The sequence below is a fragment of the Oncorhynchus keta genome, chromosome 30, assembly GCF_023373465.1.
Source record: "Oncorhynchus keta strain PuntledgeMale-10-30-2019 chromosome 30, Oket_V2, whole genome shotgun sequence".
Taxonomy (NCBI): Eukaryota; Metazoa; Chordata; class Actinopteri; order Salmoniformes; family Salmonidae; genus Oncorhynchus; species Oncorhynchus keta.
This window is the reverse complement of record NC_068450.1, coordinates 49,456,303-49,528,391: the sequence shown is the minus strand read 5'-3', so window position 1 is coordinate 49,528,391 and position 72,089 is coordinate 49,456,303. Positions and strand designations below refer to the sequence as shown.

General features: G+C 42.4%; 1 protein-coding gene across 1 annotated transcript; it reads right to left on the bottom strand.

Moving 5' to 3' along the window:
- Positions 1-29,042: 29,042 nt before the first annotated feature.
- Positions 29,043-68,768, bottom strand: LOC118363981 (trifunctional purine biosynthetic protein adenosine-3-like). The gene is made up of 13 exons (XM_052487021.1): positions 68,621-68,768; positions 67,892-68,126; positions 59,533-59,641; positions 46,051-46,119; positions 45,642-45,767; positions 45,427-45,514; positions 45,223-45,308; positions 44,751-44,919; positions 39,140-39,197; positions 38,629-38,708; positions 31,951-32,223; positions 31,579-31,673; positions 29,043-29,289 (listed from the first exon to the last, which is right to left on the bottom strand). The coding sequence occupies exons 1-13, from the start codon at positions 68,766-68,768 to the stop codon at positions 29,092-29,094; spliced, it is 1,734 nt and encodes a 577-aa protein (XP_052342981.1). The 3' UTR covers positions 29,043-29,091.
- Positions 68,769-72,089: the final 3,321 nt, after the last annotated feature.

The following is a 72,089-nucleotide window of genomic DNA, read 5'->3' as shown; positions in this document are numbered from 1 at the left end:
ACTCTAAAAAGTTCTGGGACACTGTAAAGTCCATGGAGAATAAGAACACCTCCTCCCAGCTGCCCACTGCACTGAAGATAGGAAACACTGTCACCACTGATAAATCCACCATAATTGAGAATTTCAACAAGCATTTTTCTACGGCTGGCCATGCTTTCCACCTGGCTACTCCTACCCCGGTCAACAGCACTGCACCCCCCACAGCAACTCGCCCAAGCCTTCCCCATTTCTCCTTCTCCCAAATCTGTTCAGCTGATTTTCTGAAAGAGCTGCAAAATCCCCTATTACTAGCCTGTTCAACCTCTCTTTTGTGTCGTCTGAGATTCCCAAAGATTGGAAAGCAGCTGCGGTCATCCCCCTGTTCAAAGGGGGGGACACTCTTGATCCAAACTGCAACAGACCTATATCTATCCTACCATGCCTTTCTAAGGTCTTCGAAAGCCAAGTCAACAAACAGATGCAATCTGGTTTCAGAGCTGGTCATGGGTGCACCTCAGCCACGCTCAAGGTCCTAAACGATATCTTAACCGCCATCGATAAGAAACATTACTGTGCAGCTGTATTCATTGATCTGGCCAAGGCTTTCGACCATGTCAATCACCACATCCTCATCGGCAGACTCGACAGCCTTGGTTTCTCAAATGATTGCCTCGCCTGGTTCACCAACTACTTCTCTGATAGAGTTCAGTGTGTCAAATCGGAGGGTCTACTGTCCGGACCTCTGGCAGTCTCTATGGGGGTGCCACAGGGTTCAATTCTTGGACCGACTCTCTTCTCTGTATACATCAATGATGTCGCTCTTGCTGCTGGTGAGTCTCTGACCCACCTCTACGCAGACGACACAATTCTGTACACTTCTGGCCCTTCTTTGGACACTGTGTTAACAACCCTCCAGGCAAGCTTCAATGCCATTACAACTCTCCTTCCGTGGCCTCCAATTGCTCTTAAATACAAGTAAAACTAAATGCATGCTCTTCAACCAATTGCTACCTGCACCTGCCCGCTTGTCCAACATCACTACTCTGGACGGCTCTGACTTAGCATACGTGGACAACTACAAATACTTAGGTGTCTGGTTAGACTGTAAACTCTCCTTCCAGATCCATTTCAAACATCTCCAATCCAAAATTAAATCTAGAATTGGCTTCCTATTTCGCAACAAAGCATCCTTCCCTCATGCTGCCAAACATACCCTTGTAAAACTGACCATCCTACCAATCCTCGACTTTGGCGATGTCATTTACAAAATAGCCTCCAATACCCTACTCAACAAATTGGATGCAGTCTATCACAGTGCAATCCGTTTTGTCACCAAAGCCCCATATACTACCCACCATTGCGACCTGTACACTCTCGTTGGCTGGCCCTCGCTCGTCGCCAAACCCACTGGCTCCATGTCATCTACAAGACCCTGCTAGGTAAAGTCCCCCCTTATCTCAGCTCGCTGGTCACCATAGCATCTCCCACCTGTAGCACACGCTCCAGCAGGTATATCTCTCTAGTCACCCCCAAAACCAATTATTTCTTTGGCCGCCTCTCGAACTACCAACATCTCTGAAACTGGAAACACTTATCTCCCTCACTAGCTTTAAGCACTAACTGTCAGAGCAGCACACAGATTACTGCACCTGTACATAGCCCACCTATAATTTAGCCCAAACAACTACCTCTTTCCCTACTGTATTTAACCTGTTAAGTCGACCCTCTACTTTTTCGAACATTCTGTTAAAAATCGCGCAACATTTCAGCGCCCTGCTACTCAGGCCAGGAATATAGTATATGCATATGATTAGTATGTGTGGATAGAAAACACTCAGACGTTTATAAAACTGGTTAAATCACGGCTGTGACTATAACAGAACATGCGTTTCATCGAAAAGTGCAGGAAAATCTGATCACTGAAAATGGAAATAAATATCCATGCGCGACTTCAAGGAATTGTTCAAAGTGAACCGAATTAAATGAGGCCGAGGTTGCAGTGCCTACAGCTTCCACACGTTGTCTAGAGTCTTGTCATTTGATTCAGCTTTGATTCTTGGTCTAACCAAATCAAGGGAATCGATTCCCTCCGGTCTCCGACCGGATGTTTTGGTCGAGCTCTCTCCAGACATTTTTTCGAGACAGACACCTATGAATTTTGTCGCTTATTAACGTGTACTAATACCTAAAGTTGTATTACAAAAGTATTTCGAAGTGTTTTGTGAAAGCTTATCGTCGACCTTTTGAATTTTAAAAAATTACGTTACGTTATGAAACGCTATTTTTTTCCGTTTATCATACAGTCTTCATAGATCGATATCTAGGCTATATATGGACCGATTTAATCGGGAAAAAGACCCAATAGTGATTATGGGACATCTAGGAGTGCCAACAAAGAAGATGGTCAAAGGTAATGAATGTTTTATATTTTATTTGTGCGGTTTGTGTAGCGACGACTATGCTAATTATTTTGTTTACGTCCCCTGCGGGTCTTTTGGGGTGTTACATGCTATCAGATAATAGCTTCTCATGCTTTCGCCGAAAAGCATTTTAAAAATCTGACTTGTTGCCTGGATTCACAACGAGTGTAGCTTTAATTCAATACCCTGCATGTGTATTTTAATGAACGTTTGAGTTTTAACTAATACTATTAGCATTTAGCGTAGCGCATTTGCATTTCCAGAGCTCTACATTTACATTACATTTAAGTCATTTAGCAGACGCTCTTATCCAGAGCGACTTACAAATTGGTGCATACACCTTATGACATCCAGTGGAACAGCCACTTGCATCTAAATCTTTTTTTTGGGGGGGGGGGGAAGGATTACTTACCCTTACTTACCCTATCCTAGGTATTCCTTGAAGAGGTGGGGTTTCAGGTGTCTCCGGAAGGTGGTGATTGACTCCGCTGTCCTGGCGTCGTGAGGGAGGTTGTTCCACCATTGGGGGGCCAGAGCAGCGAACAGTTTTGACTGGGCTGAGCGGGAACTGTACTTCCTCAGTGGTAGGGAGGCGAGCAGGCCAGAGGTGGATGAACGCAGTGCCCTTGTTTGGGTGTAGGGCCTGATCAGAGCCTGGAGGTACTGAGGTGCCGTTCCCCTCACAGCTCCGTAGGCAAGCACCATGGTCTTGTAGCGGATGCGAGCTTCAACTGGAAGCCAGTGGAGAGAGCGGAGGAGCGGGGTGACGTGAGAGAACTTGGGAAGGTTGAACACCAGACGGGCTGCGGCGTTCTGGATGAGTTGTAGGGGTTTAATGGCACAGGCAGGGAGCCCAGCCAACAGCGAGTTGCAGTAATCAAGACGGGAGATGACAAGTGCCTGGATTAGGACCTGCGCCGCTTCCTGTGTGAGGCAGGGTCGTACTCTGCGGATGTTGTAGAGCATGAACCTACAGGAACGGGACACCGCCTTGATGTTAGTTGAGAACGTCAGGGTGTTGTCCAGGATCACGCCAAGGTTCTTAGCGCTCTGGGAGGAGGACACAATGGAGTTGTCAACCGTGATGGCGAGATCATGGAACGGGCAGTCCTTCCCCGGGAGGAAGAGGAGCTCCGTCTTGCTGAGGTTCAGCTTGAGGTGGTGATCCGTCATCCACACTGATATGTCTGCCAGACATGCAGAGATGCGATTCGCCACCTGGTCATCAGAAGGGGGAAAGGAGAAGATTAATTGTGTGTCGTCTGCATAGCAATGATAGGAGAGACCATGTGAGGTTATGACAGAGCCAAGTGACTTGGTGTATAGCGAGAATAAGAGAGGGCCTAGAACAGAGCCCTGGGGGACACCAGTGGTGAGAGCGCGTGGTGAGGAGACAGATTCTCGCCACGCCACCTGGTAGGAGCGACCTGTCAGGTAGGACGCAATCCAAGCGTGGGCCGCGCCGGAGATGCCCAACTCGGAGAGGGTGGAGAGGAGGATCTGATGGTTCACAGTATCGAAGGCAGCCGATAGGTCTAGAAGGATGAGAGCAGAGAGAGAGAGTTAGCTTTAGCAGTGCGGAGCGCCTCCGTGATACAGAGAAGAGCAGTCTCAGTTGAATGACTAGTCTTGAAACCTGACTGATTTGGATCAAGAAGGTCATTCTGAGAGAGATAGCGGTAGAGCTGGCCAAGGACGGCACGCTCAAGAGTTTTGGAGAGAAAAGAGAGAAGGGATACTGGTCTGTAGTTGTTGACATCGGAGGGATCGAGTGTAGGTTTTTTCAGAAGGGTGCAACTCTCGCTCTCTTGAAGACGGGAGGGACGTAGCCAGCGGTCAGGGATGAGTTGATGAGCGAGGTGAGGTAAGGGAGAAGGTCTCCGGAAATGGTCTGGAGAAGAGAGGAGGGGATAGGGTCAAGCGGGCAGGTTGTTGGGCGGCCGGCCGTCACAAGACGCAAGATTTCATCTGGAGAGAGAGGGGAGAAAGAGGTCAGAGCATAGGGTAGGGCAGTGTGAGCAGAACCAGCGGTGTCGTTTGACTTAGCAAACGAGGATCGGATGTCGTCGACCTTCTTTTCAAAATGGTTGACGAAGTCATCTGCAGAGAGGAGGAGGGGGAGGATTCAGGAGGGAGGAGAAGGTGGCAAAGAGCTTCCTAGGGTTAGAGGCAGATGCTTGGAATTTAGAATGGTAGAAAGTGGCTTTAGCAGCAGAGACAGAGGAGGAAAATGTAGAGAGGAGGGAGTGAAAGGATGCCAGGTCCGCAGGGAGGCGAGTTTTCCTCCATTTCCGCTCGGCTGCCCGGAGCCCTGCTCTAGATGGGACGCCTGCGTGCCAGGTAGGAGCAAGAGGTTAATGTATTTATTTATTTTGCTCCTTTGCACCACATTATTTTTATTTCTAGTTTGCACATTCTTCCATTGCAAATCTACCATTCCAGTGTTTTACTTGCTATATTGTATTTACTTTGCCACCATGGCCTTTTTTGCCTTTACCTCCCTTATCTCACCTCATTTGCTCACATCATATATAGACTTGTTTATACTGTATTATTGACTTTATGTTTGTTTTACTCCATGTGTAACTCTGTGTCATTGTATGTGTCGAACTGCTTTGCTTTATCTTGGCCAGGTCGCAATTGTAAATGAGAAATTGTTCTCAACTTTCTTACCTGGTTAAATAAAGGTGAAATAAATAAAAAATAAAAAACTTAGTTGAAGCACCTTTGGCAGCGATTACAGCCTTGAGTCTTCTTGGGCATGAATCTACAAGCTTGGCACACCTGTATTTGGGGAGTTTCTCCCATTCTTCTCTACAGATCCTCACAAGCTCTGTCAGGTTGGATGGGGAGTGTCGCTGCACAGCTATTTGCATGTCTATCCAGAGATGTTAGATCGGGTTCAAGTCCGGGCTCTGGCTTGGCCACTCAAGGACATTCAGAGACTTGTCCCGAAGCCATGCATTGTCTTGGCTGTGTGCTTCGGGATGTTATGTTGGAAGGCAAACCTTCGGCCCAGTCTGGGGTCCTGAGCGCTCTGGAGCAGGTTTTATATCAAGGATCTCTCTGTACTTTGATCCGTTTATCTTTCCCTCAATCCTGACTAGTTTCCCAGTCCCTGCCACCGAAAATACATCCCCACAGCATGATGCTGCCACTACCATGCTTTACCATAGTGATGGTGCCAGGTTTCCTCCAAATGTGATGCTTGGCATTCAGGCCAAAGAGTTCAATCTTGGTTTCATCAGACAAGAGAATCTTGTTTCTCATGGTCTGAGAGTCCTTTCGATGCCTTTTGGCAAACTCCAAGCAGGCTGTCGTGTGCCTTTTACTGAAGAGTGGCTTCCGTTTGGCCACTCTACCATAAAGGCCTGTTTGGTGGAGTGCTGCAGAGATGGTTTGTCTGGAAGGTTCTCCCATCTCCAGGTAGGAGAATGTCATATGGTCAGCTGAAACCAAAATATAACTTTTTGGTAAAAACTCAACTCGTCGTGTTTGGAGGACAAAGATTGCTGAGTTGCATCCAAAGAACACCATACCTACTGTGAAGCATGGGGGTGGAAACATGCTTTGGGGCTGTTTTTCTGCAAAGGGACCAGGCCGACTTATCAGTGTAAAGGAAAGAATGAATGGGGCCATGTATCGTGAGATTTTGAGTGAAAACCTCCTTCCATCAGCAAGGTCATTGAAGATGAAACGTGGCTGGGTCTTTAAGCATGACAATGATCCCAAACACACCGCCCGGGCAACAAAGGAGTGGCTTCGTAAGAAGCATTTTAAGGTCCTGGAGTGGCCAAGCCAGTCTCCAGATCTCAACCCCATAGAAAATCTTTGGAGGGAGTTGAAAGTCTGTGTTGCCCAGCAACAGCCCCAAAACATCACTGCTCTAGAGGAGATCTGCATGGAGGAATGGGCCAAAATACCAGCAACAGTGTGTGAAAACCTTGTGAAGACTTACAGAAAACGTTTGATCTCTGTCATTGCCAACAAAGGGTATATAACAAAGTATTGAGATAAACTTTTGTTATTGACCAAATACTTATTTTCCACCATAATTTGCAAATAAATTCATTAAAAATCCTACAATTTGATTTTCTGGATTTTTTTTCACATTTTGTCTGTCATAGTTGAAGTGTACCTTTGATGAAAATTACAGGCCTCTCTCATCTTTTTAACTGGGAGAACTTGCACAATTGGTGGCTGACTAAATACTTTTTTGCCCCACTGTATTTCATTTTTTTTTTGACATTTGCAAAAATGTCTAAAAACCTTTTTCGCTTTGTCACTATAGGGAATTGTGTGTACATTGATGAAAAATGATTAAATCCATTTTAGAACAAGGCAGTTACGTAACACAATTTTGAACATCACAGTACAGTAGGGCACAGTTTAGTACAGTAAAGCACAGTACAACACAGAATAGTACAGTTTTATTAAGTAGAGTAGTACAGTAGAGTTTAATTTATTAGTGGAGTACAGTAAAGTACAGCAGAAAATAGTATAGTTCATTTCAGTAAAGTACAGTACAGCAGAAAATAGTATAGTTCATTTCAGTAGAGTACAGTATTGTACAGTACAGTAGTGTTTAATTTAGTAGAGTACATTAGTGCTGTATTGTACTCTACTTTTTTTACTGTACTGTGTACTATAATGTACTGTACTCTGGTGTGCTCAAATGTGCTGTGAAGTAAGATTTGTGAAACATAGACCGTATCTAGAAATTACAGTTCATGCAGCTTTTGGAGTTCTGATTATGGAATTCCGAACACATTATGCATCTACACCTACATTTGAATGTGTCTACTGTGTCCGGATTCCTTTTCCCTGCGCTATATTCAAATACCTGTATGCATTCTGAAAACGGTGGAACAGGCTAAATCGTATAACACAACAACAACTTGATGGTAGTAGCTACTGTAGCTAAATAGCCGGTTAAGCTTTAACTAGACAGCAAAGCTAGCTAGCAAAGCAAAAGGGATTGCAAAGAGGTTAGCATAACTCTAGCCAAACATTTTTTGATTTAAATAAGCTCGCTAGTTAGCATTTATGAAGCCAGCAAACACATTCCTCAAGCACTAAGAATGCATTTCCTCCAATGTTTAAGGGAAAAAGGTGCCTTTTGCTCCCAAAACACATGTTTTCTGGAGACTTGTGGGCAGAGTGCTGATGATGTTGCCCATTGTATGTGCTTCGGTAGCCTGATTTGGGGAGAAATCAGCACACAATGTGTCCCTGACCACCTCATGAAGTGGCCAGCCAGATCTGAACAAAATCTGACCGCGACTTTCATATATCTAAACCTGTCTTTTCAATGCAATCTTCGTATGCTGGTAGAAGAAGTTGCATGTAAGTGTCAAGAGTAGACACAGCCATGGACGTCTATGACTGGTTCTGAACCAATTATAGACATCTATGTTTAAGCTAAATGAAGGCCGTTCCGGACCAAATCTGAACATCTATGTTTGGGCCAAATATAGGCCGGTTCAGACCGGACATCAGTGGATGTCTATGATTGGTTCAGATTTGATTTGGACCGTACCAAAAATCTACGTCCATGGATTTTGAAATCAAGGCCAGTCCGGACCATAGCAAAAAAATATATTTTAAAATGAAAAAAAAAAGTCAAATGCTTAAGCACTACTTGTACTCTTCCGAACCTCCCAAAACAGAGGAGAGGGAAAGAAAGTAAACAATGTTTTCCTTGTTCAAGAGAGACCAGTGTCAGGAAAACACAGTGTACACACACAATCCATTTCTGGGTCGGTCTGTGTTCGTTCGTTGTAAAGATCCATGCTGCCCTCCAGTGGCCACAGATGCTAAAATAACACTTTTTGAGTAAAGTCAAGAAACACCATAATCAGACCTTCACTACATATTTATAGTTGCCCATGAAGCAATGGCAGATTAAAATATTATGGATATATATATTATGGATATATTGGGGCAAATGCTTACTTCCCTATCTTTGCATTTTGACTTAAGTCTCCGCATGCAAGGGTTAACACGTTTCAATGTGAATAAGACATTTAAACGTGTTAACCGTCGCAAGGCTGCCGGCCCAGATGGCATCCCTAGCCACGTCCTCGGAGCAAGTGCAGAGCAGCTGGCTGGTGTGTTTACGGACATATTCAATCTCTCCCTATCCCAGTCTGCTGTCCCCACATGCTTCAAGACGGCCACCATTGTCCCTGTTCCCAAGAATGCAAAGGTAACTGAACTAAATAGCACTCACTTCTGTCATCATGAAGTGCTTTGAGAGACTAGTCAAGGATCATATCACCTCCACTTTACAGTCACCCACTCCAATTTGCTTACTGTCCCACAGACGATGCAATCACCATCACACCGCACACTGCTCTATCCCATATGGACAAAAGGAATATCTATGTAAGAATGCTGTTCATTGACTATAGCTCAGGATTCAACACCATAGTACTCTCCAAGCTCATCATTAAGCTCGGGGCCCTGGGTCTGAACTCTGTCCTGTGCAATTGGGTCCTGGACTTCCTGACAGGCCGCCCCCAGGTGGTGAAGGCAGGAAACAACATCTCCACTTCATTATCCTCAACACTGGGGGCCCCCACAAGGGTGCGTGCTCAGCCCCCTCCTGTACTCCCTGTTCAAACATGACTACGTGGCCATGCACGCCTCCAACTCAGTCATCAAATTTGCAGACGTCACAACAGTAGTAGGCTTGATTACCAACAACGATGTGACAGCCTACAGGGAGGTGGTGATGGCTCTGGGAGTGTGGTGTCAGGAAAATGTCAGTGTGGTGTCAGGAAAATAACCAAAAGGAGATGATCGTGGACTTCAGGAAACAGCAGAGGGAGCCTCCTGATCCACATCAACGGGACACCAGTGGAGAAGGTGGAAAGTTTTAAGTTCCTCAGCATACACATCACCGACAAACTGAAATGGTCAACCCACACAGCTAGTGTGGTGAAGAAGGAGCAACAGCACCTCTTCACCGTCAGGAGGCTGAAGAAATGTGGCTTGTCACCTAAAACCCACAAACTTTTATAGATGCACAATTGAGAGCATCCTATCAGGCAGTATCAGCGTCTGGTATGGCAACGCATCACCACAACCTGCTCTCCAGGACAACTACACCACCCAACTACACAGGAAGGCCAAAAAGATCATCAAGGACCACAACCACCCAAGCCACTGCCTGTTCACCCCGCTATCATCCAGAAATTGAGGTCAGTACAGGTGCATCAAAGCTGGGGCCGAGAGAATGAAAAAGAGTTACGCACATCCAGGTAAGAGTTAGAGGCAGTTTCCAGGAGGTCAGAGGTCACAGATAGGGAGGGCCATGGGCATAGGTTGAGCAGGACATGACGAGGTGGGTTTAGCTCATGCCAGGCACATCATCACTTGACATACAACAGCTCATGGTACACAGAAATGTATGAAAAGGAGCTAGAGCCACCCAATCATAACACTATCGCCTTCGTGGCCACATCTGAGCAGCCCATAGGCCTGCAGTATGTTATTGGTGTTCGGCCCATCTATGCCCCGCCTCCAACACGCAGCCTCCATTTGGTGTGTTTGGGGCCTATTAATCCATGGCTCTCTTTGAGATTAAATCAAACTTGTTTTTATCACTCGCCATTTGCAAAAAGTACATGTTTTTATGGCCCTGCTTTTATTGGTCCCGGTTGCATCTGTAATCCAGAGCGAAAGAGATTGTTAATGAGTTAAAGAGCACATTTAGTGTTCTGAGGCAATATGGCAGAGTATTCTATCTCAAGTCCAGGGTGTTACAGTTGAAAAGGCTCAGCATCAGCAAGCCACACTTAACACCCAGTACCAGCATTAATCCCACTAAGCATTTATCGACAGCAACGTCTATTTTTGGTCCGGCTGTATTTTTGCCCTCTTTTAATTGGTGCAATCTGCAACATCCTTGATTTCAATGTCCAAGGACATAGATTTCTGGTCCAGTAGGAACCAAATCTGAACCAATCATAGACGTCTATGTTTGGTTCAGATTTGGTCTGGTCCGGCCGGCCTTGATTTGGCCCCAACGTAGACGTCAATAATTGGTTCAGATTTGGTCCGGACTGGACCACAAATCTATGTCCTTGGACGTTGAAATTAAGGACGTGCCGAATTGCACCACCAAAAAAGAATAGAGGGGGAAAAAAGTTGACATCACAGTAGAGCACAGCAGAATACAGAACATTACAGTACAGAAAAGTAGAGTATATTAAAGTACAGTAGAGTACAGTAAAGTATAGAAAAGTAACCCACTTTAATCTAATGTACCCTACTCTACTGAACTAAACTGTACTCTACTGAATTAAACTGTACTGTCCTGTACTCTACTGTGCTCTACTGTACTAAACTGTGCCACAATGTGATGCCAAAACTTGTGAAACATAGCCAAGATGTCTATGATTAGTTCAGATTTGGATCTGGTCCCCACCGACCAAATTTGTACTTGTTTGGGGCTGGAGCTTATCATAATAATTACCAGCATGCTTTGAAGTGTTTGGTTTTTACGTTTACATTTTGGTCATTCAGCAGACTCTCTTATCCAGAGTGACTTACAGTCAGTGCATTCAACTAAGGTAGATAAACAACAGATCACAGTCATAACAGGAAAATAAAAATCTCTAACCGTTACTGAGAATTATATTGTAGTTGAAGTGGTCTGTTGTTTTATTCTGTAGGATTGGGTACTTTGAATGTCATTGTGGCCCATTTCAAAGCATTTAAAAAGGCTTGTATTGGCAGATGCTAGCAATAATAAATATTCTGTCTCAATCAGTCTTATAAAAGGCTTGTAAAATGATCATTGTGAAATATCTACCTAATTGAGAACATATGTGCAGTTGAAATTTGTCTATAGATTTATTTTCAATGTTTGTAAATGACATATTTGTAACTTCTGGAAAATACCTATTTTCACCTTTCGTTCAGCACCTAAAATGCACCGGATTTCAACATCCAGGAAATAGGTACAGTGTTATCAACGTCCTGAAAATACGTATTTACAACATCCGTAAAATGTTCAATGGCTGTAAAATAGATATTTGACCTTTCATTCAGCACCTAAAAAGCACCTGACGTCAATGTCTGTAAACATTGTGCTTACTGGAATAGGCCCATTTCATTCATATAAAAAGGAGAATGCTTGAAAACAGTTGCTTTTCACAATTTGCTGGTTCACTGAAGTATGCAGTAGCCTAAGGCTGTGTCCCAAGCATCACCCTATTCCCTTTAGTGCACTACTTTTGAGCAGGGCCTACTGTATGAGTAGAATAGGGTGTCATGTGGTATGCAGCAGGACACAGTGTTAACAAGGATGATCCCACCACCTGCCTGGTGCCTTCATGTTCTGGTTATGGTGTGTAAGCCCAACACTGGATGCAATAATATTACCAGTCTTTTTGGTTGTTAACCAACCCACATAAAACATAATGGCTATATGACACGCAGACTTGAGGCATTTGCTGATGTCGATTGATGTGTCAATCAACATCAGTACCGTCAGTTGACTCATTTCCCTTTAACCCACTCTTTAATTTGAATCTTACACTTCACTTATTTTTTTTAATCTCCTATCAACCCAGTCTCTCATTATGTACTATATGTACAAATTAGACATTTTTTTTGTACTAATAGCACAAACTCTTTGCGCATCGAACTCCATCAATGCCACACCCCTTCTGAATCTCCCATCATTATTGTGGCAGTCTGCTACCCAGACCAACAATTCCCACAATGCACTGCAACAGGAACCAGGAAAAACATCTAGTTAGCTACACGTGCGCCTCTTCATCAGATTCAAACAAACATATCATACCATAAGCTTCAGGTAAATTTAACTTGCAGCTATGTAATCTAACATTGTCAGTCAGTGTCGTTGAATTTGGCATGTAAATGCATTACATCGTGAAATTCATTCTCGTAAGCCTAGCTAACTAACGAGTCATTCAGCTCTCATCTTCAAATCAGTCTACACCGACAAATACTGCGTTTAAAACAAGTGTGAAATCCAATAATGGGCCAAGCTGGGATAGGCTCCTATTGGTGAAATATCTGTCAATCAAATGTATTTATAAAGCCCTTCTTACATCAGCTGATGTCACAAAGTGCTGGACAGTAACCCAGCTTAAAACCGCAAACAGCAAGCAATGCAAGATTAGAAGCACGGTGGCTCGGGAAAAAAACTCTAGAAAGGCCGGAACCTAGTAAGAAACCTAGAGAGGAACCAGGCTATGATGGTTGGCCAGTCCTCTTCTGGGTGGAGATTATAACAGAACATGGCCAAGATGTTCAAATGTTCATAGATGACCAGCAGGGTCAACTAATAATCATCACAATGGTTGCAGAGGGTGCAAAAGGTCAGCAACTCAAGAGTAAATGTCAGTCAGCTTTTCATAGCCGATCATTCAGAGTATCTCCACAGCTCCTGCTCTGTCTTGAGAGTTGAAAACAGCAGGTCTGGGACAGGTAGCACGTCCGGTTAACAGGTCAGGGTTCCATAGCCGCAGGCAGAACAGTTGAAACTGGAGCAGCAGCACGACCAGGTGGACTGGGGAAAGCAAGGAGTCATCAGGCCAGGTAGTCCTGAGGCATGGTCCTAGGTCTCAGGTCCTCTGAGAGAGAGCGAGAGAGAGAAAAGGAGAGAGAGGATACTTAAATTCACACCGGATACCGGATAGGACAGGAGAAATACTCCAGATATAACAGACTGACCCTAGCCCCCCGACACAAACTATTGCAGCATAAATACTGGAGGCTGAGACAGGAGGATTTGGGAGACACTGTGGCCCTGTCCGACAATACCCCCGGACAGGGCCAAACAGGCAGAATATAACTCCACTCACTTTGCAAAGCACAGGCCACACCACTAGAGGGATATCTTCAACCACCAATTTTCTATCCTGAGTATAGCCCACAAAGATCTCCCCCACGGCACAACCCAAGGGGGAGGGGTGGAGGGTGTAAACCTGGACAGGAAGATCCCTTCAGTGACTCAACACACAAGTGACGCACCCCTCCTAGGGACAGCATGGAAGAGGGGTTTGAGGCAGAGAATCCCAGGGGAGAGCGTGGAACCGGCCAGGCAGAGACAGCAAGGGCAGTTCTTTGCTCCAGTGCCTTTCCGTTCACCTTCACACTCCTGGGCCAGACTACACTCAATCATAGGACCTACTGAAGAGATGAGTCTTCAATAAAGACTTAAAGGTTGAGACCGAGTCTGCGTCTCTCACATGGGTAGGCAGATCATTCCATAAAAATTGAGCTCTATAGGAGAAAGCCCTACCTCCAGCTGTTAGCTTAGAAATTCTAGGGACAGTAAGGAGGCCTGCGTCTTGTGACCATAGCGTACGTGTAGGTATGTACGGCAGGACCAAATCAGAAAGATAGGTAGGAGCAAGCCCATGTAATGCTTTGTAGGTTAGTAGTAAAACCTTGAAATCAGCCCTTGCCTTAAAAGGAAGCCGTGTAGAGAGGCTAGCACTCGCGTAATATGATCAAATTATGATCATGATTTTGATCAAGATTCTAGCAGCCGTGTTTAGCAATAACTGAAGTTTATTTAGTGCTTTATCCGGGTAGCCGGAAAGTAGACCATTGCAGTAGTCTAACCTAGAAGTGACAAAAGCATGGATTCATTTTTCTACATAATTTTTGGACAGAAAGTTGAAATTTGCTATCGTAAATGTTAGCAACACCTCCGTCTTTGTGGGATGTGCGGGGGATATGGTCACTAGTGTAACCAGGAGGTGAGGCCTCATTTAACACAGTAAATTCATCAGGCTTAAGCCATGTTTCAGTCAGGCCAATCACATCAATAATATGACTAGTTAATTGGCTATAACTGCCTTGGAAGTGAGGGATCTAACATTAAGTAGCCCTATTTTGAGATGTGAGAGATCACAGTGAGATTGCTAAAGCGAACACCGCCATGTTTAGTTTTGCCCAATCTAGATCGAGGCACAGACACGGTCTCAATGGGGATAGCTGAGCTGACTACACTGACTGTGCTAGTAGACTCCACTAAACTGGCAGGCCTGACCTGCACCCTCTCTCATTGTGGAGCTAGGGGAGTAAGAGCCCTATCTATGTTCGTAGATAAGATGAGAGAACCCATCCAGCTAGAATGTAGTCCGTCACTCCTCAGCAGGCCATGCTTGGTCCTGTTTGTGGGTGAGTCCCAGAAAGAGGGACAATTATCTACAAATTCTATATTTTGGGAGGGGCAGAAAACAGTTTTCAACCAGCTATTGAGTTTTGAGACTCTGCTGTAGAGCTCATCACTCCCCCTAACTGGGAGCGGGCCAGAGACAAGTACTCAATGCCAACACATCTTTCTAGATGATTTACACGCTGAAGCTGTGTTGCGCTTGGTGACCTCTGACTGTTTCATCCTAACATTGTTGGTGCCAACGTGAATAACAATATCCCTATACTCGCCAGTTTTAGCTTTAGCCAGCACCATCTTCAGATTAGCCTTAACGTCAGTAGCTCCCCTGGTAGCTCCCCTGGTAAACAGTGTATGATCGCTGGATGATTTGTTTTAAGTCTACATGTTGCCAATGACTAGGGTTTTCAATTTGTCCGAGCTAATGGTGGGAGGCTTCGGCGTCTCAGACCCCGTAACGGGGGGAGTAGAGATCAGAGAAGGCTCGGCCTCTGACCCGTTGCTTAATGGGGAGGACCGGTTGAAAGTTTGTCGGCTGAATGAGCGACACCGGTTGAGCATTCCTACGGCATTTCCTTCCAGAAGCCGTGAGAAAATTGTCCGGCTGCGGGGACTGTGCGGGGGGGATTCATACTACTATCTGTACTTATTGGTGGCACAGACGCTGTTTCATCCTTTCCTACACTTAAATTACCCTTGCCTAACGATTGCGTCTGAAGCTGAGCTTGCAGCACAGCTATCCTCCCCTTAAGGTGATCATACTCCTGTATGAGTACAGCAACTGCAATTAGAAGGCATAATGTTACTAATGTTACTTAGCTTCGGCTGATGGAGGTCCTGGCGAACAACGTCCAGATAAAGCGTCCGGGGTGGAAAAAGTTGAATGAAAAAAGTCGAGCGAAGGGAGAAAAATAAAACGATAACGTTAATTAAAAAATAAAAACCGTCAAGTTGGCAGGTAGCAAAGTAATGTTAGCAACAGACTGCACAGCAGCACGTAAGCAAGTCTACAAGTTGTCTGATTGTTCTAATTTTGGAATAGAGCTTGCCAGCTTGTAGTTCTAATTACTTCTGGTTTCTTCACCCCTAAGCGAAAAGATTTATTACATTGTTGCATGTTTATATTTTTGTTCAGTGTAGCTACTTAAATAGGTTTATGCATCACAACATCGTGCCTAGCAGTTTATTAAAGTGAAAGTTGTTTATGAGTGTATAATGGTCATCATAAATGGCACCCAGAAAATAGACTCTTAGCCTAATCCTTTTGTTTTTCCACACTTTTACATGACTGCAGGCGTTTCGTGCAGTTAAAACACTGCTTGTTAAAATTGTGAAAATACTGTCATTAATGTTTAACAGCTTCATGAAATTTTACACACTTCTGTTGAACCCAGTCATTGGTTGTGTTCCCTAAAAATATTTATGCCTATGGCCAGTCGTCTCAGAATTATGGCCACCCAAGGTTCTGTTTGGGTTCATTTAGTGCAGTTGTTATTTTTTCCTATGACCATCAAATAACCCTTTTGACCTCTACCAGTTGTCTGAAATCTCAGAGTTCCAGCAGTTTTTATCAACCTTTGGATGACAGACATTTACCTAATAGTTCTGTGTGTGTCCATCTCTGTACAGCTTCTAGTCAGGCAGAATGAGTGGACCATCGAAGATGGCTTCATGACGTGGAGCATGTCACTGTCCCTTGCCTGACATCCTGTGTGTGTCAGTGGGCCAGATGTCCTTTCCCACCCCGTTGTACTCCCATGCGGGCCTTTCATTGATGTGTATGAGCCAGCCCAGGACTCCTACCCTTTGATAGATGCCATTGACCAGGATGCTGACAGACTTAAGATAATTAGGTGAGCAGCTTGTTACAATAACTGGGTTGTATTCATTAGTGCTTACATAGCAAAACATTTTTCAACAAAACTAGTCCCTCCCCATTTTGTATCTAGTGAAAATGACCCTCGGTTGTGTTCATTAGGCACCAAATGGAAGAAAACAGATTGAAAGGGAAGGTACTGCCTGGACTGGTCCAATAAGAATTGTTGCTTTCTGTTGCATGCCCTAATGAACCCCACCCTGATACCTGTTACTAGTCAACAATAGTTACTTCTCCAGCCCCTCTGTGTGTCAAGAGCTGGGCAGTGGCTCTGGGGTGGTGTCTGCCTTTCTGGCATCCATGATGGGAGCTGTAGCTCTATACTTGTCAGTAGGAGAGTGTGTGAGAGACTGCCTGTCTGAATTTGTTTGTTTTGGATGTGCTTTAGTAACATGCCTATATCTGTGTTTAGGACATTTTGTAAAAATAATTTTGTCTAGAGGGCTTGTGACTTGTATGTGTGTTTTAAGTGATGTGTTTGACTTGTGTGTCCTCCCCAGCTGTACCGACGTGAAGCCCGCAGCAGTCCAATGCACTCTGGAGACCTCTCGCTATAACGGCGTTAGTCTGCAGCCCATCATCACCGACTTGAAACACACACTAGAGATGTGCATCTTGGCTAGATACATGAGATACAATACAGGAATGATACATTTTGGTTTGACACGATTCGGTTCGATGCTATTCGCCCTAACAATGGGAGTCTTTGTCCACAAAGCGGCACGATGGACTGTCAAGCTCCCGCCTATCCTTTCTTTGGATTGGTGCATACATCTCATTATTGTAATCAGTTTTTGAATATTCGATGAGGGTTGCTTAAGTCAAGCACCTGTATTCAGTGGAGAGCGATGCTATGAATTCATGTCATAAATAACCATCTTGAGACAACTTCGATATAGTGTTCTTTCTCAAATTTCACATGTTCTACTTATGTCAATACACTCGTAACAACTTCAGCATTGCGAAACTTCTATTCGATCAAATAAGCCATACATTTTTGGTTGACCAAATTCGACACTCATTGACCTCCATACAACGACTCCTTGCATAGTGGGCAAAACAATGAAAATACACCACAGAGTTGGACCTCTCTCATGCCGGTGCCTGAGCTGAGCTATAAGGGAAATTGGACATCTTCCACCCCACTATCAGATAAGGGGGGGCAATGTTAGCATTTTTGTTGAGTTTCAACTGCTAGAGAATGCAAGAGAATGCAGCTCCTAGTCAGACTCAATCTCACCGGCACAAACATGACTCTAGTCACGTAACCACGGTAACCTCAGTTCTTAAAGGGGCAGGTGTAAATTTGACTCATCTGTGAGATTTTGGTTTAAAGACTCAGGTCACAAAACTGCAATGAAATTAAACAATTAAAACATTTGTTTTAGAAACATTACAAAGCATGCTCATCAGTTTTTGGTGTAATTGAGGGGGAAAAAATATTATTTGGGCTGGTAACCAAATCTGAGTGGCTAGTAGATTTAAGGCACCTGCAGGCTGACTTTGTTGTTGGTTGAACGGTGTTTCCTCCGAAACATTGGTGCGGCTGACTTCCGGCTTAAGCAGGTGAGTGTTAAGAAGCGCGGTTTGGCGGGGTCATGTTTCGGGGAACGCATTACTCGATCTTCGCCTCCCGAGCCAGTTGGGGAGTTGAAGCGATGAGACAAGATCGAAAAAGGGGGTCCATTTTTTATATACATTTATACAGTACCAGTCAAAAGTTGACACCTGCTCATTTTTTCTCTTTTCTACATTGTAGAATAGTGAAGACAACTATGAAATTACATGATGCCATATGTGTTATCAAAATAGGAATTCTTCAAAGTAAGCCACCATTTAACTTGACAGCTTTGCACTCTTGGCATTCTCTCAACCAGCTTCATGAGTTAGTCACCTGGAATGCATTCAAATGAACAGGTATGCTTTGTTAAAAGTTAAATGGGTGGAATTTCTTTCCTTCATGCATTTGAGCCAAATGTGTTGTGACAAGGTAGGGGTGGTATACAGAAGATGGCCCTATATGGCAAAGACAGTCCATCATTACTTTAAAACAAAGGTCAGTCAATGCGGAAAATATCAAGAACTCTGAAAGTTTCTTCAAGTGCAGTCACAAAAAAACATCAAGCGTTACGATGAAACTGGCTCTCATGAGGGCCGCCACAGGAAAAGAAGTTAAGTTCAAGATAAGTTCATTAGTGTAAACTGCACTACAGATTGCAGTCCAAATAAATGCTTCACAGAGTTCAAGTAACAGACATCTCTACAACTGTTCAGAGGAGACTGCGTGAATCAGGGCTTCATGGTCAAATCTCTGCAAAGAAACCACTACTAAAGGACACCAATAAGAATAAGAGACTTGCTTGGGCCAAGAAACACAAGCAATGGATATTAGACCGGTGGAAATCTGTCCTTTGGACTGATGAGTCAACATTTTAGATTTTTGGTTCCAACCGCCGTGTTTTTGTGAGACGTAGCGTAGGTGAACGGAGGATTTCCGCATGTGTGGTTCCCCCCGTGAAGCATGGAGGAGGTGGTGTGATCGTGTCCAGGTGATTTTACTGGTGATTTATTTAGAGGCACACTTAACTATCATGGCTACCACAGCGTTCTGCAGCATTTCACCTTTCTTGAATTGACATTACTTTGTTGTTTTCTAGGGCTTTGTCAGTTATTACTTGATGCGCATCACTTCTAGCATGTTTGTTTTTTTATACAGCAGGTAGGGTCTAAACTTGAATGCTGATTGGTTCAAAAAGTATCCATCCGGTGTCTATTCCACCGGCTAAATCTATGATGTTAAAATGCCTATTTACTCTGTTCCATCTGACTGCGCAATCCACTGTCTCATCAGCCCAGCCAGGCAACTCATAAACTTGATCTCCACTATAAAAAGTATCTAGACATGATCTCACATTTCTTTGACTAACATTTAGGTTAACAGCAGAAATTTGTATAAACCTTGCTGTCTGTCTCTCACATTTGCAACATTATTTCAATATTCAAATTCGATCTCCTGCTGTCCCATAGTAATGAACGTGTTGGGAGTCGTGACGAGACTGGCAAAACAACCTGGTCTGTCTAAATAATTTAATCACCTGGCATCGTTTTTATGGATATTTACAACAACAACAAAAATGTAAATTGAAAAGAGATCAAGAGAAACACATCTTATTTGCAGTCTCTCCGGCATCAGTTTGAAGTGATTGTTACATTGGCTGTGTTGTTGGCTAGCTCCTCTGTAAAATAGTGTCCTGACGAGTGAGCACATTTTCTATCCTAAGTGAAATTGCGGCTCATTAGCTCATTGTTATGGATGTATCCAACTAAAATGTCACTAGAAAACAGGTTAAACAAATGTAAATGCAGCTACTTTGCTGTTATTCTGGCTGCACTTTTTGTTGTGACTAAGTTAGCCGTAGTTGGATAGCTAGCAAACAAGGGATAAGAACATTGCCAGCCAGTGGAACTGGAAATGGAACATTTAGAACAAACGACTAGGATACAGAACAACTGAGTCGCGTCCATAGATACAGAACAAAAAGAAAATCCCGACACAGTCGTTCAATATCTTGTGGAAGGATGAAATAGTATGAATAAATTATTCATAAAAACGTTTAATGAAAATGTCAACCCTTATTTGAATATGTTGGTAACCCGTTGTATAAGAGTGACAAAGTCTCGGGCCTAACAACACCAATATATCCTAACACCGGTTTCGAGGGCATTATCACATAACTAGAAACCGGGTGGTATATCAGACCATATACCACGGGTATGAACACTATATATGTTTTACTGTTCTAATTAAATTGGTAACCAGTTTATAATAGCAATTAAGGCACCCTGGGAGTTTGTGGTATATGGCTAATATACCTCGGCTAGCCGCTGTATCCAGGCACTAGCATTGCAGCCCTTAGCCGTCGTATATTGGCAATATACCATACCCCCTTGTGCCATAATCATTGCAGACAACCAAGTTAAATCGACATCCACAGATTTAAAAAGATCTGGTGAGTTTAATTATTTTCTTTTGTGACATTCAAATGTGTTTATTATGTCATAGTTTGGAAGAATGACTATTTTGATGAATTTTATTTCTAAACATCCTTACAAGTTACATCGATATGCCTTTCTTAATTGGATTGATGACATGTGGCAATGTGGCAACTCCTCTCTTACTGTGAAAACAATTTTGACTAGTTTTCAGGCCTTTTGGTCTCGTTAACTTCTTTGGGATAGGGGGCAGCATTTTCAGTTTTGGATGAATAGCGTGCCCAGAGTAAACTGCCTCCTACTCAGTCCCAGATGCTAATATTTGAATAGTACTATTAGTATTTGATAGAAAACACTCTGAAGTTTCTACAACTGTTTGAATGATGTCTGTGAGTATAACATAACTCATATGGCAGGCAAAGACCTGGGAAGAAATCCATACAGGAAGTGGGAAATCTGAGGTTTGTAGTTTTTGAACTCAGCCCTATCGAATACACAGTGGGATATGGGTCAAGATGCACTTCCTAAGGCTTCCACTAGATGTCAACTGTCTGTAGAAACTTGAATGGGGCTTTTACTGTGAGGTGGGACCGGATGAGAGCTCTTTGAGTCAGTGGTCTGGCAGAGTGTCACAGCCTCACGAGAGAGTTAGCTCTCGTTCCATGGCCGTTCTACATACAATGGAATTCTCCGGTTGGAACATTATTGAACTTTTATGATAAAACATCCTAAAGATTGATTCTATACTTAGTTTGACAAGTTTCTTCGACCTGTAATATACATTTTTGAATGTTTCGTCCGACTGGGCCAGATCGCGCTTTTGGATTTGTTTACCAAACGCCCTAACAAAGAAGCTATTGGACATAAATGGACATTATCGAACAAAACAAGCATTTATCGTGGAACTGCGATTCCTGGGAGTGCATTCTGATGAAGATCAAAAGTAAGTGAATATTTATAATGCATTTTATGAATAATGTTGACTACCCAACATGGCGGATATTTCTCTGGCTGGTTTGGGCTCTAAGCGCAGTTTCTCAGATTATGCTTTTTCCGTAAAGTTATTTTTGAAATCTGACACAGCGGTTGCATTAAGGAGAAGTGTATCTAAAGTTCCATGCATAACACTAGAAATTTCATCAACATTTATGAGTATTTCTGTGAATTCATGTGGCTCCCTGCACAACCACTGCATGTTTTATAACTACGGAACGTAACGCGCCAATGTAAAATTAGATTTTTGTTGATATAAATATGCACTTTATCGAACAAAACATTCATGTATTGTGTAACATGAAGTCCTATGAGTGTCATCTGATGAAGATCATCAAAGGTTAGTGATTCATTTTATCTCTATTTGTGCTTTTGTGACTCCTCTTTGGCTGGGTTTTTCTGTGAGTTGGTGGTGACCTAACAATCATTTGTGGAGCTTTCGCTGTAAAGCATTTTAAAAATCAGACACTGTGGCTGGATTAACGAGAATTGGTGCCTAATACTTGTATGTTTGAGAAATTTGATTTATGAGATTTCTGTTGATTTGTATTTGGCACCCTGCAATTTCATTGGATGTTGGCGAGGGGTTCCGCTAGCGGAACTGGGTGCAGTGTGGGTAGAAAACTATTGTCCTCCTTATACAGGGTAAACTTGAAAATGTCATATCTCAAAATGACCATATACAGTGCATTCAGACCCATTTCCTTTCGTTACAGCCTTATTCCATTACAGTTCTAAATTGATCATTTGGTTTCCCCTCAATTTACACACAATACACCGTAATGACAAAGCAAAAACTGAACTTCAATTTTTTGTACATTTACAAAAATAAATAGTGCAAGGCTGTCAAGGCAAAAAGGTGGCTCCTTAAACAAATCAAAATATTTCATATTTGAGATTCTTAACACTTGATCATTTGTAAAAAATCCGAATAACTTCACAGATCTTCATTGTAATTGGTATAAACACGGTTTCACATGCTTGTTCAATGAACCATAAACAATTAATGAACATGCACCTGTGGAACGGTCATTAAGACACTAACAGCTTACACATGGTAGACAACTAAGGTCACAGTTATGAAAACTTAAGACACTAAAGAGGCCTTTCTACTAACTCTGCAAAAACACCAAAAGAAAGATGCCCAGGGTCCCTGCTCATCTGCGTGAACGTGCCTTAGGAATGCTGCAAGGAGGCATGAGGACTGCAGATGTGGCCAAGGCAATAAATTGCAATGTCCGTACTGTGAAACGCCAGAGACAGCGCTACAGGGAGACAGGGCAGACAGCTGATCATCCTCGCATTGGCAGACCACGTATAACACCTGCACAGGCTCAGTACATCCTAACATCACACCTGGGGACAGGTACAGGATGGCAACAACTGCCTGAGTTACACCAGAAACGCACAATCCCTCCATCAGTGCTCAGACTGTCCGCAATAGGCCAAGAGAGGCAGGACTGAGTGCTTGTAGGCCTGTTGTAAGGCAGGTCCTCACCAGACATCACCGGCAACAACGTCGCCTATGGGCACAAACCCACCGTCGCTGGACCAGACAGGACTGGCAAAAGTGTTCTTTACTGACGAGTCGCGGTTTTGTCTCACCTGGGGTGATGGTCAGACTTGCGTTTATCGTTGAAGGAATGAGCATTACACCGAGGCCTGCACTCTGGAGCGGGATCGATTTGGATGTGGAGGGTCCGCCATGGTCTGGGGCAGTGCGTCACAGCATCATCGGACTGAGCTTGTTGTCATTGCAGGCAATCTCAACGCTGTGCATTACAGGGAAGACATTCTCCTCCCTCATGTGGTACCCTTCCTGCGGGCTCATCCTGACATGACCCTCCAGCATGACAATGCCACCAGCCATACTGCTCGTTCTGTGCGTGATTTCCTGCAAGACAGGAATGTCAAGTGTTCTGCCATAGCCAATGAAGAGCCCGGATCTCAATCCCATTGAACACGTCTGGGAACTGTTGGATTGGAGGATGAGGGCTAGGGCCATTCCCCCCAGAAATGTCCAGGCACTTGCAGGTGCCTTGGTGGAAGAGTGTGGTAACATCTCAGCAAGAACTGGCAAATCTGGTGCAGTCCATGAGGAGATGCACTGCAGTACTTAATGCAGATGGTGTTACCCCCCCCTCCTCTTTGTTCAGGGACACATTCCATTTCTGTTAGTCACATCTATGGAACTTGTTGAATCTTGTGTTACAAATATTTACAGATGTTTAGTTTGCTGGAAATAAACACAGTTGTCAGTGAGAGGTTTCTTTTTTTGCTGAGTTTATATAGTGGACCACGGGGGTTCTTACACATTACGAGTTTTCCTGGGACACAAATTTAGGAAAATATGCAACTATATATACATATCGGTACATTTCATTGTCCTTATGCCTAGAACAAATGCAATATAGACAAAAACAAATTAAATATCCATATAAATATATATTCATGTTTATTTTCCCCCATTAAAACACTTACATATCCGTCTAGGTTTGAACTGTTGCTGTTAAAATACAATAAATAATTTTAATTCTTAACTGGAATAAACATTTTGATCACACAGATGAATAACAGAATACACAGGCTTTTTGATAGGGTTGCACTAAGTAACAGTAGAGTCTTACTGTAGAAATGATTGTTGAAAGAATGTCTAGGTTGCTGTTAAAATACAATAAATTATTTTCATTCTGAATCAGAATAGACTGATTGATCACATCACACAGATATAGACCAGAAAACACCCACACAGTCATTTTCTCGTCTATATCTGTGTGATGTGAGGTTCATATTTTTAAAAGTAAATAACCCACGGACACTAGAGATGCTTTAACCAAGTTTAATTCTTCCCAAACGTTCTGAACAGCTATAATCAGACAACCCAACATTTGTCCCATCCAGATATTTATATTCCACTTAAGACACTCCTTCTTTCCAATCCTTCTTGTGGTTTAACAGGAAAAGAGTAACAAAATCCCAAACCCTTATTACTCCCTTCAGGTGACCTGTCCTCACCTCCAGGCCTCAACCCCTCCATCTAATCCACAGATGTCCATCTGTCTTTCCTGAATCAACATGGTGCTCTGCTCCTGTCCCCCAACACATTCCACAGCTATCTGTCCTTCTACAGGGAACCCTTAACTTTCTCCTTTGATTATATCATTTATTCAATATCTCAAAGTTCAAAATGTCAAACCCAACAATGTGATCAATCAGTTTATTCCAGTTCAGAATGAAAATTATTTATTGTATTTTAACAGCAATAGTTCCAAACTAGACTTTCTTTCTACAGTAAGATGTACAGTAGGCCTGATATATACTTTTTTTATCTGTACGGTCTATTCTGGACTGTTTTTGACCCTGCAACACTGAGGTCATGCTCAGCCTTAAATGTTTCTGTACTTATTTATTGTATAAGTATGTCAGAGTTAAGAACCCTGACTCGCATAGGTATGTGGTGCCAAACTGGACCAGAACATCTGCCTTCTCAGTCAGGCGAACGCTTCCTGTTGTAGATGAAAAACCCAGAACTGTGTGAGTGTGTTTGCCTAAAAAAATCATCTTTATTCCAGTTAAGAATAACAATTATTGTATTTTAACAGCAACAGTTCCAACATAGATTAGTTTAACAAGAATTTCTACAGTAAGATGGAAAAATTATCAGGCCTACTGTACATCTTCATCTGTACTGTTACTTAAGGTTGCCCTATCAGTAGCTTGGGCAAATGTTTGCCATTATCTGTGAACAGTCGTGGCCGTAAAGTTTTGAGAATGACACAAATATTAATTTTCACAAAGTCTGCTGCCTCAGTTTGTATGATGGCAATCTGCATATTTTTTAAATTTTTTTACCTTTATTTAACCAGGCAAGTCAGTTAAGAACACATTCTTATTTTCAATGACGGCCTAGGCAACCTTAAGTAACAGTACAGATGAAGATGTTTGTTATGCGAGACTCATTACTCAGCACTTCCACACACAAAACACATTGTGGGCGCTCCTCGTTATAAGTTTGAAAGAGAGAGAAACTCATCGCTGTATATGCATTTCATGACAATTGAGCTCAGTCAGAACTTGTAGCTAGGATGAGTCCATTTGATGACAGAGGTGAGCGATGGCGAGCGGGAATGATAAGTCAGTGGCTGACAGCGCTTTATCTGCTGCCTGAACTACAGTGCTGCATCACCTGCTGCCTGAAGGCAGTGTTGCCAACTCCTCTAAGGAAAGTAGCTATTGGCTGTCCTAAAAGTCACTAAATGAAGTCATCGCCTAATTTGCATAATTGCTATGTGCATGTAATTGTGATGGACGCTGTAGGAGAGAGGAATAACATTGTGGGAGAAACAAAAAGTGAGTAAAAAACACCCTAAATATGTTTAGAACTACAAATGAACTTTCTTCTGTCGATTCTTCTTTTTTTTATGTCACAATTCCAACCCTCCTTTATCAGGGCTTGGGACCGGCAAAAGTGACCCAAAAGAGTCACTGGCGGAGTTACTTAGTTTTAATATTTTGTTTAGTTTTTTACATCCCGCCCTGAATGTAAGCCAGGGCGGGCGGGATCAACCAGCGGCGGCATCCCGCATGTGCGATTCATTTGCAGTCTGGACGTGGTGGGGTGAACATCTCCTGGTCTGAATGCAGCAACTGCTGCCCGAGGACTGGGACGCCTGTGAGTGCTTTGGGACAGGGGTGGGACACACGGCAGCACCCGCTGCTCATTGAGAATAGTAAGAACGGTACGTGCTTTCACATCAGTCTCCAAAAGTCTCCAATAACACCAGAAAAAGTCGCTAGATTTGTCGCTAGTCGCTTTTTTGAATACTCGCTAAATATAGCGACTTTGTCACCTGAACGACAGCGCTGCATCGTGTGTGTCACGGAGTGATCCTCAAGAAAACTGCAGAAAAAAATATCCAGTAAACTGTGGGATTCTGTGTTTTACATTGTAGACATTACCATATATATATATATATATATATATATATGATTAAATATTATCTGATGTTGGCTGTGTGAAGTATCTGCATTTGTGCACTTGAGCATCATCATGAGATTAAACAACTGCTTGCTACATCTACTTGCCTGTTTGTGTGTGTGACAAGAACTGAGTAACATGGTGTGACCTGCATGTAGCAAAACTGTAGATAACAGCCCCACAGATGCTTTGTCTTTGTGTTTGTATGTAACAATAGAGCACATGGTGTGACTTGCTGTATCTTACAAAGTTGTGGTTAAGCAGGCATAGGGAGGGGTGGTCATCACGAGGTTTAACTGAGATGGAAAAATACTGAACAACACAATAGCAGGAACTGAGCAACTGTTATAACTAGGCTGCGATACCAGAAGAGTCGGAATCTATACATCGACGGAGGGAGGGAGGGAGGACTCCAAGAAGCGCCAAGAGGCGGGGACCCGCCTGAGCGCCTGCGATAGGCTGAACAAGTCTAAACCACGCTCAGCCTCTACTGTGATAGACATTGTTCCAACCCGTCTGTTGGCCTATCACAGTATAAGAACAACTGTTTACGTACATCCTGTCAGTTCCCTGTTCTGCCCTGCATGGTATTACAGTGAGCCCGTATATACAAAAGTTGCATTTGCCATTTATTGCTTAGCTAATAAAAAATACATAGTATACAATCGGTGACTCATCGTTATATTTATCCTGATACGAGATTCGAATTTACGCAACTCTAACAAAACCGTGAAGCACACCTACCTCTCACACTCGCGCAGCTGCCAAACTGAGCAGAGACCGCTGCTTAAGCAGAAAGCCCACCAAACAGAGCACGCAGATGCACTTGGCCAAATCAATTCCATTAAATAATTAAACAATTATACATTTACGCTGACACGTCGCAACCCACACTTTAAGGCTGGTGTAACATGCTGTTCAAATAATGTTAAGAGCAGAGTTGAAATTGGCTTGCTTTTATGGTGAATACGATCTCTACGAAAGTTGAAGTAATTGCCTTCAGAAGGCCGTCGGACTGCCAGAGGACGTGTTTTTACGGCTCCCCAGTCCAATGGCAGTGAGTTTTACCACTCCAGTTGGCATTGCGCATGGTGATATCGGGCTTGTGCGTCTGCTTGGAAAAGGAGCTCCCGACGAACAGTTCTTGTGCTGACGTTGCTTCCAGAGAAAGTTTGGAACTCGGTAGTGGGTGCTGCAACAGAGCACAGTAAATGTTTATGCACTACAGCGGTTCTGTTCTGGGAGCTTGTGTGGCCTACCACATCGCGGTAGTTGACCAGGGCAGCTCTAGCAGGGCAGACATTTTATGAACTGACTTGTTGGAAAAGTGGCATCCTATGACGGTGCCATGTTAAGTCAGTGAGCTCTTCAGTAAGGCAAATCTACTGCCAATGTTTGTCTATGGGGATTACATGGCTGTGTGCTCAATTTTATGCAACGTGTGTGGCTAAAATAGCAGAATCCACTCATTTGAAGGAGCCAACTTCGCTGTGGGCCAAAATGAAGCACCTGGCTCAAGCCCGCCTGGGAGGCAATCAACGCTAACCAGGTTTACCCGAGGAATTAATCAAATCCACTCATGGAATAACATAACCTCAACGGAGCAACATTTCCAGGGCTCATTCGCAATTATCCCGGTTTGTATTCTGCCCTCACCTCCTTAAAAAGCATTAGTCGGAGCTTGTGCTTTGAGGAGATGAGAGGAATCGAGAAAAGACTACTTGAGAAATCAAGGGCATGCCTTAACGTAATAACTGATTGGATAGGTGAACAAGTGTTTCACCACATAGCTTTCACCTTTCCAGTCATTTTTAATTGGTGATTACGTCAAGGGATGCTCAATGTGGCCCAGGACTGCGTCCTTTCTCCTGAAGTGTACACTTCACTCTCCTTTATAAATTTGAAATGACTAGTGTAAAGGGTGGAAAATCCTAACCAATGCCTACACCAAGGAGGAGTGCAGATAAAGTATAGCGGAGCTAGAGAAAGGTAATTTGTTAATTCAATGTTTTCAGTTGTAACAAGGGAATGTTGTGTGCAACCTGGTTTGCAGGGAAGATGTCATAAGCCTTTCGTGACATTTCAATATTCATTTCTTGCATGTTAAGTTTAACGAAGAAGTCTTACTGGTTTGCCGATAAACTACTAAAGAAAGGTGTTCAACAGTGCAAGTTTAATGAAAGGGCATGCAGAAATAGCAGTTTAGGCATTTTCTCTAAGTATATGCAGAGAACAACCTTGACTCACTTCATGATAATCATACTACAATGACTTGCCCAGCTGGCATAGCGAACAATATAGGTTGACTCGTCATGCAATGTCTCGAGGATATACCAAAAATCATTGTTCAAGTACTACTGTAACATTCTTACATAATAGTACCCATTGAATGTGTGCAATGGGAATTAGTTATTTTGACATTGTAGCAATGGCACAAGGAATGTATCGGGAATAAACCAGTTTGTGGCTACCAGAGATGAGGGAGGGTCTTTAGAATTTAGAACCAAATATCTATTATAAACAATAAGAGGTTGATTTTTGGGAGACATTGCTTACACTAAGGCAATCCATTTACTACACAGGTCAGTAGAGCCACTGCTTTTAGGTGGGGACCAATGTATTCTGAGTTAAGGGGGTAAGGTATTTTGGGGATGGGGGCCAGGGTGTGGTGGTACTGTGGTGAGGTTTAGCACTGTGCGTTTGGGTTCCAGACAATGCATCCGTCATCCCCCAGGCTCACGCCACCCGCGGCCACCAGCTCCAGGGCAGCAGAGAAGGCCCGGTGCTCCGCCTCCCGGATGCGATCTGATAGGCTCTCCTCAGTATCATTCATCAACACAGGCACTGCCTCCTGAGCAATGATGTCACCGGCATCAACCTCTTCCTATGGTTGAGAAGGCAGGAAAATATTTAAGTCCTCTCCATAGACAACTCTGTGCCCAAAAGCCTGTTTTAGCATGAGCATCGCCATTTCGAAGTAGTCAACTGGGTGAGACTTCCTATGTGTTAAAGGAAGGAAAAAAGGATCACATAATTCCATTCATCATGAGATCAGCCAATTAATTATACTTGTGATAAAACATTCCATAACTATAGGTGGCAGTAAATCACAAACATTGGCTTTATACCTGTTTAAACAACACACTCCAGGTATGCACCCGTTCAATAGTAGAACTTCACTTCAAAATGGAGATGACCTCAATGTCACTGCCCGTGCTCAGACACCATAATGGGACAGATGCAAAAGATGCGTCATCCAAGTCTACGGTCCTGTCCCAGAATAACCCCTAGCCTCTAACCCTAGGGACTTATGTACAGTGGGGCAAACAAGTATTTAGTCAGCCACCAATTGTGCAAGCTCTCCCACTTAAAATGATGAGAGAGGCCTGTAATTTTCATCATAGGTACACGGCAAATTATGGTGGAAAATAAGTATTTGGTCACCTACAAACAAGCAAACAAGCAAGCTCTCACAGACCTGGAATTTCTTCTTTAAGAGGCTCCTCTGTCCTCCACTCGTTACCTGTATTAATGGCACATGTTTGAACTTGTTATCAGTATAAGACACCTGTCCACAACCTCAAACAGTCACACTCCAAACTCCACTATGGCCAAGACCAAAGAGCTGCCAAAGGACACCAGAAACAAAATTGTAGACCTGCACCAGGCTGGGAAGACTGAATCTGCAATAGGTTCGCAGCTTGGTTTGAATAAATCAACTGTGGGAGCAATTATTAGGAAATGGAAGACATACAAGACCACTGATAATCTCCCTCGATCTGGGGCTCCACGCAAGATCTCACCCCGTGGGGTCAAAATGATCACAAGGACGGTGAGCAAAAATCCAAGAACCACATGGGGGGGGGACCTATTGAATGACCTGCAGAGAGCTGGAACCAAAGTAACAAAGCCTACCATCAGAAACACACTACGCCGCCAGGGACTCAAATCATGCAGTGCCAGACGTGTCCACCTGCTTAAGCCAGTACATGTCCAGGCCCATCTGAAGTTTGAAAGAGAGCATTTGGATGATCCAGAAGAAGATTGGGAGAATGTCATATGGTCAGATGAAGTCAAAATATAACTTTTTGCTAAAAACTCAACTCGACGTGTTTGGAGGACAAAGAATGCCGAGTTGCATCCAAAGAACACCATACCTACTGTGAAGCAGGGGGTGGAAACATCATGCTTTGGGGCTGTTTTTCTGCTAAGGGACCAGGACGACTGATCCGTGTAAAGGAAAGAATGAATGGTGAATGGCCATGTATCGTGAGATTTTGAGTGAAAACCTCCTTCCATCAGCAAGGGCATTGAAGATGAAACGTGGCTCGGTCTTTCAGCATGACAATGATCCCGAACACACCGCCCGGGCAACAAAGGAGTGGCTTCGTAAGAAGCATTTCAAGGTCCTGGAGTGGCCTAGCCAGTCTCCAGATCTCAACCCCATAGAAAATCTTGGGAGGGAGTTGAAAGTCTGTGTTGGCCAGCAACAGCCCCAAAACATCACTGCTCTAGAGGAAATCTGCATGGAGGAATGGGCCAAAATACCAGCAACAGTGTGTGAAAACCTTGAAGACCTACAGAAAACGTTTGACCTCTGTCATTGCCAACAAAGGGTATATAACAAAGTATTGAGATAAACTTTTGTTATTGACCAAATACTTATTTTCCACCATAATTTGCGAATAAATTCATTAAAAATCCTACAATGTGATTTTCTGGATTTTTTCTTCTCAATTTGTCTGTCATAGTTGAAGAGTACCTATGATGAAAATTACAGGCCTCTCATCTTTTTAAGTGGGAGAACTTGCACAATTGGTGACTGACTAAATACTTTTTTGCCCCACTGTATCTGAAAGGACTGGATAGGTGTAGGCGATATGGCTAGAATTCCACCTAACGTAAACCTGTATCAGAGAAATCCGAGCTTGTGATTAACCCTAGGGGTGAGGGGTTTCTAAATAAAGCCTTTTTGATCTCAAGCTATGGATAACAAACTAAATGTGCATCCATTTTTCGAAAAATAAAAAAATGTTCAACCATGTTCTGCAGTGGACCAGGAAACACAGGATAAGTTTGGCTTTAAGATCTGATCCGAGCTAATTTTTATAACATCTGGTTATGGTTAGTATTGGTGAGCGGAGGCAGGATCTGTTCCGAGTACAGTACTTACAGCCACAAAGTGGACGGTGCAGCCGGTGACCCGTGCCCCCGCCTGCAGAGCCTGCTTTTTGGGCAGCAGGGATGGATGGATGTTAAGCAGTTTTCCTACAACACATAAAATATGTTATTCACACACACACATTTTTAATAGAATGAAAGCATACCCAAACACGCTCCAGTCCAGCTTGATGAAAAAAAGGTAAATCCGATGCTCTGAGGGATTTCAAAAAGCATTCCTTAACCCATGTAACTTCAAGGGAGAGCAAGTGAATTTAAGGAATGCTCTTTTGGAACAAATCACTGTTTCTGTGATACAGTGACATCACAGGTAAAACACACATAAAACTACTATTGGTGCACACACAAAGCTGGGTGGTCCTACCGTTCCATTTTCTGACGAAGGACCCTGTGAGGATCCTCATGAAGCCAGCGAGACACACCACCTCCACGTCAAATTCCTCCAGCATGCGGTCAATGGTGCCGTCAAACTCTGCTTGACTACCGTACAGCTTATGGTCAATCACCCGTGTCTGAATGACGACCAAAGAGGCTCTTTTGAGGCCCAAGACCTCCGGCCGGTTGGAGATTACCACCACGATTTCTGCTGAGCTGGACGTACTCTTGGCCTGCTCCATCAGTGCCTGCAGGTTGGTGCCTGACACACACACACTTAAGGTAGTGCACACTGGTATACAGATTAAACACTTAACTGCAATTAGCTATGGGGCACTCTAGTATCCTACTTAGACAACTTTCACAGTAACGACCATCTGTTGAAATTTGGGTGAACTATCCCTTTAACAATGGACTACAGCAGGGGTCCCCAACAGGTCAATCGCGAGCCACCAGTAGCTCGCAGCCCACCGAGGAGTAGCTCGCCAAACAATTCTTAAAGGAGATGCAATTTTCACGTTCCACCGCAAACAACTCAGGCACCGCAAGCTCACAGCTACTATCTAATGAACGCAACATTGACATTATCCCACCGCTGGTTTGCAACTATTTGCTTAAAAAGCCAAACACAGCATATGCAAATTATTTGCAGCGGTCTGTGTGGATTCGTGTGTTTGTTTATCGCTCCATGTGCTCCAAGTTTACATGATAACTGTCTTGTGGGTTGACAGAAATACTTTCCCCAAAACCTTCTCAATTAACTGCAAAGTAGGCTTACCTGGCAGAAGTATATCATGAGTAAATCTATAATTTGTATCTTATTTGCAAACTGTCATGACATGAACAGCACAGAACCGTCGCTAAACTGGCACATTCCTCACTTGCTACATGTGTAATAAAGAGGCCAGATGCACAATTTAAAAAGGGAAAATAGTTTTTTTTATTTAAGCATCGACATGGACTCAGAATATCGAACTGCGTTGTTCTCCATTAACAATTGTAATTTTAAGAGTGATTAATAAAGTGAGAAAATAATTTGGGAAAATAGAAGAAAAAATTGTGGGTGGGGGGGGGTCTGGGATTTTATAGGGCCCCCCTTAGAGTTGTTTATTAACCATTATTTTACCAGGTATATTGACAGAAAATATTGCATTACTTTCTCTTGTACACCAAGGACCCAGGGAAGAGTTGCAGGGGGGAGGAGGAGAGAAAGTGCCCATTTAAACCACCCCTCTCAAAAAAGTAGCTTAGGACAGATTTAAAAGTAGCTGTCATGCTCTAAAAAGGTTGGAAACCCTTTGGTAAGCAAGCCAGTGTAGATTTGGCCTTGTGTTTTTGGTTATTGTTCTGCTGAAGGGTGATTTTATCTTTCAGTGTCTGGTGGAAAGCAGACCACCAGGTGTTCCTCTAGGATTTTGCCTGTGCTTAGATCCATTCCATTTCTTTTTATCCTGAAAAACTCCCCAGTCCTTAACAATTACAAGCATACCCATAACATGGGTACCAATATGCTTGAAAATATGGGAGAGTGGTACTCCGTGTGTTGTATTGATTGTCCAAACATAGCACTTTGTATTCAGGAGAAAAAGTTGTATTTCTTTGCCTTTGGAATATTTTTATTCTGTACATGCTTCCTTATTTGCACTTTGTCAATTAGATTAGTATTGTGGAGTAACTACAATGTTGATCCATCCTCAGTTCCCCCATCACAGCCATTAAATTCTAACCGTTTTTAAGTCACCATTGGCCTCTTGCTGAAATCCGTGAGCAGTTTTCTTCCTCTCCGTCAACTGAGTTTGGAAGGACGACACTAACTTTATAGTGAATTGGCGTATTGATACACAATCCAAAGTGAAATTAATAACTTCACCATGCTCAAAGGGATATTCAATGTCTGCTTTTTTTCATCTACCAATAGATACCATTCTTTGCGAGGAAAACCTCACTGGTCTGTGTGGTTAAATCGGTGTTTGAAATTCACTGCTCGACTGAGGGACCTTACAGATTTTAAGAGTGATTATATGTACAGTGCATTTCGGGAGAGTATTCAGAGACCTTAACTCTTTCCAAATTGTTTCATTACAGCCTTATTCTTAAATGGATGAAATAATTTATTCCCCCTCAATCTACACTCAATGACAAAGCAAAAAACATGTTTAGAAATTTCATCAAAATTACTACAAACACACTGAAATCCCGTATCTACGTAAGTATTCAGACCCTTTGCTATGATACTCGAAATTGAGGTCAGGTGCATCCTGTTTCCATTGATCATCCTTGAGATGCTTCTACAACTGGATTGGTGTCCACCTATGGTAAATTCAATTGATTGGCACATACCTGTCTCTATAAAAAAGGTCCAACATTTGACAGTGCATGTCAGAACACAAACCAAGCCATGAGGTTTAAGGAATTGTCCGTAAAGCTCAGAGACAAATGTGTGTCGAGGCACAGATCTAGGGAAGGGTACCAAAAAATTAGCGACTCCTGATAACCATCTCTGCAGCAGTAAAAAGGCACATGACAGCCCACTTGGAGTTTGCCAAAATGCACCAAAAGGACTCTCAAACCATGGGAAACAAGATTCTCTGGCCTGATGAAACCGAGATTGAACTCGGTTTCATCGTCACATCTGGAGGAAACCTGGCACCATCCCTACGGTGAAGCATGGTGGTGGCAGAATCATGCTGTAGGAATGTTTTTCAGTGGCAGGGACTGGGAGACCAGTCAGGATCGAGGCAAAGATTTTGATTTGGATTTTATTTTATTAGGATCTCTTTTAGTCCCCATTTGGACTAATCTCCCAAGAGTCCTTAACATTAAAATACAATTTATAATACAAACACAATTTCACATATAACACACTATTACAAACATACATAATATACTAGCATAATAACCCAATAAATACTCAATCTAAAAAAATTAAAAAATGATTCTTCATCTACTATAGTTCCACAACATTTCTATATACTATATTTAAATTGTTTTTAAATAATGTTTAAACTTATATATTGAAATGTTTCTAGTTTGCTCAGTTTATTTATTCCATTTCTTTATTGCTCTAAATTAAATGTTCTTTTGCCCATTTATTTTTTCTGTCTGGATAACGCATAGATGGTGGACAATCTATTCCTAGTATTTACGGAATGTCTTCTCTTACCAACTGAATACCATTGTGAATAGAACTTGGCCGTTTTAAAATGATGTATATTATAAAACAAGATAAGCATGTTTTTTTCAATTATCTTGTCGATTGATGACCAACCAAGAACACTGCGCATGACTGCAACAGAAGAACCATATCTCCGCCTTAAAACAATCCTTGCTGCTTTATTCTGTGCATTCTGCAGCCTCCTAACTTCACTAGATGATGCATTTCCCCAGACCACCGAACAATAGTTCACTTGACTCTCAACCAATGCCTGTGTTATTTGCTGAAGGATTTTCCCCAGTAAATATTTAGCTATCCTTCTGATTATGCATGCTGTTTTAATATATATTTTTTACATAGATTAGTTATTTGAGACGACCATGATAAGCAGTTGCTGCACTCCCAGTGGTTTGGTTTCTGCCACTTCTTCAATTTGTACTCCTCCCATACTTAATTGTATCCCATGCTGTTTTGGCCTTTTCCTAGTTGAACAGACCAACATAACTTTGGTTTTCTTGGTGTTTAAAGCAAGTTTGTTTTGGCAAACCCATTTCCTGATAATCTCCAAATCTCCTTGCAAAGCTTGCTGTCCCTGTTGAACCGATTGTCTTGCGCTATAAATCGTAGTATCATCTGCAAATATAGTAGCTTGAGTTTCAACCAAGGCATAGGGAAGGTCGTTGGTGTATATTAAGTAGAGAAGTGGCCCAAGGCAGCTGCCCTGCGGTATTCCACAGTTTAACACATTAGGGGAAGAAAATGAACCATTGATATAGGTAGACTGTTTCCTGTCAGTTATGATATGATATTCCTGTCAGATATGACTGTACCCAATTCAATGCTACCTCCTTAAAACTATAATGCATTAATTTTGTCAAAATAATTTAATGATCCACTAAATCAAATGCTGCACTGAAATCTAAAAATAGTACACCTACAAACCTGCCATTATCCATAGCATTGAGCCACTGGGTCAGTTATGTCAACCAATGCAGTGGTAGTGGAATGGTTTTTGCGATAAGCATGCTGATTGGCTGTAATCAGATCATTCTTTTCCATATACTCCCACATTTGTCTACTCACAATACCCTCCAATATCTTACTGAGTGTAGGGAGTAGACTAATTGGTCGACTATTGGCAGGAGTAATGGGTTCTTTGCAGACTTTCGGAATAGGAAACAGTTTCGCATGCTTCCATACATTTGCAAACAACCCCTTTTCCAGTGACCATTTAAATATGTATCTCAGTGGAACTGCAATCTGGGGAGCAGCACAGCGAAGCAACATTTTTTCCCTAAGACCATAACCTGTAGATTTACCATCAGGTAATGACTTCAATAGGTTTAACACCTCCTCCACTGACACCGTTTGTAGACTAAAAGAGCAGATCTTATTGCTCATAATATGATCATCAATCCATTGGACAATAGCTTGTTTGGAAGAATTTATGTCTACATTGTTGCTTAGTAATTAAATTTTCTGTGTAAAAAAATCTGCAAAATGATTGGCAATATCAACTGGTTTTGTTATTATTCTCCCGTCAACCTCCACACTAGATGGGCATGATGAGATAGATGTACCAAGTAAGCCCTTAACTGTGTTCCATACCTTTTTAGAATCATTTTTACAATCAGTAAAAGCATTGTTGTAAAATAACATTTTTTCCCTTCGATTCAATTTAACTGCATAATTACGTAATGTTCTATAATTCTGTTCATCAATTTCTAATTTTGACTTGGCTGCTAAGAGAAAAAGCTTCACCCAGTTCATCATCAATCCATGGAGATGGACGGGCACCAACTGTTCTCTTTTTTATAGGGGCACGATAGTCCATTACCTCAGTGAGCAAATCAATAAAACATTCTGTAGCATGATTTAAATCATCCTCTAGATAAATCAGCTCCCAGGGTACAGCAGCGAAATCATTTAGACGTAACTCATGATGAAATGTTTTAACATTTCTCTTAACCACAACCCTAGGGGGTTTCTTTGGAACCTTGGTGTTCATGGTTATGGTCACAATATTATGGTCTGTCCAGCCCACTGGCATTGATCTGGCTTTTAAGCATTGCAATGGTATATTACAGAAAATCAGATCAATGCATGCGTCTGAACGATGACCCAACTTAATTGAAGAGCTAGTAGTATCATTAACCATTTGTTTCAAACCACAGTTCTTAGTATATCTCATCAATTTTGTTCTATTCGAATTATTGTGATCCTTTCAATTTATATTAAAATCCCCTAAGATAAAAACATCTCTGTTGGTATCTGTGGCCTGGTCAAACAGATTAATGGCACAAAGTACAGAGAGATCCTTGATGAAAATCGACTCCAGAGCGCTGAGCACCTCAGACTGGGGTGAAGGTTCACCTTCCAACAGGACAACGACCTTAAGCACACAGCCAAGACAACGCAGGAGTGGCTTTGGGACAAGTCTCTAAATGTCCTTGGGTGGCCCAGCCAGAGCCCAGACTTGAACCCGATCGAACATCTCTGGAGAAACCTGAAAATAGCTGTGCAGCAATGCTCCCTATCCAATCTGACTTAGCTTGTGAGGATCTGCAGAGAAAAATTTCCCCAAATACAGAGCTTGTAATGTCATACCCAAGAAGACTCAAGGCTGTAATCGCTGAACTGAGTAAAGGGTCTGAATAGTTATGTAAATGTGATTTCAGTTTTTTCTTAGCAGCAAGCATATCTAAAATCTAGTTTTTGCTTTGTCATTATGGGGTAGTGCGTGTAGATTGAGGGGGAAAACGATTTAATCCATGTTAGAATAAGGCTGTAACGTAACAAAATGTGGAAAAAGTCAAGGGGCCTGAATACTTTGAATGCGCTGTATGTGGGTTATTGAGAAGTTGTTCATTTTTAAAATAGCATTTTAAACACTATTGCTTATTCAGGCTTGCCATTAGTAAAGGGGTTGATCACTTGACTCAAAACATTTCAGCTTTTCATTTTTTATTAATTTGAGAAATATAAATCCATCTCAAATTACACTGACATTAGGTATTATTGTGTGTAGCCAATGACAAAATATAAATTGAATACATTTTTAATTCAGGCGGTAACAACAAAATGTGGAAAATGTCAAGGAGTGTGAATACTTTCTGAAGGCACTGTACTTGAGCATAGCTATAGCCATCAGTCTTGTGTTTTTATGTTCATCACTCACAGCGAAGTGTGTCAAGATCACAAGCAGGGTTGCCATTAGACTACTTTGTGAAAATGTATTGGACACGGGTTGCGAGTTTTTGGGTTACTTCTAAACTGTCCCGCGGTCACCATCGTATTTCCTGGGGCTAGAAATGCTTGCTTAACCTGGCAACCCTGGTGCCAACATCAGTATATAGCCAATTCTGCTACAGGGATTTGTTGAGAGCATGCGCACGCATTGCTTGAACATGACTTTTGCTTGTAATAAGAAAATTGTATACACATCTGTTGACCCTTGTCAGGGTTTTTACATTTCAGATACAGTGACAAACACACCATACACAACACTCTAACCTGTGCCTGAGATGAGGACGCCCACCCTGGCCCTCTTGCAGGGGGACGTTGCCGCTGCTATCCCCTTGAGACGCTCCGTTCTGCATGGGCCCCAGGTCTACTACACAGGGATCAGGTTGCTGATCACCACCGGCTCAGCCCCTTCCCACAAACAAAACTCAGTAAAATGACAAAGATGAATATCACTAAGCGCTGAGAGAGTCTTATCTGTGTGTGCATGCGTGCGCGTTTGAACCCATCAATTCAAAAATTACATTTAAATGTGAACATCTGAAGAGCATTTCATCATTAACCAGATTAACTATGTTGTATAGAATCAGTTTCCTTATCGGTCTGTGAGTATACAGAATCCATAATTCCTCTAGCATTGTTATAAGTGTTTCACTACCCATGCTTTAGCTGGTCTCTCACCAGGCTGCTTGTGGGCCAACGAGCCCACGATCCACGCATCCTTATGGGCTTGGAGCTGCCTCAGAACCCTCTGGGCGTCCGGAAAGGCCACCATCAGCACAGCCCCAAGGCCAGTTGAAGGTGCGCCCCATCTCCTCCTCGCACAAGCCCCTCTCCACCTGGAGCCACGAGAACATGATCCAACGAGATGAGTCTGGGTGGGACATACAGTGCAGCTCACACACACAAATTTAATATGAAGTAAATACCAACAACAGTTTAGGGCTGACCCCAATTAGTCGACTGGTTGATTGTTTGGTCGTTAGGCCGTTGGACGACCAAGATTATTTAAGTCTAGCAGTAACACGCATATTTTTTCGCCCATCTCAGTGAACTTATCGATTGCGGAGGCCTAGACTAAAAGCCCATTTATGCTTGATCTGATGTGGTCAGAGGCTCCATATGGAGGATGTGACGCAATTGCGGAGCCTCAAGAGGCATGCAGAGGCCAAGTCGAGCTCTGTACCGCATCACCATGCGTCTCACATTTTTTTTAAAGAAAGAGAAAAATGGCATGCTCTGATCCAATGGAAACATCACAATAGGTCTACCCAATTACTTATTAGTGCTGGACTTAGACTGAAATAGGTTCGATACTCTTTTTTAAATCATTTTTTAAACTTTTTTTATTGTTGTTCAATTTTACCCCTTTTTCTCCCCAATTTTGTGGTATCCAATTGCTTGTAGCTACCATCTTGTCTCATCGCTACAACTCCCGTACGGGCTCGGGAGAGATGAAGGTTGAAAGTTATGCGTCCTCCGATACACAACCAAACCAAGCCACTGTGCTTCTTAACACAGCGCGCATCCAATTCTGAAGCCAGCTGCACCAATGTGTCGGAGGAAACACCGTGCACCTGGCAACCTTGGTTAGCGTGCACTGCGCCCGGCCCGCCACAGGAGTCGCTGGTGGCACAGGAGTCGCTGGTGGCACAGCTGGCGCTGCAGTACAGCACCCTTAAACACTGCGCCACCCGGGAGGCCCCGCCGGTTCGATACTCATTTTGGCCGCTGGTACGGTTTATATTGAGGCGCAGGAGCTCCACAATACTTTTTAATATTCTATTAGAGGAACAGCAGCTCAAGCAGTTGTCTAGTTTGAGAAACAGACGCCTCACAAGTCCTCAACTGGCAGCTTCATTAAATAGTACCCACAAAACACCAGTCTCACCATCAACAGTGAAGAGGCGACTCCGGGATGCTGGCCTTCTAGGCAGAGTTCCTCTGTCCATTGTCTATGTTCTTTTGTCCATCTTAATCTTTTCTATTTATTGGCCAGTCTGAGATATGGCTTTTTCTTTGTAACTGCCTAGAAGGCCCGCATCCCGGAGTCACCTATTCACTGTTGACATTGAGACTGGTGTTTTGTGGGTACTGTTTATTGAAGCTGCTAGTTGAGGACTTGAGAGGTGTCTGTTTCTGGGGCCTCCCACTCTTTCTATTCTGGTTAGAGACAATTTGATCTGTTCTGTGAAGGGAGTAGTACACAGCACAACTTCAGTTTCTTGGCAATTTCTCACATGGAATAGCCTTAATTTCTCAGAACAAGACAAGACTGACAAGTTTCAGAAGAAAGTCCTTTGCTTCTGGTCATTTTGAGCCTGTAATCAAACCCACAAATACTGATGTTCCAGCTACTCAACTAGTCTAAACTACTCTAACTAGGCCAGTTTTATTGCTTCTTTAAATCAGAATAGTTTTGTTTACAACTGTGCTAACATAATTGCGAAACGGTTTTCAAATGATCAATTAGCCTTTTAAAATTATAAACTTGGGATTAGCTAACACAACGTGCCATTGGAACACAGGAGTGATGGTTGCTGCTAATGGGCCTCTGTATGCCCATGTCGAAATTCAGAAAAAAAATCTGCAATTTCCAGCTACAATAGTAAATTTACAACAAGAACAATGTCTACACTGTATTTCTGATCAATTTGATGTTATTTTAATGGACAAACCAGGACATTTCAAAGTGACCCCAAACTTTTGAACGGTAGCGTCTGTGTGTATACATAGAGCTGAGGTCGGAAGTTTACATACACCTTAGCCAAATACATTTAAACTCAGTGTTCACAATTCCTTGACATTTAACCCTAGTAAAAATCCCGTCTTAGGATCACCATTTTATTTTAAGAGTGTGAAATGTCAGAATAATAGAAGAGAATGATTTATGTTGGCTATTATTTCTTCCATCACATCCCAAGTGGGTCAGAAGTTTACATACACTCAATTAGTATTTGGTAGCATTGCCTTTAAATTGTTTAACTTGGGTTAAACGTTTAGAGTAGCCTCCCACAATAAGTTGGGTGAATTTTGGCCCATTCCTCCTGACAGAGCTGGTGTAACTGAATCAGGTTTGTATAGGCCTCCTTTCTCGCACATGCTTTTTCAGTACTGCCCACAAATTTCCTGTAGATATGAGGTCAGGGCTTTGTGATGGCCACTCCAATACCTTGACTCTGTTGTCCTTAAGCCATTTTGCCACAACTTCGGAAGTATGCTTGGGGTCATTGTCCATTTGGAAGACCCACTTTAACTTCCTGACTGATGTCTTGAGATGTTGCTTCAATATATCCACAAAATTTTCCTACCTCATGATGCCATCTATTTTGCAAAGTACATCCGTTCCTCCTGTAGCAAAGCACCCCCACAACATGATGCTGCCACCCCTGTTCTTCACGGTTGGGATGGTGTTCTTCGGCTTGCAAGCCTCCCCATTTTTTCTCCAAACATAACAATAGTCATTATGGCCAAACAGTTCTATTTTTGCTTCATCATACCAGAGGACATTTCTCCAAAAAGTACAATCTTGGTCCCCATGTGCAGTTGCAAACCATAGTCTGGCTTTTTTAATGCCGGTTTTGGAGCAGTGGCTTCTTCCTTGCGGAGCGGCCTTTCAGGTTATGTCGATATGGGACTCGATTTACTGCGTATATAGATATTTCTGTACCCGTTTCATACAGCATCTTCACAAGGTCATTTGCTGTTGTTCTGGGATTGATTTGCACTTTTCGCACGAAAGTATGTTCATCTCTAGGAGACAGAACACGTCTCCTTCCTGAGCGGTATGACGGATGCTCGGTCCCATGGTGTTTATAGTTGCGTACTATCGTTTGTACAGATGAACATGGTACCTTCAGGAATTTGGAAATTGCTCCCAAGGATGAACCAGACTTGTGGAGGTCTACATTTTTTCTTCTGATGTCTTGGCTGATTTCTTTGATTTTCCCATGATGTCAAGCAAAGAGGGACTGAGCTTTAAGGTAGGCCTTGAAATACATCCACAGGTACACTTCAAATTGACTCAAACGATGTCAATTTGCCTATCTAAAGCCATGGACATAATTTTCTGGAATTTTCCAAGCTGCTTAAAGGCACAGTCAACTTAGTGTATGTAAACTTTTGACCCACTGGAATTGTGATACTCACTTCCGTCATCATGAAGTGCTTTGAAAGACTAGTCAAGGACCATATCACCTCCACCCTACCTGACACCCTAGACCCACTCCAATTTGCTTACCGCCCAAATAGGTCCACAGACGATGCAATCTCAACCACACTGCACACTGCCCTAACCCACCTGGACAAGAGGAATACCTATGTGAGAATGCTGTTCATCGACTCGTCATCAAGCTCGAGACCCTGGGTCTCGACCCCGCCCTGTGCAACTGGGTACTGGACTTCCTGACGGGCCGCCCCCAGGTGGTGAGGGTAGGCAACAACATCTCCTCCCCGCTGATCCTCAACACGGGGGCCCCACAAGGGTGCGTTCTGAGCCCTCTCCTGTACTCCCTGTTCACCCACGACTGCGTGGCCACGCACGCCTCCAACTCAATCATCAAGTTTGCGGACGACACAACAGTGGTAGGCTTGATTACCAACAACGACGAGACGGCCTACAGGGAGGAGGTGAGGGCCCTCGGAGTGTGGTGTCAGGAAAATAACCTCACACTCAACGTCAACAAAACTAAGGAGATGATTGTGGACTTCAGGAAACAGCAGAGGGAACACCCCCTATCCACATCGATGGAACAGTAGTGGAGAGGGTAGCTAGTTTTAAGTTCCTCGGCATACACATCACAGACAAACTGAATTGGTCCACTCACACTGACAGCGTCGTGAAGAAGCGCAGCAGCGCCTATTCAACCTCAGGAGGCTGAAGAAATTCGGCTTGTCACCAAAAGCACTCACAAACTTCTACAGATGCACAATCGAGAGCATCCTGGCGGGCTGTATCACCGCCTGGTACGGCAACTGCTCCGCCCTCAACCGTAAGGCTCTCCAGAGGGTAGTGAGGACTGCACAACGCATCACCGGGGGCAAACTACCTGCCCTCCAGGACACCTACACCACCCGTTGTTACAGGAAGGCCATAAAGATCATCAAGGACATCAACCACCCGAACCACTGCCTGTTCACCCCGCTATCATCCAGAAGGCGAGGTCAGTACAGGTGCATCAAAGCTGGGACCGAGAGACTGAAAAACAGCTTCTATCTCAAGGCCATCAGACTGTTAAACAGCCACCACTAACAGTGAGTGGCTGCTGCCAACACACTGTCATTGACACTGACCCAACTCCAGCCATTTTAATAATGGGAATTGATGGGAATTATGTAAATATATCACTAGCCACTTTAAACAATGCTACCTTATATAATGTTACTTACCCTACATTATTCATCTCATATGCATATGTATATACTGTACTCTACATCATCGACTGCATCCTTATGTAACACATGTATCACTAGCCACTTTAACTATGCCACTTTGTTTACTTTGTCTACACACTCATCTCATATGTATATACTGTACTCGATACCATCTACTGTATGCTGCTCTGTACCATCACTCATTCATATATCCTTATGTACACGTTCCTTATCCCCTTACACTGTGTATAAGACAGTAGTTTTGGAATTGTTAGTTAGATTACTTGTTGGTTATCACTGCATTGTCGGAACTAGAAGCACAAGCATTTCGCTACACTCGCATTTAACATCTGCTAACCATGTGTATGTGACAAATAAAATTTGATTTGATTTGATTTTTGATTATACAGTGAAATAATCTGTCTCTAAACAATTGTTGGAAAAATGACTTGTGTCATGCACAAAGTAGATGTCCTAACCAAATGTAATGACTCCAACCTATGTGTACGTAAGCTTTCTACTTCAACTGTATATATTTTTTCTCCTGTCACATCCCCCCCCCTCGACCCATTGCGTGTCACCAAGATATGGTTATTATATCGACATTTTCACATAAAAGCATTTCCACCACCATTTCTCACGTAATACATTTTACCGACACAAGAGTATCCCACCTTGCGTAGCACATTTCGTTTGCCGACATTTGGAAAGTTCACTGACAAATGTGCCATTTCCATCAGACCCGTCATGACATTTTTTATCCAACATGTACTTTACTCGCATTAAATGATGGATGGAAACCTGGTTGAAGTTATTTAATTAGTTGATAGGTCTGTTGTTCAGTATCAGTTTCGACTAACAGCAGATCAGTTCCAAACAGGAATATCGAAAGGGAACCAACCAAAGAAAACAGAGGCAAACGGAGGGACCTACCTGAACTTGTCCAATGGAAATGCTTTGCAACGGTGTTACTAATGAATACACGCCAGTTGAGTAGAGATTGACAGAAGCATACCTACCTGTGATTGCGACACCTTTCTTATAGGAGCCAGGGTAGCCAGGGCTGGCCATGACCACAGTAACTGCAGAGCCGTCCTGGTGCCACACAGGGGCGCTGGATGCCATCTTCCCCTGCAGAGTGCTCTGGAGCACCTCGTACAGGTCACTCTTCAGCAAGGGCATCAGCACCTGGATAAGGGTCAGATTCAGGAGGAAGAAAATATTTTGATTCAGAGTGAAACAGGGATGTAATAGTGGAATTTCTGTTTTCCCACTGCAAAATGTTTAGGTACAGTTTGTCCAATTGAACATGATTCAGGCAAGATCAGAGTTGTCCTAATAGGCACAGATTAAGGACCAGTTCATCCTCCATTAATCTTAAATTTACCCATTAGTGGAGTGCAAGTGCAGAACTTGACTTATCATCAGAGAGCTGATAACATAGAGCAGTGGCATATACCAATAACACATGCTCAAACACAGTTGACCAACCTGACACTCTGGATCGCCGAAGCGACAGTTGAACTCCAGGACCTTTGGCCCCTGCTTGGTCAACATCAGCCCAGCGTACAGCACACCTGAGAGAGGATAACACATAAAAGAGCGAGTGAGACAAATAAAAGAGAGAACGGACAAGATTTCGCACCCCTTTCATTTTCACTCAATAACCAGTGCTGCCTGCAGTTCATTACTCACCCACATAGGTGGCACCCTCCTCCTTCATGCCATCCACAGTCTTCTGCAGGAAAGTCTCTCTGATCTGCTGCAAAAGCTCCTGAGACACCTGGACACAAATGGACATTTGATTGACAGACAGAGGACAAACAATAGCAAGTTGTGTAGGAATCTCTCTCTGTGCACATTCTAAGCAATGTGAGACAATGGTTGGTGGTTGTCAAGTGTGTGTGTACCTGAGGGGTGGGGCAGTAGGCCCCCATGCCGCCGGTGTTGGGGCCCAGGTCCCCATCCTGCAGGCTTTTGTGGTCCTGGGCCGGGGGCATGGGGGACACAGTGCAGCCATCACTGAAACACAGACACTACACAGGGAAGGAGAGAGAGAGACAGAGGGAGTAAGTAGTTAGTAAATGGCAATAATGGAACCGCATATTGAATTGTTGCCAGGGTACATTTTGGCCGACATTTTGCACAAGCAAATGGCAGTGAGCAAAATAACCATAACATTTTAAATAGACAAGGAACACACATGATCCAATATATTCTTTGCCCAGAACTGTGCTATTTTGAGTGACAAAAATGCTGCCCACTGTGCATGTACACGTTGGTATTTCACAAGAAAAAGAATGAGGGCCGGACACTCACAGACACTTCTTCTATGTCCAGCAGTTCCTCCACCACCACAGTCTCCCCGGCATAGCCGAACATTTTGTCCTGCAACACACACACACACACACCTTATCTTTAAAATGGGAAATGGATTTGTCGAGTCGCGCCGAATACAACAGGTGTAGAAATGCTTGCTTACCAGCCCTTCCCAACGATGCAGAGTTTAAAAATACTATTTTATTTTTTATAAAACGCAAAACAAATAAAATACACAAGAATGGAGCTTTTTAAAAAAGAGAGTACCAGATCAATGTGCAGAGGTACAAGGTATTTGAGGTAGATATGTACATAAAGACAGGGTAAAGTGACTTGGCATCATCAGGATAGGTAAGAGTAAAATCAATTTTAAAAACTGTGTGCGCGCGTTTGTGTTGTGTCGGTATGTGCACATATATAGTCTGAGAGATTATATATATATATATATATATATATATATATATATATTGCCTCTGTTTTATATATATACACACACAGTCTAGTGAGTGTGCGTAAGTGACACCTCATCTCCCCCAAAATAACAAAATTGAAGGCCGAGCAACATTCTTATGAAAACTGCTGAACTGAGGTAAACCCACAGATACCATTTTGGTGACAATCAAAAGAGGATAGACTGTGTTATTCTGTCAGTACATGAACACAGAAGAGGATAAATAAGCCAACCAGAAAGGGGAAAGAGACTGGCAGTAGCTAGGGATGGGCAATTGAAATTTCACTATTCTAATGTCACATTTTTGTCAGATATCCAAATAGTCCCCCAAAAATATACATTTCAAAATTGCTCTACTCTTTTGATCAATCGTGATGCAAAATGCCACAATAGCAGACAAAGCGCCGTTTTTTTCCCTGGGGGTAGCTTTTGGCTAAAAGTACCTTAGGCAAAAGGCAACAGTGAACGAAGACTGATGAGGGAGAACGTTTTATTTTCAAGCAAATTATCACTTTGTGCATCCTCAGAATTGTAGGCTACATTTACAGTGTGCAACTGAAAACAATATACTGTCAAAGCTACGTGATGTCTGAAGCAGCAGCTAAATAAACACTACATTCCAAAGTTTGAAATGCATAATTTTTATAAAACAAATGTCATGGTATATCCTTGTGGGGAACAATGTAACAGACAATCTGCACTGAATAAATATATGACAGCAAAGTGTTGGTCCCATGTTCCATGAGCTGAATTTGTTTTTTTTAATCCCAGAACTTTTCCAGACGCACAAAAAGATGATTTCTCTAACATGTTTGATTATATCCCTGTTTGTGAGCATTTCTCCTTTGCCAAGACCTCCCTCTACCTGACAGGTGTGCATATCAAGAAGATGATTAAACAGCATGATCATTACACAGGTGCACCTTGGGCTGGGACAATAAAAGGCCACCTTAAAAATGTGCAGTTTTGTCACAACACAATGCCACAGACGTCTCAAGTTGAGGGAGCATGCAATTGGCATGATGACTGCAGGAATGTCCACCAGAGCTGTTGTTAATTGCTCTACCATAAGCTGACTACAAAGTCGTTTTAGAGAATTTAGCAGTACGTCCAACCGGCCTCACAAGCGCACACCACATGTAACCACGCCAGCCCAGGACCTCCACATCCAGCTACAACACCTGTGGGATCATCTGAGGGGAAGTGGGGGCTCTTGAGGAGTATTAATAAAGCCTTTTGTGGGGGGGACATTCTGATTGGCTCGGCCTGGCTCCAAGGCCAACCCATGGCTGCACTCCTGCCCCGTCATGTGATGCATAGAATAAGGCCTAATGAATTTATAATTTCCTTATAATGAACTGTAACTCAGTAAAATCTTTGAAATTGTTGCATTTATATTTTTGTTCAGTATGTTCAGTATAATTTAGGACAGGCTACAAACACAGTTTTCACCCCCACCCCCCTGGAAACTTATTTCTCAAATCTAAGGATTCAAATCATGTTCTGCACATGTTATTTTACACATTCACATTTCCTCTTTTACTCACCCTCTTTTGAACACACAACCAATTTGATGATGTAACCTCTCCTCCTAATTTCTGAACAACTGCGATTTGAACAAACACAAACAAACAAAAAATACTGTGTGTGTGTGTGTGTGTGTATGTATATGTATATGTATATATATATATATATATATATATATATATATATATATGCTACTAACTGCTGTCTGTTGTAATGGATTTGCAATAGCATAAGCAAGACACATTGCATCAGGGCATAACAATTACCATTTGTGTGATATAATCTTTATATTTATGCTGGCATATAGGCAACAGTCTGCCTCTTGTTTAGCCAATGTTTGCAATGAATAAAAAAAACATTAAATTGCTATTGACTGCCTGTGTCTTGCTTTTTTGATATGCTGTGTAGTCTACATTTTGCTTTCCTAAATAACTCCCCTCCTGACAAAAACATGAAATGGCTAGACAACCTGTCTGTGTCTTACTTAGATTTGCAATAGCCTAGGCTACTGTGACAACTGACAAACTATTTTGTGTACAAGCGGCGTCACAGGGTGACTGAACCGCAGCTGTAAGGAGGTAGGCTAGGGCAAGTGTTCCCAAACTGGATTACACTAAATATAAAATGTGACTCACATTTTCAAACAGTCCATACATGATAGATGCACACAGCAATTTTTTATATTTTTTAAGTAATCTCACTTATTTTCAGCAAATTTAACATGTGTAAATATTTATATGAACATAACATCACGCACAGAACGAGCAGTATGGCTGGTGGCATTGTCATGCTGGAGGGTCATGTCAGGATGAGCCTGCAGGAAGGGTACCACATGAGGGAGGAGGATGTCTTCCCTGAAACGCACAGCGTTGAGATTGCCTGCAATGACAACAAGATCAGTCTGATGATGCTGTGACACACCGCCCCAGACCATGACGGACCCTCCATCTCCAAAAATCGATCCCACTCCAGAGTACAGGCATCGGTGTAATGCTCATTTCTTCGACGATAAACGCGAATCCGAGCATCACCCCTGGTGAGATAAAACCACAACTCGTCAGTGAAGAGCACTTTTTGCCAGTCATGTCTGGTCCAGCGACGGTGGGTTTGTGCCCTAAGGCGACGTTGTTGCCGGTGATCTCTGGTGAGGACCTGCCTTACAACAGGCCAACAAGCCCTCAGTCCAGCCTCTCTCAGCCTTTTGCAGACAGTCTGAGCACTGATGGAGGGAGGGATTATGCTTTCCTGGTGTAACTCGGACAGTTGTTGCCATCCTGTACCTGTCCCGCAGGTGTGATGTTCAGATGTACCGATCCTGTGCAGGTGTTGTTACATGTGGTCTGCCACTGCGACGATGATCAGCTGTCCGTCCTGTCTCGCTGTAGCGCCGTCTTAGATGTCTCACAGTACGGACATTGCAATTTTTTGCCCTGGCCACATCTGCAGTCCTCATGCCTCCTTGCAGCATGCTTAAGGCACATTCACGCAGATGAGCAGGGACCCTGGGCATCTTTCTTTTGGTGTTTTTCAGAGTCAGTAGAAAGGCCTCTTTAGTGTCCTATGTTTTCATAACATAACATATCCTCTCTGGACAAAACCCAGGGAAAATGCAGAGTGCCAAATTCAAATAAATTACTATAAAATTCATTAAATCACACATGTTGATAGCAAATTAAAGCTCCACTTGTTATGAATCCAGCCAACATGTCAGATTTCAAAAAGGCTTTTCGGCGAAAGCAAACTATGCTATTATCTAAGGATAGCACCTCCGTAAACAAAAGAGAAAAAGCATATTTCAACCCTGCAGGCGCGACACAAAACGTAGAAATAAAAATATAATTCATGCCTTACCTTTGACGAGCTTCTTTTGTTGGCACTCCAATATGTCCCATAAACATCACAAATGGTCCTTTTGTTCGATTAATTCCGTCAATATATATCCAAAATGTCCAATTATTTGGCACGTTTGATCCAAAAAAAACACTGGTTCCAACTTGAGCAACGTGACTACAAAATATCTCAATAGTTACCTGTAAACATTGCCAAAACATTTCAAACTACTTTTGTAATACAACTTTAGGTATTTGTTTACATAAATAATCAATAAAATTGAAGAAGGGATGATCTGTGTTCAATACAGGAAGAAAACAAACTGAAGCATGCTTTCTGGCCACGTGCCTCTAACAGTACACTTCAAGTGACCCTCGTTCAAGATGACCGTACCAATTTCTAAAGACTGTTGACATCCAGTGGAAGTGATAAGAACTGCAAGAAGGTCCCTTAGAATTCTGGATTCCCAATGAAACCCCATTGAAAAGAGTGACCTAAAAAAATAAAAATCTGAATGGTTTGTCCTCTGGGTTTCGCCTGCTAAATAAGTTCTGTCATACTCACAGACATGATTCAAACAGTTTTAGAAACTTCAGAGTGTTTTCTAACCAAATCTACTAATAATATGCATATCTTATCTTCCCGGGATGAGTAGCAGGCAGTTGAATTTGGGCATGCATTTAATCCGGACGTGAAAATACTGCCCTCTGTCACCAAGTTAACAGCGCGATTTGCCAAGGCAGGACACTCTGAGTGCAGCCCAATCCAGAAATCAGGTAGTGACTTCTGATTTAAATTCAATTTTCACTGAACTGCTTGTTGCTATTTCAATGAGGCTCTTGTTCAGATATCGGTAAGTGGACTGGAGGTAGGGCATGAAAGGGATAACGAATCCAGTTGTTTGTGTCATCTGTTTCAGGAAAGTACCTGCGTAATTGTGCACCCAACACACTTGGGTGCTTCGCTATGTCACCTTTGACATTGTCTGTAAGCTTGAGTTCATTTGCACACACACATGATACAATGATGGAAAGACCTGTGTGTGTGGTCCTTGTTAATGCAGACAGAGAAGTGCTCCAACTTTTTAATCATAGCCTCCCCGTCTTTCAAAGATAATTCGTAAAAATCCAAATAGCTTCACAGATCTTCATTGTAAAGGGTTTAAACACTGTTTCCCATGCTTGAACCATAAACCATTAACCTCTTGAACCTATGGGGGCGCTATTTCATTATTGGATTAAGAAAACGTGCCTGTTTTAAGCCCAATATTTTGTCACAAAAAGATGCTCGACTATGCATAAAATTGACAGCTTTGGAAAGAAAACACTGACGTTTCCAAAACTGCAAATATATTATCTGTGAGTGCCACAGAACTGATGCTACAGGCGAAACCAGTATGAAACGTCAAACAGGAAATGAGCAGAATTTTTGAGGCTCTGTTTTCCATTGTCTCCTTATATGGCTGTGAATGCGCCAGGAATGAGCCTGCCCTTTCTGTCGTTTCCCCAAGGTGTCTGCAGCATTGTGACGTATTTGTAGGCATATCATTGGAAGATTGGCCATAATAAGAGACTACATTTACCAGGTGTCCTTTGTCTAAATTGGTGCATAATCTTCAGCTGCAGGCATTTTCCCATGGGATTCAGAGGAGAAAGCACACTTCCACGAACGATATATCATCGAAGAGATATGTGAAAAACACCTTGAGGATTGATTCTAAACAACGTTTGCTATGTTTCAGTCGATATTATGGAGTTAATTTTGAAAAAAGTTTGGTGTTTTGATGACTGAATTTTCGGGTTTTTTTGGTAGCCAAACGGAGTGATTTCTCCTATACAAAGAATATTTTTGGACAAACTGAACATTTGCTATCTTCAGTGCCTTGCGAAAGTATTCGGCCCCCTTGAACTGTGCGACCTTTTGCCACATTTCAGGCTTCAAACATAAAGATATAAAACTGTATTTTTTGGTGAAGAATCAACAACAAGTGGGACACAATCATGAAGTGGAACGACATTTATTGGATATTTCAAACTGTTTTAACAAATCAAAAACTGAAAAATTGGGCATGCAAAATTATTCAGCCCCTTTACTTTCAGTGCAGCAAACTCTCTCCAGAAGTTCAGTGAGGATCTCTGAATGATCCAATGTTGACCTAAATGACTAATGATGATAAATACAATCCACCTGTGTGTAATTAAGTCTCCGTATAAATGCACCTGCACTGTGATAGTCTCAGAGGTCCGTTAAAAGCGCAGAGAGCATCATGAAGAACAAGGAACACACCAGGCAGGTCCGAGATACTGTTGTGAAGAAGTTTAAAGCCGGATTTGGATACAAAAAGATTTCCCAATCTTTAAACATCCCAAGGAGCACTGTGCAAGCGATAATATTGAAATGGAAGGAGTATCAGACCACTGCAAATCTACCAAGACCTGGCCGTCCCTCTAAACTTTCAGCTCATACAAGGAGAAGACTGATCAGAGATGCAGCCAAGAGGCCCATGATCACTCTGGATGAACTGCAGAGATCTACAGCTGAGGTGGGAGACTCTGTCCATAGGACAACAATCAGTCGTATATTGCACAAATCTGGCCTTTATGGAAGAGTGGCAAGAAGAAAGCCATTTCTTAAAGATATCTATAAAAAGTGTTGTTTAAAGTTTGCGACAAGCCACCTGGGAGAAACACCAAACATGTGGAAGAAGGTGCTCTGGTCAGATGAAACCAAAATTGAACTTTTTGGCAACAATGCAAAACATTATGTTTGGCGTAAAAGCAACACTGCCCATCACCCTGAACACACCATCCCCACTATCAAACATGGTGGTGGCAGCATCATGGTTTGGGCCTGCTTTTCTTCAGCAGGGACAGGGAAGATGGTTAAAATTGATGGGAAGATGGATGGAGCCAAATTCAGGACCATTCTGGAAGATAACCTGATGGAGTCTGCAAAAGACCTGAGACTGGGACGGAGATTTGTCTTCCAACAAGACAATGATCCAAAACATAAAGCAAAATCTACAATGGAATGGTTCAAAAATAAACATATCCAGGTGTTAGAATGGCCAAGTCAAAGTCCAGACCTGAATCCAATCGAGAATCTGTGGAAAGAACTGAAAACTGCTGTTCACAAATGCTCTCCATCCAACCTCACTGAGCTCGAGCTGTTTTGCAAGGAGGAATGGGAAAAATTTCAGTCTCTCGATGTGCAAAACTGATAGAGACATACACCAAGCGACTTACAGCTGTAATCGCAGCAAAAGGTGGCGCTAAAGGGGGCTGAATAATTTTGCACGCCCAATTTTTCAGTTTTTGATTTGTTAAAAAAGTTTGAAATATCCAATAAATGTCGTTCCACTTCATGATTGTGTCCCACTTGTTGTTGATTCTCCACAAAAAATACAGTTTTATATCTTTATGTTTGAAGCCTGAAATGTGGCAAAAGGTCAAAGTTCAAGGGGGCCGAATACTTTCGCAAGGAACTGTAACTGAGTCTCCTCATTGAAAACATCCGAAGTTCTTCAAAGGTAAATGATTTTATTTGAATGCTTTTCTTGTTTTTGTGAAAATGTTGCGATTTTCATGAATAGTTAACGTTGTGTTATGCTAATGAGCTTGCGGCGATAATTACACTCCTGGATACAGGTTTTTTTCGTAGCCAAACGTGATGTACCAAACGGAACGATTTCTCCTATACCAAGAATCTTTTTGGACAAACTGAACATTTGCTATCTAACTGAGTCTCCTCATTGAAAACATCTGAAGTTCTTCAAAGGTAAATTATTTTATTTGAATGCTTTTCTTGTTTTTGTGAAAATGTTGCCTGCTGAATGCTAACGCTAAATGCTACGCTAGCTATCAATACTGTTACACAAATGCTTGTTTTGCTATGGTTCAAAAGCATATTTTGAAAATCTGAGATGACAGTGTTGTTAACAAAAGGCTAAGCTTGAGAGCTAATATATTTCATTTCATTTGCGATTTTCATGAATAGTTAACGTTGCGTTATGCTAATGAGCTTGAGGCTATAAATAGGATCCCGGATATGGGATTGCTCGTCGCAACAGGTTAACAAAAGCACATTTGTGAGAAAAAAAGCATAAACGTTGCACAAATGTATCTAACCATAAACATCAATGCCTTTCTTAAAATCAATACAAAAGTATATATTTTTTTAAGAGATTCATGTTAACAGGCTATATTAACTGGGGAAATGGTGTCACTTCTCTTGGGTTCAGTGCAAGCAGAATCAGGGGATACAGTCGTGGCCAAAAGTTTTGAGAATGACAAATATTAATTTTCAAAGTCTGCTGCCTCAATTGATGGCAATTTGCTTCAGAATGTTATGACGAGTGATCAGATGAATTGCAATTAATTGCAAAGTACCTCTTTTCCATGCAAATGGACTGAATCCCCCAAAAAACATTTCCACTGCATTTCAGCCCTGCCACAAAAGGTCCAGCTGACATCATGTCAGTGATTCTCTCGTTAACACAGGTGTGAGTGTTGATGAGGACAAGGCTGAAAATCACTCTGTCATGCTGATTGAGTTCGAATAACAGGCTGGAAGCTTCAAAGGGAGGGTGGTGCTTGGAAACATTGTTCTTCCTCGGTCAATCATGGTTACCTGCAAGGAAACACGAGCCGTCATCATTGCTTTGCACAAAAGGGCTTCCCAGGCAAGGATATTGCTGCCAGTAAGATTGCACCTAAATCAACCATTTATCGGACCATCAAGAACTTCGAGGAGAGCGGTTCAATTGTTGTGAAGGCTTCAGGGCGCCCAAGAATGTCCAGCAAGTGCCAGGACAGTCTCCTAAAGTTGATTCAGCTGCGGGATCGTGGCACCACCAGTACAGAGCTTGCTCAGGAATGGCAGCAGGCAGGTGTGAGTGCATCTGTACTAGAGGTCGGGCCGATTAATCGAAATGGCCGATTAATTAGGGCCGATTTCAAGTTTTCATAACAATCGAAAATCGGTATTTTTGGGCGCCGATTTCCGTTTCTTTATCAAATTTAAATGTTTTTAAAAAAATTATACCTTTTATTTAACTAGACAAGTCAGTTAACTTGTAGTGACGCCCAGCCCGTGAACGGGACCGTTATCATCATCTGACACTAATTAGCATAACGCAACGGGCATAAATCTTCCTAGAAAATATTCCTATTCATGAAAATCACAAGTGAAGTATATTGGAACACAGCTTAGCCTTTTGTTAATCACCCTGTCATCTCAGATTTTCAAAATATGCTTTACAGCCAACGCTAGACAAGCATTTGTGTCAGTTTATCATAGCCTAGCATAGCATTATGCCTTGCTAGCAACAGGCAAACTTGTCACGGAAATCAGAAAAGCAATCAAATTAAATCGTTTACCTTTGATGAACTTCGGATGTTTTCACTCACGAGACTCCCCGGTAGATAGCCAAAGTTCATTTTTTCCCAAAATATTATTTTTGTCGGCGAAATAGCTCTGTTGTTCTTCACGTTTGGCTGAGAAATCACCCAGAAATTGCGGTCACCACAACGCCAAAAAATATTCCAAATTAGCTCCATAATATTGACAGAAACATGGCAAACGTTGTTTAGAATCCATCCCCAAGGTGTTTTTCTAATATCTATTCGATAATATATCCCTCGGGACAATTCCTTTTTCTCTAGGACCGATTGGAGTAATGGCTACCTCTGCCCTTAAGCGAGAATCTCTCTCGGAGCCACCATGTGACCACTTACGCAATGTGCCCCCCCCCCCATACGGCTATTCTTCAAAAGAAATGCGTAAAACTACGTCACAATGCTGTAGACACCTTGGGGAATACGTAGAAAGCGTAAGCTCGTTGATGGTACATTCAAAGCCATATAGGGAGTCATTGGAACACAGCGCTTTCAAAACCTGGGGCACTTCCAGATTGAATTTTTCTCAGGCTTTCGCCTGCAACATCTGTTCTGTTATGCTCACAGACAATATCTTTATAGTTTTGGAAACGTTAGATTGTTTTCTATGCAAAGCTGTCAATTATATGCATATTCTAGCATCTTTTCCTGACAAAATATCCCGTTTAAAACGGGGAAGAAAAAAAAAATTTCAAAAATGAAAATACTGCCCCCTAACACCAAGAGGTTAAGAACACATTCTTATTCAATAACTGCCTAGGAACTGTGGGTTAACTTCCTTGTTCAGGGGCAGAACGACAGATTTTCACCATGTCAGCTCAGGGGTTCCAATCTTGCAACCGCACAGTTAACAATGTTCTAACCATTGCACTCCACGAGTAATCTGCCTGTTACGCGAATGCAGTAGAAGCCAAGGTAAATTGCTAGCTAGCATTAAACTTATCTTATAAAAAACAATCAATCATAATCACTAGTTATAAATACTAATACAGATTAGCAGGCAATATTAACCATGTGAAATTGTGTCATTTCTCTTGTGTTCATTGCACGCAGAGTCAGGGTATATGCAAATTTGGGCTGCCTGGCTCATTGCGAACTAATTTGCCAGAATTTTACATAATTATGACATAGATTGAAGGTTGTGCAATGTAATAAGAATATTTAGACTTAGGGATGCCACCCGTTAGATAAAATGCCGAACGGTTCCGTATTTCACTGAAATAATAAACGTTTTGTTTTCAAAATGATAGTTTCCGGATTTGATCATATTAATGACCAAAGGCTCATATTTCTGTGTGTTATTATGTTATAATTAAGTCTGATTTGATAGAGCAGTCTGACTAAGCAGCAGCAGGCCCGTAATCATTCATTCAAACAGCACTTTCCTGTGTTTTGCCAGCAGCTCTTCGCAAGCACAGCGCTGTTTATGACTTCAAGCCTATCAGCCTAATGGCTGGTGTAACCAATGTGAAATGGCTAGCTAGTTAGCTGGGTGTGCGCTAATACTGTTTCAAACGTCACTCGCTTTTAGATTTGGAGTAGTTATTCCCTTTGCGCTGCAAGGGCCGCGGCTTTTGTGGAGCGATGGGTAACGATGCTTCGAGTGTGGCCGTTGTCGATGTGTTCCTGGTTCAAGCCCAGGGAGGGGCAAGGAGGGGGACGGAAGCTATACTGTTACACTGGCAATACTATAGTGCCTATAAGAACATCCAATAGTCAAAGGTATATGAAATACAAATGGTATAGAGAGAAATAGTCCTATAAATACTATATTAACTACAACCTAAAACCTATTACCTTGGAATATTGAAGTCTCATGTTAAAAGGAACCACCAACTATCATATGTTCTCATGTTCTGAGCAAGGAACTTAAACGTTAGCTTTTTTACATGGCACATATTTTACATGGCACATATTTTCTTCTCCAACAATTTGTTTTTGCATTATTTAAACCAAATTGAACATGTTTCATTAATTATTTGAGGCTACATTGATTTTATTGATGTTTTATATTAAGTTAAAATAAGTGTTAATTCAGTATTGTTGTAATTGTCATTATTACAAATAAAAAAATTAATTGGCAGATTAATCGGTATTGGCTTTTTTGGTCCTCCAATAATCAGTATCGCGTTGAAAAATCATAATCGGTCGACCTCTAATCTGTACGCACAGTGAGGCAAAGACTTTGAGGATGGCCTGGTGTCTAGAAGGGCAGCAAAGAAGCCACTTCTCTCCAGGAAAAACATCAGGAACAGACTGATATTCTGCAAAATATACAGTGATTGGACTGCTGAGGACTGGGGTAAAGTCATTTTCTCTGATGAATCCCCTTTTCGATTGTTTGGGGCATCCGGGAAAAATCTTGTCCAGAGAAGACAAGGTGATCGCTACCCTCAGTCTTGTGTCATGCCAACAGTAAAGCATCCTGAGACCATTCATGTGTGGGGTTGCTTCTCAGCCAAGGGAGTGGCCCACTCACAATTTTTCCAAAGAACACAGCCATGAATAAAGAATGGTACCAACATATTCTCAGAGAGCAACTTCTCCCAACCATCCAGGAACAGTTTGGTGACGAACAATGCCTTTTCCAGCATGATGGAGCACCTTGCCATAAGGCAAAAGTGATAACTAAGTGGCTCAGGGAAGAAAACATCAATATTTTGTGTCCATGGCCAGGAAACTCCCCAGACCTTAATTCTCATTGAGAACTTGTGGTCCATCCTCAAGAGGCAGGTGGACAAACCAAAAAAACACAAATTCTGACAAACTCCAAGCATTGATTATGCAAGAATGGGCTAACATCAGTCAGGATGTGGCCCAGAAGTTAATTGACAGCATGCCAGGGTGGACTGCAGATGTCTTGAAAAAGAATGGTCAACACAGCAAATATTGAAATGCTTGTAATTATACTTCAGTATTCCATAGCAACATCTGACAAACATTTCTAAAGACATTTGTGTCATTCTCAAAACTTTTGGCCATGACTGTATGTTGCAGTTTGGGCCGCCTGGCTCGTTGCGAACTGTGTGAAGACCATTTCTTCCTAATAAAGACCATCATTAATTTCCCAGAATTTTACATAATTATGACATAACATTGAAGGTTGTAACAGCAATATTTAGACTTAGGGTTGCCACCTGCTCGATAAAATACAGAACGGTTCTGTATTTCACTGAAAGAATAAGCGTTTTGTTTTTGAAATGATAGTTTCCCGGATTTGACCATATTAATGACCCAAGGTTCGTATTTCTGTATGTTTATTATATTATAATTACGTCTATGATCTGATAGTGCAGTCTGACTGAGCGGTGGTAGGCGGCAGCAGGTTCGTAAGCATTCATTCAACAGCACTTTCCTTCGTTCGCCAGCAGCTCTTAGCAATGCTTGAAGCACAGCGCTGTTGATGACTTCAAGACTATCAACTCCCAAGATTAGCCTGGGAATACTAAAGTGCCTATAAGAACATCCAATAGTCAAAGGTATATTAAATACAAATGGTATAAGAGAGAAATAATCGAAGCGTCATAATTCCTATAATAACTACAGCCTAAAACGTCTTAACTGTTAATATTGAAGACTCATGTTAAAAGGAACCACCAGCTTTCATATGTTCTGAGCAAGGCTCTTAAACGTTAGCTTTTTTACATGGCACATATTGCACTTTTGCTTTCTTCTCCAACACTGTGTTTTTGCATTATTTAGACCAAATTGAAAGTTTTATTATTTGAGACTAAATTGATTTTATGTATTATATTACGTTTTTTTATTTTTATTAAAAGTGTTAATTCAGTATTGTTGCAACTGTCATTATTACACACACACATATATATATACATATATATATACACATATATATATATATATATATATATATATATATATATATATATATATATATATATATATATATATATATATATATATATATATATATATATATATATATATATGTATATATATATATATATATGTGTGTGTGTAATAATGACAGTTGCAACAATACTGAATTAACACTTTTAATAAAATTTATTAACATGACCTCTCTCCCTCCAACACTCCCCCCTACACACATAAAAAAATAAAAGGCATCGTTTTTTTGGGGTCCTCCAATAAATTGGTATAGGCGTTGAAAAATCCTAATCGGTCAACCTCTAATGCAAACCTTTCTACTCCACCTACTGTGAGTGCCCACAGATACAGCATACCCTCTCGGAATCATAGCCTTAACTATTAGGGTGGGAAATGCTAAACTGACCTTGGGTCACTTTGAAACTATACCTTCATTATGTCCAGCACAGCCTGGCAGGCCTCCTGGTCCTTGGCCACAATGACACCCTTCCCTGCAGCCAGGCCACTGGCCTTCACCACCAGAGCAGGAAAACTGGCCCTGGGGTCAGGGGTTAATTATATTTCAGTTCAGGAGATGGGTAGAAATTCAATGACACAGTGTTAAGATGACACACAGCGAGCAGACTCAAACCGGGACAGACTACCTGGACTAGTCCAATTAGAAACACTTTTCCGTTGCAAATAATTTTCCTATGGTGTGCCCTAATGAACATGACCTCTCTCCCTCCAACACTCCCCCCTAGCACTGCCCAGCTTCCATGCCAGGGTGTGTTCCCGCCCACCACTGCCAATCACCAGCACCCGCTCTGCCATGGCAACTGAATGACAGGTAGATGGAAGAACCAATCACAAAACATGCACATGTGATCAAATCACATCATCGAACCAGGAAGGTGCTCATTAAGACATCATGGAACTTTGATATAAAAATAAATTCTGTATTACAGACATACTTCTCTGTCATGTAGAATAAAGAAACTTGTCAGCTCTATTCAATACATTTCTATCTGCAACCTTCAGAACATTGCACCCTTCTGAATTCAACCCAGGGGCACTAACAGCAACAGTAAATCAAACAGCTTCTCAAATCACTTTTAATTTATAATCCATAAAGGAAGCAATTTAATTGCATGTGAAAATTGACCTACGGTGCAGGACCTTACCCAAGGCCTCATCACCAGGCTGCTGTGAAGGATTGATGACCTTTTGCTGGGGCCTAGCACTTAAATCACCCATTCATATGTCACATTGGTAGGGACATGGCCACCCATAAAAATCTGTCTCCAATTAGTTGTCATTGTGCAAGAGCCCATTCTGTGTAGGGACCCATTAAAAACTGCAATTTGTATTATTATTTTTTAATGTGGGTGACACATGTATCAGCGTGCTAATGACAGTAGAAACAAGTTGGGGGGGGGGGGACTAACATGTACAACCCCTTGAATACTCTATGCGTTTCATTTGCCTGAAAGACATTGTAGCTCAGGGATGGGCATCCCAAGGTATGCAAACCCTTGAGCTACTGTGCCCATCAAAATTACTTAAAATGTTTTGTTGGTCCCCACCCGCATCAAAGTTTGCTATCACTGTTGTAGATGGACAATATTGGGGTTGAAGAAGTGGAGGGAATGCCTTTGCCCCAATTAATAACCAGTTCTATCTCCCATCTTACTGGAGCAATGTTCAGTTATCTAACGTTGCAGATAGAAATGTGTGAATAGAGCCAATGTGCTTTCTTATTCTACATATTAGAGAGGCATGTTTGATCTACATAGCATATTTCTATATGAATGTTCGATCCAGCTGAACGTGCCCCTTGAAGGTCATAGCTAGAAGGGATAAATTGTCAAATTAACGTCAGATTTGACTTTTCTACGACAGGTTAGGAGAACTTAAACAGCAGGCTAGGATAATTAGGTTAAGGTTTGCTTAAATTAAGAAAAGAAAAAAACATGTTTATGTTAATTTGACAAAAAGCAGGATCCCTTCTTCCAGCCATGACCCCCCCAGGAATGGCCTATAAGCCTCTGTACAAAATCTATCAAATAGGAGCTTTTACATAGATAATGTGAGTCGCAAGATGCGCGTGGTTCCCAATTAGTCGACTCGCTCCCTTTGATTGGAAACACGCACTCGTGACAATGGAACTATTAATTTACAGACGTTTGAGAACTTTGAGAGATAATTTTGCTAAAAAATGTACAAATGATTGTCCGCAGCCCATCGCTTTTTTTAATCAGCACAATTGATGCAAGCAGTACTAAAACTACACTGTGGAAAAAGAGAAACTTTTTTTTACAAAGTTTGATGACCAGTGATGGCAGAACGATCCCATTGGCTACAATATAACAAATGTGGGTGGAATGCCTCCACAAGCAAAGTTCAACTACATAACGTAGATAACTACAGCATCTAACAACAACTGTAGCCAGTTAACTACAGCGTTTGAGTTTAGCCACACTAACAAGTTAATTGACGTACCTATATATTTGCAGCCACATGAAAAAATACTGCGACAACAATAACCCTCTTTCGAAATTAGCAGTGCTCTTGTATTTTTATCTAGGTATTTTAATAATAATATAATATATGCCATTTAGTGGACGCTTTTATCCAAAGCGACTTACAGTCATGTGTGCATACATTCTACGTATGGGTGGTCCCGGGAATCGAACCCACTATCCTGGCGTTACAAGCGCCATGCTCTACCAACTGAGCTACAGAAGGACCACTTTTAATTGCCAACTTCCCAGTTGATTCCAAGGTGTAGTTAGCATCGCGATGGTAAAACTGACTCAGTGACCACACGCGCAACACTGCAAGTTCTCATAAAATAAAAACTTAGTTGAAGTCTTAAAAGCCAAACTCACATGTATCTTGTATCGTGGCAAGTTCGTATTTTTGATAACCGCGCCCACATCCAGATGCATTTTCCTTGTCCACAGCTGGGGGGAGACGTGTGCGCACTCAGGCAGTAAGGACTCCGAGTAATTGCAGCGTTAAAGTGCTAGTTGAAACTAGCAAACTCGTACATTTTCGACTTTATAAACTGGTTGTCCTTCAGCCCAGCCCCATCAGCTATACATGTGCCGTGTTCAACCATTTAACAAGTTTGACTTTTTTTAGTTCCAACTATGACATGAACTAAGCCTATCAACTCTCAAACCACGTGGACCCTAAATTATATATGCAACTGTGTTTGTTTAGCTTTTAAACGCGGGCCAAATAATGGATATGTAACTTCTATAGGCCATTTATTTAGGTAGTGTCTAGTAAAAGTCTTAAGATAAAGTCTATCATGTACATATCAAGTTTTGTTTCTGTAAAACATGTGTTAACTTCCTTAGCCTGTAGTCGATTTTTTTCATTCAGAGAATCATGGGAGTTTTTAGGCCAACCCTATATTTTTGGCCTGTAGAGCATGGGTATTCAACTGTTAAAGGCCCTGCGTGGTCAATCTGGGGGTCTGCATTGGCTGTGCTGCATTTTCGATGATATGGCCTCTGCAGAAGTAAGGGCATTAATACTTATTGTTCTTTGTGGAGCAGCACAGAGCTGTTGAGAATGAAGTTGTTTAGATACAATCTGTTGTTGTTTTTGTCACACTGCTTTTCTTTATCTTGGCCAGGTCGCAGTTGTAAATGAGAACCTGTTCTCAACTGGCCTACCTGGTTAAATAAAGGTGAAATAAATAAAAATGTTTTAAAAAAAATACAGGACCTCCCGTCCTCACCTATTGTCAGCCTATCATGCCAATGCAGAGCTATATGGAGCCTTCAGCATTGTAAAAGCCAATTTATGCTTGATCCAAAAATTAGGTGCCATATGGATGGTGCGATGCAATTGGCGAGCGTCTGGAGGAATGCAGAGGCCACAGTGAGTTAAGTACCACATGGCAGTGTGCCTCTCAAATGTGTTAATAATGCGGATGGCTCCATATAGCTCTGCATTGACATGATTGATTGACCGCGGGGGGGTCCTCTATGAACACAAACTCACTTCTTTCACAACAGCTCTGAACAGCTCCGCAAAGCAAGTATGAATGTCCTGACTTCTGCAGAGGCCACATTCTTCCTGACTTCTGCAGAGGCCATATTACCGTAAATGATTCAGCACGGCCAATGCAGATGTCAGATTGACCATACAGTGCCTATGAATCCTTTTACAATATTTTAGATGCTCACGGCGATGCGGTACTGAGCTCACTTTGGCCTCTGCGCCAACGGAGGTTCCGTATTTGCATCACCATCTATACGGCGCCTCAGACCACATTTCCGGGTCAAGCATTTCCGGGTTACCCTATGAGGTCCGAAGCCTGCTGGTTTTCTGTTCTATTTGATAATTAATTGCAACCACCTGGTGTCCCAAGTCTAAATCAGTCCCTGATTAGAGGGTAACAATGAAAAAACGCAGTGAAACAGTCTTCGAGTTCCATATTTGAGTTTGAGACCTGTAGAGTATGTACTTTATTGAAGCAAGTTTGTTAAATGTTGTTTATTTGTTATTATTTTGTGTAGAGGTGTTGACTAACGGCAAATAAACTGTAAGCTCTAAGAGAACAACATTTTGAGCAAAAAGTGAATTCGTACCTCCCCCAAACCTTCAGGCAGGATTGTTGAAAATGAAAGTGACCTACTGAAAGACAAACAAAAAAAACAAATCCTATGATAACCTGAGTAGAGATGAGAAATCAGATCCTTTGATTATCATGAGAAAATGTGACAGAGGAATTTGCATACAAAACAAATGTGACTATGCGAATGAATGTCACTGACAAAGGTGACTTCTATCACAAACTGAATTATGACCCTACCCTAGAATTCCAGCATAATATCACATCCACAGTGGAAAACGATTTGGAATCAGGACAAATCACCAATAAAGAATGAGAATGTCTGTGAAATTTCATTAGATAAACTTTTTATACAGTCGCTAAATTAATAAAAAAAAGTGTCTCCTCCCCCAGGTAGACCCATTTTAGCTGCATTTGACTTTGTGATTCCAACATTTCTAAGTTTGTGGAACACCACATTAAACCGATGGTTGAGAATCTCCCATCTTACGTCAAATACAAGACATTAGTCACATAATCTCATTAAATAGAGGGCTTAAGGATACCAAAGGGCACCCTGCGAGGCACTTTTGATGTGGAGAGCTTGTACACTAACATTCCACACACTGGAGACTTGCAGGCACTGCAACACTTCGTTCAGCAGAGAGACCCTACCCTTGCTTCATCCAATGATTGCATCTTGTAACTCACTGAACTGGTATTATCCAAAAACTACTTTGTCTTTGTGTCAGACTTTTTCCTTCAAATTCAGGGTGTAACCATGGGCTTCCACTATGCAAACCAGATTATGGGACAATTTGAGGAAGCACTCAGTTACAAAACAGAGACACACCCCCTACTTTCTAAAACCTTCTTATGGAAGAGATACATAGATGATGTCTTTGTACTCTTGGAAGAACATCACTAGGAACTAAATTAATTCCAAACTCAGCTAAACGAGAGCTCTGAATATCTCCCATTTACCATGCAGACTGATGAGAGAGAAATAAACTACCTGGACTTATGGATCATCAAAGAGAATGATCCATTACACACAGACTTATACACAAAGCCCACAGACCACAAAACCTGCTGCGTGCAGAGAGTATGCATCCCCTTCCCCTCAAGAATGGTCTACCATATAGCCAGTGGCGCAGGGTGAAACTAATCTGTGGCAATGAGTCAGATTTTGACATCAATGCTAAGAAAATTACAGATAAATTCAAAATGAGAGGCTACAAGGACAAAACCATTGATGCTCCAATGATGAAAATATCTCAAAAACCAAGACAGTAATTGCTAAAAACTAAACTGGAGAAGAAAAACAATTCAACAGAGAAAATGAAAGCAATCCTGAAAAAGCACTGGCATGTATTGCAATCAGACAAAACAACTGCACATCTCTTCAAGGAACCCCCACTGGTGATCTATAAGCATGGTCACAGTATTGGGGATAGCTTAGTGAGATCTGACATGCCCCCTGAGGCCACTCAGACACTCTTGACACCCTTTCCGAATGGGAACTATAAATGGGGCTCATGCACACAGTGCAATAGCACTACAAAAATATACTTCTTCAGACACCCATATATCCTTTACGTGCCTTTTGGCAAACTCCAAGTGGGCTGTCATGTGTATTTTACTGAGGAGTGTCTTCCATCTGGCCACTCTACAATAAAGGCCTGATTGGGGAGTGCTGCAGAGATGGTTGTCCTTCTGGAAGGTTCTCCCATCTCCACAGAGGAACTCCGGAGCTCTGTCAGAGTGACCATTGGGTTCTTGGTCACCTCCTTGACCAAGGCTCTTCTCCCCAATTGCTTAGACTGGACGGGCGGCCAACTTTAGGAAGTCTTGCTGGTCCTAAACTTTTTTTTCAGGACCATCAATGCTGCAGAAATGTTTTTGGTACCCTTCTCCAGATCTATGCCACGACACAATCCTCTCTTGGATCTCTACAGACAATTTCTTCGACCTCATGGCTTGGTTTTTGCTCTGACATGCAATGTCAACTGTGGGACCTTATATAGACAGGTGTGTGCCTTTCCACATCATGTCCAATCAATTGAATTTACCACAGGTGGACTCCAATCAAGTTGTAGAAACAGCTCAAGGATGATCAATGGAAACAGGATACACCCGAGCTCAATTTCGAGTCTCATAGCAAAGGGTCTGAATATTTATGTAAATAAGTGATTTCTGTTTAAAAATGACCTTTTTTCACTTTATTATTATGGGGTACTATGAGGAGATTGATGATGATTTTTATTATTTAATCCATTTTAAAATAAGGCTGTAATGTAACATGTTCATCTACCAAGGAGCATCAAGCATTCATGACATTACCCTGAAGAAGGCACAATGATGCCGAAACGTTGGTGTTTTACCCAAGAAATTACTGGGAGTGTATGTATACAGATTGTACGACTCTCTTTATGTATTTTGATAGCTTACAAATAAAAGGGAGTTAACATAGCAAACATCACAACCTGGAATGACAACAGATACACATTGATTGATTTAAACATTGTTTCATATTTGGTTGGTTTCCTGGACACAGATCAAGCCTAGTCCTGGATTCAACTGCTATTGTTAATGGAGAATCTCCATTGAACATCATTCTTAGTTGAGGACCAGGCTTAATCTGTGTCTGGGAAACTGGCCAAATAAGTGGTAGCCAAAGATCTTGAGCACATAACTGCAAATCATGAGCACACTCAGACATATTCCTAATCTGTATCTGAGTAAATAAGCACATCACATTTACATTCCAGTGCCACATGATTTAGCTCATCTAGCATTGCACAGAGTGGTGCATTATGGTTGATTGTCCTGCTGCAGTAGACAGGGTTTCAAACCGTGCATCATTTCAATGTGCAGGGCACAGGAGGCTGGTGGCACCTTAATTGGGGAGGACGGGCTCATAGTAATGTGAAATGGTTTCTATATGTTTGATGCCATTCCATTCGCTCCGTTCCAGCCATTATTATGGTCCGTTCTCCACTCAGCAGCCTCCACTGGTGCAGGGGCATACATCAAGTAGGCTATTCTTAACGTCACACACATAAGATCAGGGTCTTATTCATTAGTGCATACTGTAGCAAAACATTATGCAATGGAAAAGGAAAATCAGTGTTTCTTATTGGCTAAGTTCAGGGAATCACTCCCTGTTTCGGTTAATTTTCTTCTGTTTGATGTCAGTGAATACGGCCAAGAAAAGTGTTCAAACAAGGTATTACTGTCAGGGATGGATATCCTACTGTACAGCAGCAGGGACTTGTTCAGGTTTGTGTAACGTTACTGAACGTTCAGATAAAAATCTATTGTGTACAACATGACTGTCCAATATTATAGATAGACATATCAGAATCACTGTTGAGTTGTGTCTGAATAGGAAATTGAGTCAGAAACTATAGAATTGATATTGCTATCTGTTTTTGAGCGTTTCACCTCACTGAATACGCCTGGGCCACGTTCAAAAGGGTGCCATGCTGTGGGATGTTCTGATATAAATACATTATGTGGAACAGACAAGGAACCATGTCAGCTCTATTAATGACATTTCTATCACCAGTTTCCCCTCACCGAATATATGCAACAATAGTGGGAAGGTCAAAGATGTATTGTCCAATCACAGCAAGATTTTTGGTAATGATGTGTCCACTGTCCAGCCATATCAAAGCAAAGGGAGTTCAGGGGTGTGGAGAAGCTCCTGCCCTCCTGACCACACACACACAAACGGACAGGTGTGAGCATATACGCAAGCACAGGCGTGCGCACATACGCATGCACACACATACACTCGTCATTGACATCTTGCTTTGGCAGAACTAAATTGCTTGTGTGTTATTCTGAGACAAAGAGTGAGAGAGTGAGAGAGAAACAGACAAACAGACGGTGCCTTCCTCTGCCCAGGCATAACTGACGCATGCCAGATCTTAAAACGCCCAGTTAGGTATTTTACGAAACACAGTCGATGAAGTGGCACACAACCATCGGTTGGTGCATGCAACATCTGAGCAGGGGAGTATGACCAGTGTAACAGAGAGCAGTGAAATCTCTCTCTCACCCTCCACATCCAGGGCTTTCTAGTGTGGGTCAGACTGGTCGTCTGATAGGTTAGACAGAGGGACATCAGCTGTCAATCTCAGCAGCACATCCTGATGCACCTCCCGCTCACTCACTGGGACATAGAATGCATAAAGTCACACACAGGCTATCCTCTCTCACAAGACTTACCCACATCCACGGGGTTGGTCATATAGACAGCGTTGGGTCCGATCCCAAAGATGAGTTGGTGGTGCCATGCCAGCTGCATGTTCATGGTTGCCACGGGCACTGCCCCTTTCTGGATCCACCGTGCCAGCCAGGGTACCAGCCTCACCCGCCGGCGTTAGGAGGGGGAAGTGGCAACCCAGCACATGCCCACCACTGGCCTGCTCTGCCCCAGCTATCAGCTGCGCGTGTGTGGTGCCTGAGAGAGGGGAAGAGACAGAGAGGAGGATGTATCACAGGTATACAACATTGGAAAATAAATACAGAAACACGCAAGCACGCACACATACATACAAACACAGTTGACAGAACATTTGGTGGTCATGGTTGAGGGCCTGTGGTCTAGTTAGAGAAATTGTGGTATAATGAGGAAGTTCTAAGGGTGGTTGGTTGTGGTCGGAGTAGACTGCTGGATGAGTGTTATGGTTGACTGTTGTGTTAAGTCAAATCAGGGTTGGGGCCAAAGACTCTTGTCATTAATTGTGGTAATTAGGTTAGTTTGCAGATGTGGTTAGGTGATTATTATGAAAACAGTGCACGGTTGTTAGCTAAATAGAACATGTACAGGTCAACGGTCAGTGTCGGCCTCGCTCCGGGAGACAGGTAATCGGGCTGCGGCGCCTCGTTCCTCCTCAGACACCGGTCAGCCGTCCCGGGTGCCACGACGATACAGAGGGCCTGTAGGATGTCCACTATGGCCGTTGCCCCATAGGCAGATCTGCATGGTCTGCCTCGCCACTGCCTCCCGGATGGACCATAACATAGCCCCTTGTCCCTGTCTCTCCTCTCCTTCTTTGGCACATTCTGTCTGCTTCTCCTCATGAGGATGCACTACCTCCATCTTCACAAGCCACACCTGCTGAAAAACAACTTATATGATGATCATATTTATTTTTTAGACCGCAGTGCATATTGATACGCTTGACCAACATAGACTCTAATCAGAATCACTATTATGAATTGTATAGTTATGTCTGTGAGAATCGCATATGGAGCCTTTTGAAATGAATCTACATTTGTGGAATACTGACAAGTAGCCCAATAAAAAGCCTCACTTACAGTAAAGGCAAATTTCCTCTGGCAGCCAAAACAGCCAAATACACCATCCTAAGGTAAATCGATTTTCAATTGGCCTATGGTTCTAGAAACATAAAGCCCTTCACTTTCATATCACATCAAAATAATTTCACTAATGCAAAATATACACTTACTGTCCACTGTTTTACCCAGTTTTAATATAGTTGCAGAATACAGTATTTTTCAGTGACAACACAGGTTTAATCATTAGCCAAACAGTTGCAACTAAAACTAGAGTTTGTATTGAACAAATTCAGGTAGGTCCCCCTCTGATTCGTTCCAGTTTAAGGAACATTTTGCATCCTTCTTCCGTAAACACCAAGAGTTGGAATCCAAATAATTTCCCAATTGTTTCGTCCTAAACAGAACCATTTTTTTTGGATCCTTGTATTCTGTCTTCCCCATATGTGGGTGTCAGGTTGGGTGGAGAAAAGGTTGGGGACTGTTGAGTCTGTGAAAGTAACGCAAAGTGGACTCGTGAAGATTTGTGTTTCTTCAGTCCAACAGAAGCATTCTTCCCGGACCATGCAACTACAGGCAAGAACTGTGACTTGCTTTGTTCTCCGGAGCAGGGGCGCCGTTGAAAGGAGTGATAACGGGGGTGGCATTAAGTGTTGAGAAGTATCAGCCGAAAGTGAAGAGAGTGTGTGTCCCGGTGGAGAGCGTGTGTCAGTTATCCCATGAGAGATTTTGTTCCGAAAATACTAGTGTTTTTGGTGCCAAGTTTATGGTCATGTTGCAGCAGTGTGTATGATGGAGATTCCTAGATGTGAGAAGTGTGCAGGAGGGCATTAGAGGAAGGAATGTGAAGTATTGGTGGAGAAAGTTGTGTGTGTTACCTGTGGGGGTGACATGGGGCTGGAGATCGGAGGTGTCCAGAGAGAGAAAGGCAGGTTGAGGTTGCCAAGGTCAGAGTAGTACAGAAAGTGTTGTATGCTGAAGCAGTGAAGAGAGTGGTAGCGGAAGATGGGTGAAGGGTTAGGGATCCTAAGTGGATTCCTGCAAGTAGGCAGAGACCAACAGAGAGGAATGGAAAAATATTTCCTTCAGTAAGGTGGGTTTCTTGGCATTTATAGCCATGGTTGTCAACTGCAGAAATGGAACGTCAAGTCACAGAAAATAGCAGTTGTGGTAGCAGCTGCAGTACTTTTGATTGCGAGGTTTTACTGCAGAAGAGTTGCAGAGGGTGTTGAGTGGTAGTTTTCTGTCTTCCAAGACCGTTGGCCTGTAGTAGGATTAGATTTGTGCTAAATGGTGGAATGGGGTGGTGTTTTTTAATGTTGTAAGGGCTAATAGTTGGCATGGCATGAAGGAACTTTGAATGTCTTTGAACCTCTGAGAGTTGTATTAAAACATTGGACCAGAGCTACAATCTTGTGTGTGCCAGTAGCGGTTAGGGTGACCACATGTCCCGGGACAGTCACTCATTTTGACCCTTAGTCCCGCAATGAAACAAGCATGTCCCACATTTTAACAAATTCAAGCAACACTAATTTAGAAAAAAAACGTTCATTTGTCCCATATTTTAAAAATGTACAGTTTGTAACATGCCAAAGTAACCTGTGGCATCAACATAACTTGTAGCAACATCAGCCACAACCAGGTTCAATGTGTGAGCCCCACATGGCACAAATAGAGCTCTTGGATTCATTTCCAGGAGTTTGGCTTGGACACCTTTGTTTTTGCCTCTCATGTTGGCCCCAGTCCTCAAACAGAGTTCTCTTGAGAATCAGGGATGCCAAATGTTGGTCCGTGGATGCCTCTGCCTCCAAAACCCCCAGAAAATGTCCCTTTAGGTCACGCTGGTATAAAGTATTTGGAGACAGGCGCAGGGATACACAATAGGGGTTTTTAATACCCAAACAAAAGAGTGAGGGTAAACCTTGTTGAACGACACGATACCCGTAATACACAATATATAGAACATGACCGCTGCACCAAAGCACAAGTACTCACAGGACCAACGGACATGGGAACAATAACCGACAGAGGGCACATGTATAACATGCTAATCAGGGGAAATGGAAACCAGGTGTGTGTAATCAGACAAGACAGACCGGGGTTGATGATAATGAATTCCGTTCAGTGAAGCCTAGAAAGCCGGTGACATAGACCTCCGGAACTGGTGAACAGAATGAGCAGCAGTACCTGGGGGATCCGTGACACTTTATGTGGGGCTCCTCCTTCAGTGACACAATTCTAATCACAACTGACAACTGTTCAGTGTGGCTGACATCTGAGGGGCAATCTAGAAAGATAGAGAATAATTTTGCCAGCTTGTTGTCACCATTATTGAAATGACCTTGCTGTTCAACAAATCAATGAGTTAATTCTGTATTTGGTGGCCAAGGTAGCTGGTGGTGTGACTCGAGGTCCCTTTTTGGACATGGTTAAGGTGCTTTTTCATGACTGGATCAAATTGTGCCATCAGTTCAACCTCTTTGAGGAAATTACAATTTGAAGGAGAGCACAGTGTTCCTGTGTGTCTCCTTAGTGAAAGATTTCTAATTGTCAGAGACTGCACAATTGCAGTCAGACATGTCAACACCTCTCTCCATCTTATCTTCTCAGCCTCCATCTCATGCTCATCAATTGTTTCCCCTTTTTTGATCCTTGGTCCTCCTCAAATTAGTTGTGTCCGAATTCTGTCCATCAGAACTGAAGGCCAGTTGCAGGGTCTGTAGAGAGTGGTTCATCCTCAGCAGCAAGATTTGGTGGGGATGCTGCTACAGGCATTTCTAAAGGAAAGCACATGGGCATTATTTTACACACGTTATTCACAGCATTTATAGTGGTGGAACATCTCACATACATACCCAGTAATAATAAAATCATCATTGGTACCTACAATATGTCAACTTAAAATTTAGCAAAAGGTAAATTATTTATTTTGTTTATGTTATGGAGGGATGCACACAGAAACACATGTGCGTGTACCCACACACACACGGGCGAGTGCGTACAAACACATCTGAAGAATCCTGCTGGGGAGAAGTGGAAGCAAATGGGTCTTCATCCTCATCCTCAGGCTCAGACAACATTTGTGAAGACATCTGTGTGGCTGAGGAGGTGGATGGCTCCTCAT

Coding starts and splice junctions, on each gene's coding strand:
- LOC118363981 (XM_052487021.1), bottom strand. CDS start 68,768: ATGGAGGTAGTGCATCCTCATGAGGAGAAGCAGACAGAATGTGCCAAA. Junction 46,120..59,532: donor CTGTGCTGGACATAATGAAG/GTATAGTTTCAA, acceptor TGTGTGTTGCAG/GACAAAATGTTCGGCTATGC. Junction 45,309..45,426: donor GGAGGGTGCCACCTATGTGG/GTGAGTAATGAA, acceptor ATCCTCTCTCAG/GTGTGCTGTACGCTGGGCTG.